This window comes from Ptychodera flava, chromosome 9 (assembly GCF_041260155.1).
Source record: "Ptychodera flava strain L36383 chromosome 9, AS_Pfla_20210202, whole genome shotgun sequence".
Taxonomy (NCBI): domain Eukaryota; kingdom Metazoa; phylum Hemichordata; class Enteropneusta; family Ptychoderidae; genus Ptychodera; species Ptychodera flava.
This window is the reverse complement of record NC_091936.1, coordinates 24648780-24714970: the sequence shown is the minus strand read 5'-3', so window position 1 is coordinate 24714970 and position 66191 is coordinate 24648780. Positions and strand designations below refer to the sequence as shown.

General features: G+C 37.9%; 2 protein-coding genes across 2 annotated transcripts; both read right to left on the bottom strand.

Moving 5' to 3' along the window:
- Positions 1–14789: 14789 nt before the first annotated feature.
- Positions 14790–40236, bottom strand: LOC139140462 (allene oxide synthase-lipoxygenase protein-like). The gene is made up of 13 exons (XM_070709750.1): positions 39635–40236; positions 27778–27822; positions 26734–26874; positions 26309–26406; positions 22519–22642; positions 21989–22083; positions 20318–20531; positions 19518–19777; positions 19028–19116; positions 18347–18520; positions 16915–17078; positions 15176–16224; positions 14790–14965 (listed from the first exon to the last, which is right to left on the bottom strand). Exons 7-12 carry the CDS (start codon positions 20416–20418, stop codon positions 16110–16112), a joined length of 903 nt encoding a protein of 300 aa, XP_070565851.1. The 5' UTR covers positions 20419–20531; positions 21989–22083; positions 22519–22642; positions 26309–26406; positions 26734–26874; positions 27778–27822; positions 39635–40236; the 3' UTR covers positions 14790–14965; positions 15176–16109.
- On the bottom strand, positions 39688–40101 carry LOC139141234 (lipoxygenase homology domain-containing protein 1-like). The gene has a single exon (XM_070710859.1). The coding sequence runs from the start codon at positions 40099–40101 to the stop codon at positions 39688–39690; it is 414 nt and encodes a 137-aa protein (XP_070566960.1).
- Positions 40237–66191: the final 25955 nt, after the last annotated feature.

Here is a 66191-nt window from a genome sequence, read left to right as displayed (position 1 = left end):
ATAGGTACATGAATACTATACTCCCTCATAACCCCTCGATCTCTATGCAGATCTATCTTCAATCAAACTGAGACGCACTCTCTTCCTAGCAAGCTAAACTCACAGGGCTAGCCGGGCTAGCCGACAATAATTGTTTTTATGCCTCAGCAGGCGCAGCCATCTCTGTATGTAGAAACTTCTTCTATAGAAAAAACGAAAAGGATTAAATATTGTCTGTATCCTGCAAGAAGAAACAGATAAACCACACAAAACTGAATCCCGAAGTGGCCAGGGCCCCCAATGGTTTCATGGGGTTCAACTGTCCACTTTTTTTTTGAAAAAGATAAATTTATTTCAACATAGTCACAAATAAAATAGATCTACATAACTGTGAATGCATTAAAATTACAATGTGTCTTGTCTGAAAAAAAACAAAAACAAATAATTAGCTGTTCAATTACAAAGATCATCATATGAATGCATTTAGAATGCATTCTTCTCCTTCAAGTCTTACAAGGCTTGAAAACTTTGTGATAAAATCCTCAGTTTTGTTCATCATCTTATAGGTGAAATACAATGTATTCATCCATGAGGAGAGATAACATTTTAATTGCATAACATAGGATTGAAGGGAAACTTTAATCCCATCAAGAGTAACCGAATTTCGAATATTCCAAACTGTATATTTTACAAAGGAAGTAATACAGTAAATAATATCAGATTTTTCATTATTATCATTTTCGATTCCTGCAATTGCTAGTCTTTTGATATTGACATTGTTATCAAAGTTGTGTTTTCTGACAAAGAAAAATACATTTCTGCCAGATTTCTTTAACATATTTACACTCAAATAAGATGTGTTCCAGTGTTTCTTCTTGGCCACAAATATGGCATTTCCCATCACTTAAATTGAAAGTTTTGGCCAAGCTTCCTGTGACTAGGCCTCGATGGAAAATCTTCCAATTTAAATCATTTACTGAATTGCTGACAATTCCTGTTGAATTAAGACGGCTGAATAAAGTAGCTTTGTAACTGTCAGTGAGACTTAGATTCTCAGCCCATTTTTGACCAATCTGACCTTTGACTGCATGCCATTTCTTATCAACTAATTTCCAATAAAGTGACTTGGTTTTGACATCACTTTTTGTCAGACCATAATTCTCTAAGTCTAAAATATCATAGTTTTCTTCATTTTGGATGTTTGAAGTGATGATTTGTTTCCAGGAATCTGGAATAGCATTGAGGAGTGTTTCATACTCCTAACCTATAAAGCCCTAAATGGACTCTCCCCACTATACATCAGGAATTTAATCACGCCTCATTCTTCATCACGCTTCATTCTCCGTTCATCTGATCAATTTCTTCTGCACACACCTAGATGGAAGATGACTCTTATGGTCGCCGCTCCTTTTCTTCAGCAGCTCCAGTTCTTTGGAATTCTCTACCCATTGACATTAAAACCTCCGCTAACATTAACATTTTCAAAGACGCTTAAAAAGTTACATGTTTCAGAGAGCCTTTCTATGAACTCTTAGCGCCACTGAGCATTGGTATTTACCTTTGGATATTTGGCGCTTTATAAATTTGTTAGATAGATAGATAGATACTCTGTCTTAGTTTCCTCTTGCACATGTCTGTTTGCACCTCCTCTAATTTTTGCAATTATTTCCCATTGTTGAAGCCAGTCATTTCTGTCATCATTCCAGATGTCCTTAAGCCTTAAAATTCCACTCTTTGACCATTTTTCATAAAAGAGGACCTTCCTTCATTTTTAATATTGTCATTATACCACAGAACTTCTCGAAGAAGATTCCGTTTTGATGTTGGTAGATTCACTCTTGTAAGTCTAAGTGACTTCCAGGTATTTAACATATCCCCATACACCATCGGGGTTCATTTGTTGTTGACTTTGAATTTGAAATGGAGGTGGTGATAATCACTATTCAGTTTATTGTCATAATTCGCTATAAAATATTTTGATAAGCTGGCCCATTTAGAGGTCCCTTTATCTGGATTTTTCTCAAATAATTTAATAAGCCACTTTAATTCAACTGTCTACTTTTCCCTCTGTTGGCGGTCCAGCGCACTCTATCGAACTTGTTGAACATTGTTCTACTTCTGGGTTCTCCCAGCATGCTTTGAGGTTGTTTAACTGTAATAGCGATTTACCCACGTGGTTGATGTTGGCTGAAACAAACACACTTTACTGGACACATCATCGTTCATTTGCTGTAGGCAGGAAACTTCTTGTCTACTACTTCTTCTTCTTCTTTTGTAACTTTTATGCCAAGACTGATGTCCAACACTTGAAGGGCTTATTCAATCTATTGAGTACTAGTGCACATGACCCTTTCATTACAGTGGGTCATGTGACCTAACTGCCATCTTTAATGTAAATATTGAATTCTACCTAATACGCATAAAATATGATATATCAAAAATTGTGAACTCTACATTTAGACGTCATTACCATATACTTAATACCAAACTTCAAGGTCATTGACCTTGTAGTTTCAGAGAAGAAAATTTTTAAGCGATTAAAGTTTTATTTTTCCGTGTCAAATTAATCATGCAAAATTACAGGGGCCTAAGGTTTAGTTCCGGATCTATCTCATAATTCAGTACGTGACCAAATTATTTTTGACAATTTTTTGATGACCTAGAGTGCTCTGTGACCAACTTTAATGTATCTTAGCTGCTCATATACTAAGCTGTTGCACCAAATGACTTTTAATTTGGCAACAGGTTAAACTCAAGAACCTTAATGGTTCATATGGTTACCATGCCAACTGATCACAAGACTTAGTGGCCATCTTGGATTGAATCAGTAAAATCCATCTCATTTGCATGAAGCTTAATCAATCAGAATTCTGTAAACATATTTTGTAGACCATAGGGTCAGGTTCCTATATGGAACGTTCAAGGTCAAAGGCTCTAGCGATTTCGAGAATATTTTTAAACAAAAAGTATTATTTTCAGATTTTTCTGTAACACTTGACCTGCCCCATACATCTTCCGCTAAGCTATGGCTATTACTATGCTGACCTGTATGAGAGCCCAATAGGGCTGTTACCTATTCAACATGTCTGGTGAGGGATCGAATTGCAAACCTAAATTTTGGGGTTACTCCCTGATATTGGCCAACACCCTTTTTCGGGGAATTCAAATAAGGCTGCCATAAAGACAAACGGCTGCCACTGAAATTGTGCAATGTCTCCAGCTGAGGCAAAGCTTTGCAAGAAATGACTGTATTCCTATTTATATATCTCTATACATAGAGGTTACCTTCATGGATATAAAATGCTCTCTTGTGACACCGGAATCACATGAAATACTTTTCGGCAGTTGTGTTAGTTCAAACATGATGTTCATGCCGCACAGTCTCATTCCACAGCCCGCTGAATGTCCTAGATACTTTTATAAGTGGTTGATTTGAACCGCTGCATTTTCGAACTCAACTTTCTGCTGGCATGACATGTATACTTATGTGTAAAATGACCTTCAAAGCTTGTGTGCTTCCTCTCTACTCTCTCGGGGCTTCTTTGTGTTTGTCATATTGTTTTCAACACTATCCACTTTCTTACAGCTCTTACCTTACTTCCAATACACAGTTACTGTCTGTCTAAGTTTCGAAAATCCGGACGGAAAAAGGCCATCCGAACGCAATGTAGTCATGCATGCTTGACGCCATGATAAATACTACAGTGGTATAGCAGTTTTGTTTTGGCATTTACTATTCGCCAAAAACCTTCCCTTGCTGAATTCTTGACCAATCATATTTAATGTTACAATACAAAGTAAATTTCAATTTGACTGAACCGAGGGGGTCTTATATCGCTCCTGAACATCAGAAAGCTTTCAGATTGAGCTTTCAGACTGATCGCGCCGGCGAAAAATGGGAAGCTGAAATTTTCGTTCGTTAATTGACATTGAAAAAAAATCGCCTAAAACAAATTGTGATGTTCACATGACACGGGCGACAAAGCATTTACTTAACTTGGGACAGATTTGGCAACCACTTTTGTAAAATCTCTAAGAGACCCAGACGACTTATGACTTCGATTTCACAAATATGCCTATAAATCAGTAACCACAAGAGCTACACGCATTCAATTTGATGGGATGAAGCACGTAACCGCATTCGAGGGTTATTAATTACCATTCTTGTAACTTTGCCAGTATTTGCAAGTACTTCGGTCCCGTGAAGCTGCTTGCAGCTTTAATATGCCTTTGTTTTGTGTTATGCATTATTGAAGGTGTTAGACTAAGGTGCTTTCAAGGAATGGAAATTTTCGCCGACACCTATTTTAAGGATATTATCAAGGCTTGTCAATAAACAAATGTTTCAAACAGAAATCTTGTGGCGTGTTCGCTAAAGGGAGAAAACCCGATTTTGGAAGGTTCAGAAAACGTTTGTCACGTGACTATTATGCAAATAATGATATTGTACTGCGCACGGTCGGATGTCCCTATATCAGGGCTTACAGAATATAATATATATATTTTATTGGGGTTTGGGACTTCTTAAAAATGAGAAAAAATGTAATCTCAAGTGTCTATTTTGTATACAGGAACCTTAAGTTTAGCAATATTTGATTAATTCGGTCATATAAACTATGCCCCGCAATCTTGCTTGCATTGCTTGATATTAACAGCATTTTAGAGACGGCAAATGTGAATAAGTCTACCGAACAAATTACTGGTGATGCAGAATGAAGAGAGAAAGATATATGTTTTGTTTAAGGGTTGAAGGTATAAAGACTACTAGCATTTATGCGGAATAGTAGTAAATAACGGAGGAGTTATATGTCAAACTTGACACTTAACGTGTTGTGAGGCAAATATGAACTGAAGGCACTGTCTTTGGTTTTGGTATAGAACGTCGTTCCTGATTTATTTCACACAGTCCGAGAAATTCAAATATTGTATATTGGAGAAAAATCATATTTGCAAATAGAAACATGTATTGCCTGTACACACACACAACACACACACACAACACACACACACACACACACACACACACACACACACACACACACACATATATATATATATATAATATATATATATATATATATATATATAATATATCAAGCCTACGTTCAAAGCTAAGTCGTTTATTTTGTACACTGTCTGTTTAGAGGTGCAGTACGCCACAGGAAAGAGTATTGATTGCATCACCTTTAACCTACACTGCACCCTCTTTTGACATAACACCTACCTGTATAGCTTATTGATGTAAGAAATTGGTCATCCAGGGAGAAAGTCTCCACAGCAAATTGTCTATCAATCGAATTATAGTGTTCTGGCGGCAACATTTTGAGCTTGGACAACTCATTGCCACAAACGGGTGAAATTAGGATGGCAAAGGCAATGGCAAAGATCTAGTAATAGACTATGCTGCTGCTGATGGTCAATGTTTGAAATGGGTTAGCCTATGGCTGGTGACTTTCCTGGGATAATCCTATCGCAAACAGTATCCTGCTATCGTTAGTCTTCAATTCATAGCTAATATAATACAAAGCAAGGCTCACTGAGCCAGGCGGGATAGCCGGCTCGCTGAGCCGAGTTACGCCCGACTAAACTGTTGAGGCGCTTGCACGGTCGGGGATGGGTTGTGGAGAGACTCAGCGTAAAATTACACATGTCACGTTAACTCTGACTTACCTTATCATTCATTCATTCATTCATTTACACATTTGTTCATCCGTTCGTTCATTCCGCACCCTTTCTGCAAATTTAAATTAAAACATATCAAAGCAACAATATTTATCGACCATTTATTTCTATCTAGCCTTAGCCTAATGTTCAGGTTAGTTACATTTTTTAAATTCATACCGGTTGAAAAGCAATCTGTACTTCAAAACTTTTGCTTATTTCGTGGTTAGATATCAAATGCCACAATTATACTTGCGATATTTCTTGGATTATTGAGAGTTCCGCAGCTTTCATAGCTGCGTCCTAAAGTTAAGGTCCTAGGTCGCAGTGCGCCGGAGCGCCCGCACACGACTGAATCTTTCAGTCTGAGCTTCGTCCCCATAGTTGTCAGATGGCAAACAATTCAAAACCTTAGTAATTTGGTTGCTTAACAACATCTATTTTCTATAGCTGATGCCTTCTGTGTCTGACAACTTGTTGATCACATTTCTCATTTGATTATTTTGTTTCCATATGATAGAGAAGTATAATTATATTTCACTATTCTTTGCTACAGAGTCAATACAGAATGTATCTCAAGAATTTCAACATTGAGTTGTTATCTTTTTTTCAATAGTTGTTGTACACTACGGAGAGATATTTCAAGTATTAGTGATATAGAATAAGACTATATTTCAAAAACTTTGATGATACCTCACTCCTAGCTTTAAAAACAGCTTTAACTAAGTTTTATAAATAAGACAGAATAAAGAATGACAGTAGAATTAATGCGTGAAATCTCATCAGAGCGAGAAAATAGAAATCGTCCGCATTCATTTAATACGACTTTGTATATTCGAAATATCAGACTCTTTTGAATCATTTTTATCTTAGTTTTGGATTGTTTTGTTGTTTATTTTTAACAAGTTTTTTAGAATATGAGTGGAGGTGCCATAAAATTAAGTGACTTGTTCTCTAGAAATAAATGATATCATGAGGGAAAATGCCAAGAGGATTTGACCGGTTAAGAAGGGCTTGACTACGCAATTTCTGCGTAGTGAAGCGTCATTATGTATTCATGGTGACCCCTGGCCAGCTGTCAATATCTTTGGGGGCTTTTGTCTTTTGGCCTGCTTTGCATATGCGTCGTTGGACACGACCTGCCAATCACCCAGGTAGTCAATTAAACTATTAATTGACTGTTTACCGACCCAATTAACACTATCCAGCAGTATCAGTCATATTTTAATCGCGTGGCCCGGGTGGGCACAACGTAGGAACGCGTGTATTTCTATGTGTACGTTTCATTCGTGGTGTTGTTTGTGCCATCGTTCGTTTGAAGTCCTCGTTTCACCTACAGTATTACCTTCAAGGTAACAGGCTTACTATTAAAGTTCAGTATCATGGCACCGAGTTCTGCCCACGGTGAAAACCACCTGTTTTGCCTACTAATTACTGCCCGTCGCTGCCCGTCCTGAATGTAGCCTATCTATAGCTACAGTAATCAGTCAATATATAATACCCCGCGCCTTATACTTGTTATATAAACCACAGTCCCTCTATCCACGAGGGACTGTGTATAAACTTATAAAATCATAGTCCGAGCCGTAAAATTGTTGACTTTCGATCCGATATACAGGCTGATCGTTGAATCGCACCGGCGCATCCATGTTTACTTGCCCCATAAACTTACTACTCTGCAAAGGGTGGGTAGATGGAATTCCTGGGCCAAAAATGAACACCGGGGCGAAACTTTTTGTGAACCCATGTGAAAACATAAATCATTTATCAGTTTTGATATATACTCCTAAATTGTAAGTTTGATCAAAATCGAGACCACATTCAAGGGCTATGCAGACTGTCCATGTACGCACACACAGTGACAAGAAGGCGGCAAACACTACTCACCAAGCACATCGAATCGGCGAAAAGAAGCATAAAAAAGCTAGGCTCATCGCCAAAACAAACGCGCCAAGTGCTCACGAAAACCCATACCAAGCGGCCCTGTTCAAGGCCACCAAAAAGGGAACTACCAAAAAACCAATAAAATGACATACATCACACAAACACTTAAAAGAAATAACAAAAATCGTACACATAACAAACAACTGAAACACAACATTAAATACAAAATAAACAATCATCGTAACGTAACAGAAAAAATGGCCGTGGAAATAAACCAGCTATTTCCAAAGAAAAGCCGACAACAACATGAAATTCAACAACAACCTATCATCGCTCAACCTATGAAACTCTGAAAAATAGTACTAGGCAAAAGCCTTAAAATCAATTCGGACACCAACAAAACCAAACAGAATAAAACCACCTCAGGATTTCAACAAATAAAGTCGTAAAATTAGACTACGCTACATCGTGAGACACAAACAATCGCAACAACACCAATTCAAAGAAAAGTCAAATCGCGCTCCACGAACAACAAAATACAAAACTTGAAAGCTATCTGAAGCTGCTAAACTCGCACTTCTAGAGATACCCTTTCAAACAAGGAAACAAAACATGTCGCGTGCCAAAAGAATCGCGATAAACCAGCTTGCAAACAATAGACAAATTTCGGGGAAAAAAACCTTCGACAAGGGTCGGGTTTTCGTCATTGTCAACACAAACTATTACGTACTCGAATGCGAAAGGCAAATACGCAACTCTAAGTATTATACACAACAAGCCAGAACAAACAGTAAACAAAGTAAACGAACTATTAATCAAAATGTACGAGAACAAGCACATCAACCAGGATACTTGTAAGTATCTTGATCAAATAAACATAAAATCCGTACCCGCAGTGGTACTTATTGCCTAAAAATTCACAAACCTCCGCAAAAATCTAAAAGACACACCAGTCAAAACAAAATTTACCGAAGTAAAGAAACATAGAACAAACAAACCGAACCACCAAACGGACTCACAACGTGACCAAAATTAATATACTTGCCTCGCTAATCGAAAAGCAAAACCACTAAAATGCATTAAAATTTTCACAAACACAAACTAAGGAAAGAATCTACACTGCGACTGATGAGAAACCACACTCGGGTTTCGAAACGCAAGCGTCAAAGGGCGACTCTATCAACTTTTGTAACAACATAGGTCCGGCTGCGTCTCGCCATAAGCTTTCTCCACACAAACAAAACATTACCGTACACACTAATCCAAACTTCTCTACAAATATCCAAAGCGAAACAAACAGTTTTATTAAACGCACACAATCGGATAAGAATGTAGGAACACATTTTCGAAACGAATCAAACACGAACTCGACACAAAAACATTTAGGATAGTTAGGTTGGGAGCCTCTTTCACATTTTTTACATCTCGCTATACTGTCTATGATTCTAAAAATAAAGTCATCTGCCACTTTTTCTGTATACGCGGTTTGGCAAAACTCATCTCTTCAATCGAAAGTCGGGTGATTTCATGGTTCTTTGGGGGACTTAAGTGTACGTCGAGCTTAAGGAATGTGGTTACATTCGCGATGTTTTATTCGAAATTATTTATTTCTTCTAGGGCAAATGCACATATCATAATTTATGCTGTTGGAAATACTGGCCGCTCATAAACAAGACAATAAACTCCATATGTGTGCATCTTTACTTTTATTGTCAAAGTACTACCGACACCCACAAAAAACCAAATGGTTCAGTCCAGGTATTTGCAACTCTGCCATCCGACTGGTCAACAGGAAATCAACCATAGGTGTCTTTTGGCACGCGTATACGCCAGTCACCTAGGCGACGGTAATCTGCACCACTTATCACCATCGGAAAGGTACTCCTCCCCTATACCACTGGCGATCCCACCCTCAAGGCACTGCGTCATTGGACCAAGCATTGTTATTGTAATTTCCTGCATAAAATTAACAGCGAGGTCAACCGGTCAAATCCTCTTGGCATTTCCTGGCATGTGTGCTGCGATGGAATGATAGTGCGGAGCCCAGGTAACGACTCAAGTGTTGAATTCATGACCTCGAACGAAACGGAAGTGTTCAAAATTATAACTATTAGCAAATGACAGCATGGTAGCTACAAAGACAAAATGACATCTATATTCATATCCAACAGAAAAAGAAACATCTTCCTCTTCACAATCTCTGCTTCACTTTTAGTGTGGTTTACAGCGTCATCTGAATGTGCAATTCATTTTACATTAGTGAATTACAACGGCCTGTGAAATTTCTCCCATTGAAATACCGAAACTGAAACACTGCAGGGTCTACTGTTTACTCTTACACTTGAGAACAGCGAATATGACATCGTTCAGAAGGTGCTATGTTCTATGTACTTTCCAGGCGGTATTTTCATATTGGAGGATAGAGGGCGCGATCGTCAATTGGATGTCATACCGGAAATTACCTTTTTACTTTTTTATGTAGTGCCTCTCATGGTCGAAAACTTTTCTACAATATATAGTGAAAAGACAACCGTATAATGCCTCTAAGAATTCGCGATCACACCGGTACCCTGATAACGTCTTGGTTTTCAGATTTTTACATCTTCATCTTCTCACAGTTTAGCATCTGATTGCACAGAAATCTGTCGCCAACTAGATTGTGTTTTAGTAACTCAAATTAAAAAAATGTCTTTGCATGCTATTCTTTCAAATTCACGTAGGGCTTAAACATTTTCAAAACTTTGTTACATTACATTCCAAATCCGTACGTAAAAAGACAGTCTGTCTGTTATTTTTACGATAAACACGAGGAAATTTGTTAAGTGCAATCTTAAGTCTGTCGACGACGATGCGTTTGTCCATACATTAATTCAGACAGCGAAGTGCCAGAAAAATTAGTATAATGGAGGCACAACTCGCGGTAAGGGTTTATCACATTAGGAGTGATGGAACGATAATTAACACTTCGAACACACGTTTTGAACAGATACACTAAAAAAGTAGGTATGACTAGTCGCCGACTGTACGGGGACCGACTTGAAGTCGCTCACTGAATTGACCAGAAAGGAAAACAAATCATCGCTTTACCATCCTAATTTTTGAACTGTTCTTTTCTTCAATGGTGCAATATATTGAAAATTTCGTCGAAAATAAATAAATACAGAAAAACAACAATTTCTGAATCACATCGAACACAACAAGTGTCTAGTTCTCACAAGGATCAATACGACTGCTCCAGCGGCTAGCTGTGATCAAGCCCCACAAGTAATATGTAGAAGTTGGCATCGGCGATTGCTGGATGCCCGCGCTTGCCTTCAAGTTTAGAAATTTCACCTGTATTGCACCTGATTTGAAATATGAGAAATCGACACCTAAAGACCAAGGATCAACTATTTCTTTATATACCTTCAGTTTCGTACCTAAATTTTGGCCGAATATCAGTCATACCGAGTTTACCTGCATCGATTTTCACAAGGGTCTTACGAAATACCGAGATTTCCTGCTATGCGACAAAACTGATCCATTGTCACATTCTTTCGGAATGATTGCTAGATAGCCACCAAATGGAATGTCACCCAACGTTTTGTGTTCGTTGAGACACAGCGACACGTACATGTATCTGAACTGAGAATTACAAAATAAACGATTCAGTACTTTAGTATTTATTCCTCCATTGATTCGCAGGTCATTCGACCAGCTAGCGAGGCGTGCTGTTTTGATCGTACGGGTAGACTTGCTTCTCGAAGGGCGTACGCAGTAGTTGGGAGTTGACCATTTGGTATCATGGAAGGTCTGGGAGATTTTTGAAAACATGCAAGAGGCTGCCTTTGGAAATAAATCTAGCCAAGGATGGTAAAAAAAATTAAAAAGAATCAAGCAGATATGAAGTAAAAAAAATAATGCTCCCGACATGCCTCTCCCTACCGCCAGCGGCGCACTTTACTGTCATTGTTGATATTGCTTCAGCGAAGCGAACGAGGTCATGAAGGCGATAGTACGATTATACTGCCAAAACAGGTACAGCTCATGTGTTCCGTGGCAGAAGCACCCTTTTGAGGCATTCACTGTGACAACATTTTCACGTCATCAATTATGCACATATGTCATCCTAGACTGACAAATAGGGCAGGAATGTTGGTGTTTCTTGCATCATATTGACCAGTGTGGGGTCAAATTTTTTAATATTTCCAAATTTGAATGAATGGATGAACTTTGTATTTTAGCAAGTGCAGCAAGTAGAGCTCTGCTATCTAGTGTGTTGTGTGTCTTTAATTAGCAAGTAAGCTCATTTATTATGTGCAGTCTAATTATATGGCATTCCACAGGGCTGGGCATTTGGTTTTTCTTGTATTTGGACTAGTGAGGAACCGCAGTTTACTCAAATATAGCTGGATTACTCATTACATGTATTTCATCTGATGCAACCTGCGAATCCCTGTGTACTGGCACCAAGAAGCGACTCATTTCAGCTTTTGCATATAGGATTCGTGCTGAGAATTCACCGGTATTGAGCTCTTTAGCTTTATACATGCTACGCCTTTGTTGCCATTTTCCTATTGTTCCTACTGATATATATGTAAGCCCGGTTTTTCTGTTCTGAAAGTGAATATTCTACTTGCACATTAACCTACTTTAGCAAAATTTCATCTTTCAATGATCAAAAAAGGGACGACAAATGCCGAGACCAATCCGTGGATAGCCATTGTTGGGGTAATTTTACCCTTCAAACAATAGACGTTTCAAGACAGCCGCGGGGAGCACTGTCACGTGATCGAACCGACCATGGTAGTGTCATTTGAAAGCAAACTTTAATAAATCACTCGGAAATACAGAATGGATACATCATTCAAAAAGAATAGCGTACTTCTTTTCATCAAGGTCGTCCTTGCCATCACAGAATACGCACTACAGATACATCAATGATTAGTTTTGAAAACATTTCAAATTGAACACGATTGGAACCAATTTGGCATGACAACCTTTTCCCATACAAATTTCTGCGAGAGCTTTTGCCAGCTTAATGAGTTGGTGGGTGTGTGTGTCAATATGTATGCACTGATAACAACGAATTTTAAATTTGACGCCTAAACTAAGCATGGCCAGTGATTGGACAGAAACGCCGTTCCACTTATCACGGACACCCCCGCCAAGTGTAACATTTTGTTTATTGGGTCCTAAACGCAACTAAATGCAACGTCAGAAGTGAGCTGAGCAAAATCACCTAAGTTTTCCAGACAAAGCATAAAGAAAATTTTCACTGGCGCTTGTCACATGACTATGCTTTCTCAAAGAAGCAGGTCATTAGTCAAGATTTCAAAACTTCAGTACTTGATGCTGACCGAATATGACTAGAAAGTCTATTCATCTCTGCAGTCGTAGCTCTCGTTTTCCCGGACGAATATGGATTGCAACTGGAAAACCCCAAGTCATGCAATGGAAAAAGAGTTATTCCGTCGCAACGTACGAGAGCTATGGCTGCTTGCTACAGCGACATACGAGAAAGAACGATCATCATAATTTGAGTCTTGTTGGTTGAGTTGTAAGAGAAACCGTCTTCGTCTCTTGAACGGAGAGATCTGAATTCTGGTTTATGAAATCGAAATCTTTAGTGTATACACAGTCCATCATAACAGACTAGTTTGTGACAGTGTAATACTGTCAGTAAAATTGTCTCGGGTTTATTGGAAGAGAATTGAGAAAATTGAGACATGATTCTTGAAGTTGACCGGCAATGTTAGCAGTGATTTGAGTTTTCTGTTGTCTGTGATTTGATATAGTAAATAAGTCAGCATATCAAAATTAGACTACAACATATCGAAATTGGACCATTATGTATATCTCACATGGCTACACTAGGCTTACATTAGATAAAAGATAAAAACAGTTAACTCCCGGCTAAGTACAAAGCTGGGATCGAGGTACGGGCCCCGGTACGGGCGGAACAAATCCTTGTCCCGGGAACGCTAGCGCTTACAAAAGGCGAAGTTGGTCAGTTTTGTTTTAGTGTTATGTCCCCTTGGCCGAAATGTTCTGCACCTGTGAATGCCGGACCCTTGTCCATAACAGAGCAGAAAACATCAAAACAGTTTTGTATATAGTCATTCAAGTCACTTGAACTGGACCATTGATTCATGTCATACCGTCGTACCGATCGACACGATCGCAAGCGCAGCACTCGTCGCTGACGTGTAATGCATACCATTCAATGTCAGCTTAGAGCGACCGGACATACGCGAGCGCGTTCATGTATGGCCGTGGTTTGAGGGACTGTGAAATTATCGTGTGTCGCAACGCATTTCTTTTCATTTTCGACCAAACGTGGTGACTTTGGTATTTTCCAACAGAACATGCACTTTTTGCTAGTATCCGTTTCAACTAAATGGACAATGGACTCATCGTTTGGTGTCGCCGTTCTCAACTATCGAAAAATCCAATCCTTGTGGACTGACCAGGTGGGAGTGCAGAGAAATACTTAGAAGAGCCAAGTGTAGAATTTGGGACTTAGAGGATATAATTTGTTTGCGTTCCTGCAAGCCTTATCCGAAGCATTCTTTGTAGTTTTATCGCCCTCGTTCACGCTGAATATTCATAGACGTGGGCACTATCCGGTTCTCGGGGCCTGAACCGGATAGCGCCCACGTCAAAATTTGTATGGCCAAAAGTTGGAATGGGGATAATTGGATGGTGAAGTAATGCCGATTTAATCTACAAATGTAATCTCATCTGCTTTGTTTTTTACATTACACATTTGTTTTTATGAGTAATTTGCAATATTGCAACATTCAGCTATACGGCACCTAATAATTTTTGAGAAATTTGAAACAAATATGAAAATCCAATTATCCCAAATTAGTTCCAATCGTGTTAATGTCATACAAAACATTACATAAAGGTTTCATAATTGGTATTTGTAAAATCATGCAGACTGAATATATAATTTTCTCAAATGTGATTATTGTAACACTGTAAAACCCCAATGATGAGAAATCATTTGTTCTACTTATTTATTGATGAAATGACCCAAATATCAGCATTTTGAGGGATGACTAGTATAACTACCGCTGTTCTCTGTTCATAAAGTGATAATTTTTACTTGCACATGAACCTACTTTTGCAAAATTTCATCTTTCAATGATCAAAAAAGGGACGACAAATGCCGAGACCAATCCGTGGATAGCCATTGTTGGGGTAATTTTACCCTTCAAACAATGGACGTTTCAAGACAGCTGCGGGGAGCACTGTCAAGTGATCGAACCGACCATGGTAGCGTCATTTGAATGCAAACTTTAATAAATCACTTGGGAACACGGAATGGCTACATCATTAACAAAGAATAGCGTACTTCCTTTTCCATCAAGGTCTTCTTTGCCGTCACAGTATACGCACAACAAATACATCAATGATGAGTGTTGAAAACATTTCAAATTGAACACGATTGGAACTAATTTGTTATAATTCGGTGGTGAAGTAATGCCGATTTAATCTACAAATGTAATCTCATCTTTTTTCTTTTTATATTACACATTTGTTTTTATGAGTAATTTGCAATGTTGCAACATTCAGCTATACGGCACCTAACGCTTTCGAGAAATTTGAAAAATATGAAAATCCAATTAACCCAAATTAGTTCCAATCGCGTTATTGGTAAGACGTCATACAAAACATTACATAAAGGTTTCATAATTGGTATTTGTAAAATCATGCAGACTGAATATATAATTTTCTCAAATGTGATTATTGTAACAGTGTAAAACCCCAACGGTGAGAAATCATTTGTTCTACTCATTCATTGATGAAATATCCCAAATATCAGCATTTTGAGGGATGACTAGTACCACTACAGCTGTTGTTTCAATTGTCGTCTACCGCAATATAACGCGAGAGTTACAGAATAAAACGCTCATGAGCTAGACAAAATAAAACAGAATAAAACGCTCATGAGCTAGACCCACATGACAGAAATGGCTTCTTGATTAACACTTTTCATTTATTTTAAATTGATTAACACCTTTCATTCATTTTGAATTTCCCACCGTTTTCGAACCTGTCAATTCAAAATGAAAGCACAGAATAATACAACAACCAAGTGGAAGATTTTAGCGCTATATGTTCCAAGAGATGACATTACGTTATTCTAAGACTTCAATACGAATACTCGTTCAGTACATAAGCTATATTTTTGCACATTTTGCACCAGGCCACGGTTAATGATGTGTGTACACACACCCTTTAGTCAGCACAAACGCATCGACTACTTTAAATGTGTCAGCTAAATCATGGAAATAATGCAATGAGATGCAGCTATAATCATTATGAATATTTGTCATTGTGATCGAAAATCATTGCAAACACGATTGGAACTAATTTGGGATAATTGGATCTTCATATTTTTCAAATTTCTCAAAAGTGTTTGCTGCTTTATAGGTGAATGTTTCAATAATACAAGTTACTCATAAAAAGTGTATAACTTGAAAAGGAAAGCGGATGAGCTAATATTTGCAGATCAAACTGACATTACTATACCATCCAATTATCCCAAATTAGTTCCAATGGTGTTTGCATGAGTTTTCATACAATGTCATATCCTAAATACTAATTGCATTGGGAACGTTCTTTGGGTGAAGGTGCATGTATTCTGCCTCACGTGTCTTGTTCCGGTTTTCGATGATATCCCCTATTTCCGCCAGCCTTTTCCTGAACCTGGAGAACATGTATAAAAGGGGTGTCTTTCATGTTTTTTAACTGTTTATGAACATATGGAGTGATAATGAATTAAACTGTCGGTTCTCCCTACTGGGTGTATGTATGATCTATTCATAACTGGAAATAATTCGACAAATTTAGTGTAGCCGTCTTTAAAATGTGTAGCCTCTAAGAAATTGAACATAAATTCAGGAGACGTGTATGGTGGAAGTTATACATGGCTTTATGAAAGTTTGTTGGTCACTCTTATCAAACAAGTGGTTGGTCATTTTTTTTAACTTTAATGTACTATCAACTATATTTAACTTCAATATTGCTGACAGAAAGAGTCACTGTGGTTTTAGCTATGCACGAACAAACCTGATATCCCTGTCGTTTTTTGAAAAGTGGAAGTATTCTATTTCATATAGACTGAAAGATCCGTCGCTCGAGGGCGCTCTCTACACTCCCCTCCCTCTTTAAGAGGGGGGTGTAGAGAGCACCCTCGAGCGACTATTCTTCCAGTCTATATTTCATATAGCATACAGAAATAATTAGTGAATCGACTTTTCAAAAACGACAGAGATATCAGGTTTGTACATGGATAGCTTTAACCGCAGTGACACTTGCTGCAGCAATAATAAAGTTGAATAGTTGATAGTACTTTGAATTTCGCAGCGCATTTTTACAGCTCGAAATTTGACTTACTCTTTGACGGCCATTTCTCCGATATGATCATATTGGTACTGGACCTCAAAGTCTCCCAAGGATTTGGTCGCTTTCTTGCTCAGCAGCCTGGTAACCTCAATGATAGAGAGAGTTGATGCTTTGTTGGGCAGTTGATTCATAATCGTTCTCTCATGAAGTTCGACCTGTTTGAACACATGACAATTTACAGAGCAGGACATAAGTAACCGGTTACTCAGCCGCGGAGGTATAGTCCTCAATTAGTACGGTCGGCTGTACGCAACAATGTCATGAAAACATGCCTTTAATTGCACAAATCGGACAATAGTGTAGTCATCGATAGTGAAAATTTCACAGCCGCGATGAATAGCATGTCATTATTTATGATTATAACAGTCCACATACTCATTCCGTGTCTTGATTCGCCAGAATACGTCACGTGACGAGAAAATAGATACGTCTAGTCCCCACCGGCTCGAAAAAAGTGACGTCAGAGGGTATTTTTTGAAAAACTATTTCCCTTGGGAAAATATTTCTGACCAAATTTGGAAAAGTGCTCGGTCACGTGACCGTCACGGGCGGAGTGTCGTCTGCAGCTTTGCAACAATGGCGGCTGACTGGAACGTGATGTGCGTCCGGGATAGGTGACGACACATTCTCTAAAACAGATTTTCCAACATTTTCCAACATTTCAATAGCGTAGGAGCTTGAACAGCTCATCGACGGAAAAGATTAAAGTGCAACTAAGGATGTCGCTAGGTATGCTTCGAATATTTTTGAAAGAAAGTAGTACCACGTACAACTGAAACCGCTGTACATTGCTCAGTAAACTGTCACAATGGATTGTTGCGGTGCAAAATATCAAAACACATTAAAAACTATATAACAATGAGCATGTGGTGTGTTATAAAACACCTATAGCCTGGTCTTTATTCGGGCTATAGCGCTCGTCTATTACCCCTCGTGGCCGTGTGTTACCAGACACACATCGCTATACCCCTCGGCCTACGGCCTCGGGGAATTGCGATGTGTTTCTGGTAACACACGGCCACGAGGGGTAATAGATGTGCACTATAGCCCTCATGACCAGGCAATAGGTGTTTACTAAAACCTATAGCAATAGTTTTTTGTGGATTATTTAGTAGCATGGTTCAGTCGATAGGTAGGAGACAAAAAGTAATATAAACAGGATAATCACGTGTTTACAACATCAATGCCTTTTGAAATCGACTTGTGCAGGTTTTGACTTCTACATCACAATTTTTGCGGCCAACCTTATTAAAAGTGATGAAATCTATTGCACATGTGTTTGAATTTAATTAGCAAAGGTTGTGTTATCAATACCTTGGTTCTGTCATTTATTTGTGTGTCTGTCTGTCCGTGTGTGTGTGTGTGTGTGTGTGTGTATGTTTGTGTGTGTGTGTGTGTGTTAAACATCTGGCTTGCTACCTACCTTGGACGACGGTGGTTCACCTCGGAGCATTGCCGGGTAATTTGCCGGGAATCCATATTCGTCATACTGTCCAAAGTTAACGGCAGCATGTACGACACTGCTGATGAATATTATGGAAGTCACGGTCTGGATAATCTGATCCACTGTTCGGAAAGAGCCATTTCCTGGGACGCCCTGTGAAAACAAGGTGACAGCGCGATCACTGCGTGATCATTGCGTGATCAAACATTGCAAGGTCCTTTATTGTACCAACTACTAGTACTAGCCTGGGACTTGATCCCCGGGATCAAGTTTGTTCTAATCTGTAAGAGGGATTATGGAGTGTCATAGCTTTTTGTTTTCCATTGAAATTGTAATCTAGTAAGTCAATTTTCTTGTGAGACAATCTAACGGCGGCACAGGCATTTTTCTCAGTTTGCCTAATGATTAGGATGGTTGTCATCTTTTCTTGGCAATTCTTGAATTGCAAGCAACGATTATCATATAACTAACAAATGCTAACATTTCGACTGTATGCCAGTCCTTACTCTCTCTCTCTCTCTCTCTCTCTCTCTCTCTCTCTCTCTCTCTCTCTCTCTCTCTTCTCTCTCTCTGTTCTGGTTCATCATTTAACTTGATTGCGTAAAACTCAAAACCTCCGAACTACATATTTAGCGTATTTTATTGGTTCAGACTTAATACCTTAATACCACATCCCCCTGGTATGGGTGCGACCATTTCTTTAGCCCAGGATTGTACTTCTTCGTCCATTGCGATTTTTCCAGGATCATCTGAAATAACAAAGTCCCCAATATGTATCATTTTATCATCAAAGGAAGGTGTCCTTAATAAATAAGTTCTAATTGTCCTAATCAGAGACATGATCGGTACGCATGGTGGGTCATTTTTATTTCTCTTTCAGCCCACTACAAGAAAGCGCACGAATGTCCATGGCCTGAGCTAAAACAGTAATGCACAGACTCGGTTCAAGTCGGTTATTGTGCGAAATAAAGTCATTTTGGCAAGTTAAAACACACTGACGATTTTTTTTTGTGTGTGAAACGCTTTGAGTGAGATGATCAAAGTATGATGACAACTACGCTGTCTTCACATTTGATATTTGGGTGCAGTTGCGCATGCGTAGAGAGAGGGCCATCGGCAGTCCAAGTCTGAGTAATCTACACGAACTTACCATAGTGTGCAGAGACAACTGTCATGACGTAATGCTTGATTGCGTCATACAGTAATATTGCGTCGTCTCGATAGTAGTAGTTCGGCAAAGCGTCGCTATCGGACACACCTCGTTGATTCAAGTCTTCGGGTAGAGTGCCGTCCACATCCATCCTCCATTCCGTAAACACTTGCGCTATTAAAGTAAACATCCCATCGTGTCCGATAGTCATGGTTTCATCGACCCAGCCACCTCGGTTAATTAATTTGGTCAATGCCAAGCTAAACGACGGAGAAAAGAGATAGGTAAGAAACCTTGCTTTGGCAAATTAACAACTATCTGATAGTTCTCGACATCCTGATTTTGATCAAAATTGACTTTCAAAGTGAACTTTCCACATTTGCATGACCAAAGGCTGAACAAACTTTTTGTTGATTAAATATTAATTTTGTCAACTGGAGAAAGTTGATCACTTTTTTCTGACAGTTTGCTTAAGCTTTAGGTGCAAAGTCGTTCAATTTTTGTCCTGAATGAATGTTGGTCAAATTGCTTAAATGCGCTTTCCAACAGATCAGCATTGCACTAAGCTATTGAATCCAAACAACTATGCATTTTCTACCAAGTGCCAGCAAAATGCTGAATATCATTCGTATCCTCATTTCTTTTCGAAAGCCATGGTATGTTCTCTTCTAAACCTGCTTTCAGTAATTAATGTTATCAGGTTATGTATGTTAAGTAAGGTTGTTGTATAGATGGTGTTAATTTCTTGGATAATCTCATAATCTTCACATCATGTATTCCTTGAGGACAACCGAACCTACTTGTTGATTGCCAGTAGATAGAGGAAATGGGGCGCCATGAGGCGAAATAATGGATGAGAAGGTGAAAGGTTCCTGTGAATGCAGACAGCGATGGACTCCATGATCAGATGTGTGAAACCAAGGTGTGAGCATGACTGTGAAACGATGCATCGGCATTATTGAAATGCATCTTGGCCAACATCCAGGTGTACTTAGGATCGGTAGGTAAAAATACCTGGGAAAGGAAACGAGCGCCGCCAATTAAAAAAACGCTAACACTCGATATTCTATATTCATACTTTCACCGAACGAATATAATTGTCACAATTTAAATGATACGCCATTACGAAAGCATCGTTTATTTCCATTATGACATGTCAGCCTTACTGAATATTTATCCCCCTACCACCTTGTATGGTGTTTAGAGGCATGGCCCAGTGTATGCAAGCTATACTTTGAACGAGATCACAAAATCACTGTAGCCAGGTCTTATTTGCACAAATGTACGAGGTATTTCTTGGACAAGATAAAACAGAACATAAGGATGGTATGACTGCAATAACGATGTCGAAATGTGAGTCGACTCCGGGCCATGACAAACCAGTTTACTGAATTGCTTCTCAGAAGAATGAGCATTATCAGCAAGATGAATCGTGGTCCCAACATTAAACAAGTTGTAATAGGGCATAGGAAGTGCACAGCAAAACAAATCAAAGGATCGGTTAAAGACTATAGTCAACAAATCTGATGGATCAACACTATAAACATGATGCCTGACGATTGATTTCAGCTGCAAAATTCTAAAGAAGATGTTTATGGTAAAGCTATGCTATCACAGCAATGATTGGCATTTTGAACTACATGGCTAGTACCACGGGAGAAATAAAGGTATGTCTTATGCAGTATATGACGATGCGCCAAGTTTAAGGCTGTACACTTTGTTATGACGCTTTACTCCGGGTTAATATGCATTAACTTAAGGCACCCTTGAATACCAAACTTTAAAGCTCCCTTTAGATAATATCTAATTTCATCAACATTTGGCTAACATGCAATAAGTCATCTTTCTGCGTAGGTCATCGAAAGCTGCAAAAAGTCGCAATCACAGAGACAAATCTTTCAAAACTAAACATAACTATTCAGAAACAAAACATGCAAATATTTTCATCATTTGACCTAGATTTGAAAGTAATAACCCAAGTGGTTTCAAAATAACGTTTTAATCAGAAATTCGAATAGCAAAGAAGTCTGCGATGAAACCACTCGGCTACATCCCCATCTCCATTACGAAAATGTCCCTCTGAAATGTATGTTATACATGTATCACAAAACTGACATTCTTGACATTCCACAGGAATGCTCTTCAATTAAAATTGAGCAAATGTACCATCAAGTTGTGCCTTCATTAGGTTATAAATGACCTGCAACAGTGTTTACGTGTTCGACTACCACCATGAACTGTTTGGCCAAGATCATTTCAAATCACGTGACCTGCAAATCACTTTCACTGACAAGTCTACTTCTTCTAACATCATCTCTGTCCAAGACATAATGACATCGGATCAGCCATTTCTGGGACAAACTCGCACAAAGAAAACAACAACCTGTAAAATAAAAGTTCCCCTGTTTTAGCTGAACCGCCTTAACACCACGTACATGTAAATACTACTCTTAAAACATTCTTTTACTTACCGGATTCTTATCTCCCTTCTCCTGCAACAATGAATCGCTGCCGGAACAAACTCCTTCTTACTGTTCACAAAGAAGAGGGCAATAGGTGCACATATCTGCGGGAAAGAGAAGATTTTTAAATCTCATTAAGCTCGTCAAAACGTAAAGGAATTCAACATCTTTGTTTCAATAAAGTCACCGAAACTGGCATTGTTAAAAGTATGTACGGATCCAATTATTACTGCGCACAAATTATAGTGCATCCAAAGTGCAAAAGATGGCTGGCCGAAAAAAATATTTCCCACTTGCTAGACAGTCATTGTAACACCATATATACATCGTTACGTTGATGTTAGAAAGTTTGAAATTCCAACAAAGGCGAGGCCAAGAGATTTTCTGATGGCCATTTTGGGTCAAAACCATTGTCGTTAAGCAATCGACATGTTACGTCATTGCTTATTTTGCTTGCGTTGAGTACCATTTAGTTTTCGTGCCTTTGATGATCAGTTCATTTACATTTAGTTTACTTGAGTTCCAATCAAAGTTCTTACCTTTTGGTGTTTGACGCATTTTAACACTTCGTAATTTATTATGTATAGCCGTTTCTGCTTGATAACACTTTCAATAGACAGACCTTCCAAAATTGGTCGCAGCATTTTGTCGGTCACTCCCAGACTGTGTGGCGAAATAATGCAGATTGTTATTATGATTGCAAGATTGTTATTATGATTGCAACTTTGTAAACATTTTATGGGTGCTTTATCCTACACGATGTATATTTTCAAGAATCATATACACTAATAAAAGCTATTTTCCTGACTTGACATGATATTCCGTATTTGCATTCAAGGGGATCTTCAAATTGAATGAATAAAATTTTAAGTTTTGAAAAATCAAAGCCAAATTGGTTCACTTAGGGAAAAGTTCACAGTCTCACGTTCTGAAAAACATTAGTAAAGTTCTTGCATCAGTCTATCAAATTATCAATATCATATACCACTGAAATATTATTATGAAAAGCTGTGTAATGGCAAGGATATACCTGAAATGGCGTATAATCATCTTCGCTGATTCTCTAATATTGCGCCTCGGGGACAGATATTGCGACTCTCAAATTTCCAAAATTCTTTTTGATCTTCCACTTGTGGGCCCTAATTTAAAAGCTCTTCCGTTTGAGTGATAAAAAATTCTCTGTTTTGCATTTTCGATAATCGAAAATTCTATTTTCTCTTATAGAGTTAAAGAATGGATAGTAGCCATTTCGAATTGCAAATATCCAATTCGGTAAATTATAGATAATTTGTTTCCCCAGTACCGACCTTTGCAAGGTGATCTCTGATCTTTATTCTTGATTTAGGGACAATGGTTGAAGGTTAATTTAGGAAAATTTAAGTAAAAGTTTAAAGTCTTTTAATATCGAGGCGCATACTACGTTAACATTTTTGTGATTGTTTAAAATCTTAAGATTTTTGCTCCTTTGCTATCTACCATTTGTTTGAAAGAAAACCTCACAATAGCACAGTCATGATTAATTGCACTTTTTTGAATAATAGTGATTATGGCAATGTCACTACACTAAAAGAGACGAAATAGGATCTATTTACACTGGATTGTGATTGTTGATGTTGTCCTGCTCACTATTGTTCAAATGTTGATTGTTAGAGCCTGACTGTACCAGTAAATCGATCAAAAACCCCTTCATGCCATATGCCATTGCTACTTAAGACTTCTGTGTTCACGGTCACTTCACAAATTTAGACTGTTGTCAAAATACTTACAAACTAAGAGAACGAAGAAGGATCCCCAGGGAACTATCCTGGGATATCGATCTATGTAAACATGCAACTAGCTTCTGTATTTTCAAGATGGCGAAGACTTTATTTTCACAGAAAATATGGGTATATGGGTATTTTGTGGGAAGTCGTTGGGGACCCCTTGGCGACGACTCTCTCTCCGTTTGAAATGCAGATTTTCCGATCGAAATATACGAAAAAATACCATCCGGCTACAACTTAATTTTTAGTGGCCCCCGTCAACTTCAAATGCGACAACAACAACTCAAACCATGTTTTACGCGGCCACAAAATATCAGTCAGCGTCAACATTGGCAACGCTAGCAACCTGACCGTCTGTTATTTAAACAGGTCGCGGTGGTAACATTCTTTTGGTATTAAGTGTGATGTTGAAATACAACGATAGCGGCGAATGTGTAACTGTGAATGCGGTTAAAACAAATTCTCGTGCGGACGCCAAATGTTACCATCTGCAGATTCATTGGACACATTATCCCACCGACTAACATTCATCATCTCGATATTACCAATGGCTTTAAGATTTTCAGGCTATCGTAGCACAGCTAGTCATATACAGATAAAAGTGAGTAACTTTATTGTTTTCGAAAGAGTTTATGGAGATCAGGCTGGAACATTGGTTCTCAGGTGAATGGACTCTGAGTGGTGTCACAAGTTGCATGGAGAGCGCCTTGCTTAATGAAGTAGAACACAGGTTATTCGGATATTTGTCCATCCTGTTCTACGTTTACATGTGGCGATTCGGGCAGTTCATGTAATAATGTGAACTTATACAAACTCATAGGTGGACGTATGAAGTTCATGGGTACTGGAATCATGCCCTTAAGGGACTGGTCAGTTTCTTCAGCCTGGGGGCGGTGGATTCATGGGGGGGGTCACCCTGTTTTTGACTTTGGTGATAGGGGGGGGTCACCATGTTTTTGAAATGCCCAATAGGGGGGGTCAGTGTGTTTTTGAATTTTGACACAGGCTCATCATTGCCTAAAATGCTAGTGTCAGCCACAAATTTCATCATTCAGTTGTATTTTTCGGCGCGCCCTTCGGGCGCGTAACTTTAGTAATCAGTCATATTTTTCAGCACGCCTAACTTTAACATATCAAGCACACATACATCAGAGATATCTGTATGTTCAATATTTTTCAGCGTGCTCTTCAAGCTCATATATCAGACATTTTTCAGCATGCCCTTCAGGTGCATGACTTTAATATACAAGGCATACATATCAGAGATATCAGGATGTTTCATATTTTTCGGCGCGCCCTTCGGGCGCCATACTTTAATAAATCAGAGATATCTTTATGTTTGCTCAGTGAAAGTGTACCATTATGAAATCTGCATTTCATATGATAAGCAAGACAAATTCCTGATACTTTTCTGTTCTCTCTATGAGAATTCAGTATGAGAAAGCAACATGCACAAATATTTCATAATATATATTTGATACAGTGACTTATTTTAGAGATAGAAAAATGACAAGATATCTTTCCTTCTCATTGATGCAATTATTTTCCTTTGTGTCACAGGTTTTCTGTAGAAAGATGTTTAATGAACAAAATAACAGTTAAAAAAGGCAATTTTTTTCATTATTAGCTGTGCTTTTATGGTTTTAGTGTTACAAGAAAAGGTCCTCTCCGACACTGTACACATCAAATTTGGCTAAAAAGGCTCTCTATGGCTCCTCAGGAGATTTAATTGGATGGTTGGCAAGTCTTAACACCCATCAAAGTTTTTGATTCACTGCTTTTTCCTGTTTGAAATTTATGATTGACATCCATTTCTGAACAACAGTTCAGGACATCTGGTTAAGCATAGAAAGTGTGATACATTCACAGCTCATTCAAAATACAGCTCATTCAAAATGTACTGTATTCAGACTTTAAGATTGACACTTTGAAATTCCTATCTTACAACTGACATGTCAACAATTTCATTAAAACATAGAATGACTATTGAAAATATAAATATATGTAAAATGTAAAATATAATATATATATATATATATATATATATATATATATATATATATATATATATATATATATATATATATTATATATATATATATTATATATATATGATGTATGTCCACCTTTGTTTTACCTATGTCGCGCACCGGGGGGGTCACCCTGTTTTCGAAATTTGGAATAAGGGGGGTCACCCTGTTTTAAAAATTTGGAATAGGGGGGTCAGCCACTTTTTGACGTCAGCAAAAAATAATCCACCGCCCCCCCCCCCAGGCCGAAGAAACTGACCAGTCCCTAAGAGAGCAAACTATGCAGAATTGCTGGATGACCTTTAGCAGTTATAGCTAAAGGAAATCTTACCACTGGGAATTCTTGAAATGGAACTAAATATGAATTATAGGTCGAGCATATTCTTCTCTCGTGATCACCAACCGGGCGTCACGTTTCTAAGGGACTCATGTGTTATGTGGAATAAGTATAGTGGTTTCCTACTTCTTTGACAATTGCCTGTCTAAATTCATTTCTATTAAAACATTGGTACCTGTTAAGAAATTATAAAACTTACTTTACAGGAATCTCCCTGCATAGTCGTATTACAGCTGGATTGCACCCTGCCAAACGCTGCCTGCCAAATACGATGTCACTTTCCCAGTTGGAACATCCCTGGAATTGTTTTGCAAACATGGAGAAATAGCTATTCAATTCAATAGCATCTGCAGAAACAACATCGTACTAGAGAAATTTCGGAAGCAATTTTCATAAACTGTTCGCGTCTTATCTTTGATTGAATTGGTATTAATAACTTGTGATTACCCTCTGTGTCGCAGGGTCAATTTTTCATTTCCTCGAGGTGTAAAAAGTGGCTTTCTCGGAATGTATCCCAAATTCGAAAATGTTAGTTGGTTTATTCCTTACAGCAAATAGACAGTTGGTCTTACTCTTGCGATGTCGTCAATGATGTTCAGTGAAATGGCGCTTATAATTACTTACTGCAGGTGTTGGTAAATTGAAAATTAAATATCCTCCATATATGTTGGTCAGATCGTCGAGTCTATGCCAGGGCCAAGTGATCCATCTTTTAACAAACTTTGTCAACATTCCTAAAATTGTTCCTTCGAAAAGTACGGTCAACTGAAATGAAACAGCAAAATACGACATAAAAAGGTTCGAGAGTGGCGTGTTTCAACACTCTCTCACTAGTCTTCACCAGTCTGATTTCTTACCCCAAGATGAAAGTCTGCAGATTTTCCACATCGTCAATTATAGATTACGCAACAGGAAAATTTCAGCACTTAAATTACAAATAGCAAGCGAACTAATACGACGGTTACAAAATTAAACCGTCGAGTTTCCATCAAAACTTTGAGGCTTAGATGCATGTTTCGAGATTGCGTATTATACCATGAATTTGCCGAGTTTACAAAGTTCGAAAATTATTTTCCTTTCTGAAAGTTTGTGTTCAAAGCGTCAGTGCAGTGCGGCTCCATTCATCCCACATAGTTGCATTTTACACAATTAGTTTGGTTGAAAGAAATTTAAATAATCAATAATTTGATAAAATAAATTGACATATATGTTCTGCAATAGATTGCGATAATTTGATGGCTTCGAACACTTACACTGCATGAAAACCCTATAATAATTACTGTATTAGCATGTATTATTGCCTGAATACAGTTGAATATGAATACAGTTAATAATCCATCGCTTGTATTCAGCAAGCCTGTATTCATGTGGACTCACGTGAATTCCAATGTATTATTCCATAATACAGGTAACTCATTCGTGTGAATTTATCTGTATTATTGCGTTTCATGCAGTGTTAGTAATTTAGATTTTAAAGAACGATTTCTAATAGGTTGAATTCATGAAAAACAATGCACAGATGTAGGAACACGGAACACGTACAATGGCAGAGAAAGTAGGATTTAGTTGAACTTCGGAGATTGTTCTTCTCCAAAGCTAAACACAGTGTAATCTAATACGCTATTGGTCACTTTTTAATGGTAGGAACTTTATGACACCATACATTACCTCATAATCACATGAGAAACGTTCATCTTTTGGCAGTTCTTTGACCTGACAACACAAATAAATGTTAACTAATTAGGATGACTGGTCTACGGTGGTCATTGCTATTACAGGAAAAGTGTCTGGAAGCAGAGGCGTAGGTCAGACCACATTGGGGACAGACCATTAGATCCTGGGAGGGGCGTGGTCAAAAACAGAAAAAGAATCAAAGTAAAAAGTTAGGGGGAAAATTTTCAGACTAGCTTGAAAAATAAAAACAAATAAAATCAGAACGCAAAACAATTATAAATCTGACACTTAACTTAGAGAAAAAAATTAGTATATCATGACTCACTTGAAAAAAAATTCTAAAATTTACAATTGTAAAAAGAAATATTCATAATCTGACTGTGACTACCCACCTCCTATGATCTGACGGTCCGTCCCTTGTTTGGTGTCTGTAATACAATAAATACCCACGTTGTCGGCCTTCAAGCGTACTGTTTTCAACCTGAATTTTAGAACGAATGCGTTCAGAAACAAACTATTCTGATAACTGATGTTTGCTCATGCAACCAAGAAGAGGGGTACATAAGAACAGTTTCGCAGTTGATTCCGAAACACCCTTAAGACGAATCATCAATCATAAAACCGGTTTTACCGGGCACCCAGATCAAATGACCATGGGTCCAGGCACATTCACCGGTGTCTTGCCATGTTTCCTGTTATCACGAAACCTCATTGATCACCTCAGTACGCCGTACGTCACTTTTTTGCTCAGTGTTCACCACACGTGAGCATATGTCGCAGCGATGTCTGTCTGTCAGTCTGTCTGTCTGTCTGTCTGTCTGTCTGTCTGTCTGTCTGTCTGTCTGTCTGTCTGTCTGTCTGTCTGTCTGTCTGTTGGTCCGATATCTCAAAAACGGCTGATCAGATCAGAATCAAATCTGGTACATAGATTCAGTTAGCAAATGGCAAAAACTGATTAGTGTTTGGTGGGTGTGGCTTGTAAACTTTTTGCTCATTTGCATAATTAATGATTTTAGAAAAAACGGATATACATTAAAAACGACTGCACACAATTTGACGAGATTTGCTACAAATGTTGATCACACCAAAATATATCAGTAGTGGGAACCATTAAGGGTGACATGAAAGATAGTTGCTAGTTTGCATATTTAATGAACTTTCCTAATTAGGGATATATATCTGATTTGACTTGATCAAAATTGACCAAACTTGGTATGTATATTGAAGATACTATAATTTAACATTCTTGAAAGTCACCAAGCATTTTAACTTCACCCAATTCCTAATTTGCATATTTAATGAACTTTGCTAATAAGGTATATATACTTGAATTGACTGGAGTAAAGTTGATGAAACTTGCTACATGTATTGAAGCTACTATAATACAATATTCTTGAAAGTCATTAAGCATTTTTACTGCAGCCAATTCCGAATTTGCATATTTAATGAACTTTCCTAATTAGGGATATATATCTGAATTAACTTGATTGTAGTTATTGAAACTTGATATATACATCAAAGATACTTTCATATAACATTATTGAAAGTCAAAAGACATTTTTACTTCAGCCAATTCCTAATTTGCATATTAAATGAATTTTCATAATTAGGGATATATATCTGAACTGACTTGATCAAAATTGATGAAACTTGCTATGTACATTAATGACACTATAATACAATATTATTGAAAGTCATTAAGCATTTTCTCTTCAGCCAATTCCTAATTTGCATATTTAATGAACTTTCCTAATTAGGGATATATATCTGAATTGACTTGACCAAAGTTGACAAAACTTGCTACATATACTGAAGATACTATGATACAACATTATTGAAAGTCATTAAGCATTTTTACTTCAGCCAATTCCTAATTTACATATTTAATGAACTTTGCTAATTAGGGATATATATCTGAATTGACAGGACCAAAGTTGATGAACCTTGCTATATACATTAAAGATACTATGATACAACATTATTGAAAGTCATTAAGCATTTTTACTTCAGCCAATTCCTAATTTGCATATTCAATGATCTTTTCTAATTACGGATATATACTGGGATTTACTTGATCAAAGTTGGCAAAACATGCTATGTACATTGATGATTATACCAGGTTAAAACAATATCGAAAGTCATTTCACATTTTCATGTCAGCTAATTTATAATTTGCATATCTAATGAGCTTTCACAGTTCGGCATATATGGCTTGAAGGACTTGGCCAAAGGTAATTACACTTGCTATATAAAGTGGTGATACAATGACAGAAGTCAAAGAACTTTAATATTTTTATTTCATCTAATTACATAAATATTATTTGTATACTTCATGAACTTTTAGAATTAATCGGCGGGTGAATATTGTTCATTATACTGGTCGTATTACTTTCAATGAAGTTGCAAACGTGTGGCAAAGGTTCAAATTTACATATAATGCAATATATAATGAAACGTGAGCATTTTCAGTTCATACCTGGTTATGAACCTATTTTGGGGGAGGTTCAATTTTAACAGAAGATGATTTTACGGCCAAACCTTTGAATGTCCATTTGATATTTCCTCAATAGGGAAATGCCGACGAAATACACTGATTCTTTTAAATACATACATATTATCGACAAGCTTCACAAACAAAAAAGATGCAGTGGTATCTTACATTAAACACCTTGAACAGTTAAAAATGATGGCAAATTAAGTGTATAGTAATTATCAAATATCTATAAATGAACAGATATTGTTAGTTTTACTACCCGTAACACGAAAGTGGAGCGTTTCGACTGTTTGCAGCAATCATAAACTGCAGTCACAGTGAGTGTAAAAGTATCAACGTTTTAGTTCTTAGCTCACGTGTTCACACGTAGGCTAATGTCATAGCGATGTCTGTCTGTCTGTCCGTGTGTGTGTGTGTTAGTCTGTGTGTGTGTCTGTCTGTCTGTCTGTCTGTTTACACGATAACTCAAAAACGCCTGAACGGATTCAAGTCAGATTTGGTTCACAGGTACCATATGCTACTTGCAAGAACTGATTAGATTTTGGTTAGTGTGGCTTGCATATTAATGAAGTTATACAATATCGTTTTTTTCCGTACAATGGTTTCCCTATGGAGACGGTAATGACAGTGTAGACATATATCAAGAAATACTGCACAAAATTTCATGAAACTTTTCACAGATGACAATCTCAGAACATTATGATGATATTGTGAGTGTCATGTCAATTACCTTCTCATTTGCATATTTAATGAACTTTTGTTATTAGTGAGATAACTCCGAAATTCCTGCACCAAACTTGATGATACTTGCAACAAATATTGATCTGATATATATCTAATTATACTTAGAAGCATTAGGCAGTGTCAAGTTAATAAATAGGTCATTTGCATATTTTATGAAGTTTTGTAATTAGTCATATAACTCCGATATAACTTCACCAAATGTGATGAAATCTGCTGCAGATACTGATCCGACTGATATCTAACTTTAATGTAAAGCATTTAGTAGTGTGAAGTTAATTAAGGGTTCATTTGCATATTTAATGAACTTTGTAATTAGGTATATAACTCTCGAAATTACGGCACCCAAGTCTTTGAAATTGGGTACAGATATTGTTTTGATAAATATCTAATTGTATTGAGAAGCATTTGGTAGTGTAAGTTAACAAATAGGTCATTTGCATATTTTATGAAGTTTTGTTATTAGTGATATAACTCCAAAATAACTGCACAGCACCAAATGTGATGTAATCTGCTGCAGATACTGATCCGACAGACATCTAATTGTGGTGTAGAGCATTTACTTGTGTGAAGTTAATTAAGGGTTTATTTGCATATTTAATGAACCATGTAATTAGTCATATTACTCCAAAATTACAGCATTAAATTTGATGAAACTTGCTACAGATGTTGATCTGATAAATATCCAATTGTACTGAGAAGCATTGAACAGTGTCAAGTTAATAATTAGCTCATTTGCATATTTCATGAAGTTTTATAATTAGTCATTATAAATCCGAAATAACTGCATCAAATGTGATGAAAACTGCTGCATATACTGATCTGACAGATATCTAACTTTGTTGTAAAGCATTCACAATGTCCAGGCCTGCCCCTCACACGAGTTCAAACAAACACGTTTGTACATACCCCGACTGAATGTTTCAGGTAAATTTGCTGGTAGGGAATACCGCTCAGGGAAACTGTCAGTGAAGAACTAGGTAAGGCCAAAGTAATAAATTCTTTGTTTTGCGTCCACTCTAAATGAGAAAAGGTACGCGTCTAAGCGGCTGAAAAACACACACAAGAAAATTAACAAAATGTTATTTGATTGCAGCAAATAAAAAATTGTAACAAAATTTTAGTTCAGAAAAGCTATGCGGCTATGTCCTAAAGCGGGTGGGGACGCAAAACAAAGAATTAATTACTTTGGCCTAACCTCCTTATGAACAATATCAGACAACATTGTGGCGACAAATTCACTGTTTACTTGCCGAGACGGCCGGGTGATTCAGCAAGTGTTTATATTTTCATGAAAATTACCACACCCTTTATCCTTCCCTCTGATTAATCCCATAAGCTAGCCCTATGAGTATGGCGAGAATGTCCGGCTTTGATTCGGAGGCGGCGTAACCGAAGTCACATTCTCACCATACTCGTAGGGCTACCCGTAATAATGCTCATTCAGCCCCTCACACCTGTCGACCACCCCTAAAATGTAATGGTACTAGTCGGTTGGGTACAGAGTTCAACGATGGCCGTCTTGTTTGAATTGACTTCGTGCCCGAGTCATTAAACTGTCATCTTTCAGCTGCAAGGAGTACAGTTGACCATCGATATGGCTTATAAGTATTCTAACATTATCCGGGAGCGGGATTATGGTGAATTTGCACACGGTAAGGCGAGATTATCTGATAGTGCGGCCCCGTGTGTGCCTGAGCTTCTGTTGTGCGTCCACACGAAGCTTTTACGTGACCAGGTATTTGGAGATATTGTAGCCTTGGCTGGGGCAAGGCGCGAGCCGCACAACAGAAGCCTAAGCCCAACGGCCAACCAAGGCTACAATTTATTGCTGCTAACTGGAATGTTGCTCACGCTTATATTTGGCGATGTGTCTGTCAAACTCTGCCGAAAATCACACGAAACGAGCGTGTTTTGAAGCGGATTAACAGGTATGAATTTTGAACATGAATGGGAGCAATCGACGGTTACATGACACAAGAACCTGCTAATTTTCACAGATAAATCAAATGCAGAAGATGACATTGTATGGTGTCCAATCCATGCCAAAATTACTACTTTGATTTGGCAACACAACATGCCATTCCGAATTCTATTTTACAATTCAACATGCTATTTCACAACTCAACATGCTATTTGACAACACATCATGGACTTCCAAATCCTATTTTACAACTCAACATGCTCTTCATTTGACAATTCAACATGCTATTTCACAACTCAACATGCTATTTGACAACACATCATGGACTTCCAAATCCTATTTTACAACTCAACATGCTTTTCCCAATTTCATTTGACAACACATCATGGACTTCCAAATCCTATTTTACAACTCAACATGCTCTTCATTTGACAATTCAACATGCTATTTCACAACTCAACATGCTATTTGACAACACATCATGGACTTCCAAATCCTATTTTACAACTCAACATGCTCTTCATTTGACAATTCAACATGCTATTTCACAACTCAACATGCTATTTGACAACACATCATGGACTTCCAAATCCTATTTTACAACTCAACATGCTCTTCCCAATTTCATTTGACAACACATCATGGACTTCCAAATCCTATTTTACAACTCAACATGTTCTTCCCAATTTCATTTGACAATTCAACATGCTATTTCACAACTCAACATGCTATTTGACAACACATCATGGACTTCCAAATCCTATTTCACAATTCAACATCCCATTCTAAAGCTAGCTCTGCGGAGCAGGGCAGTGTTACTGGCTATCGAACAAGATTCAAAATGGCGGACGCGAAATGGTCCCCTCGCACAGAGAGAGAAATGCGAACTTTGCACAAGTCTAAAAACGCAGCTTAGTACATTGTGTATCTAAACAAAATGAGCGTGCTCGAAAACTAGGATCGATCACGATTATAAATTAAAAATTGCCTGTTTTTGGAAAAGAAACTGGGCGCTGCAATCAGCAGTTTTGTCTATTGTGCACCGTGCGTGGGAGGCTTATCGTGAAAGACCGAGATTTACTATATGGCGCATCTGATATGGTCCCATCGCATAGAGAGATGAAAATAGGCTTTGTCTAAGTTCAAAAGCACAGCTTAGCTCATCGTGCATCTAGACAAGTTGAGCGTGCTCAAAATAGGAGATCGATCACGATTTTGGGTGAAAAAAACCGATTGTTTTCGGTGGAGAAACTGCGTGTTGCAACCAGTGGTTGGTTTTGCCTATGGCGGTCAGCAGGGCTGTGGTGGGAGGCCTTTAGCCGGCAAGGGGTGGACCATTGGGGAGTGGAAAATTTTCGAAAAAAAAATTCCCCACAAATTTCAATAAAAATAATCAGCCAAAGAAACTTGAGAAAAACAGATGACGCACTTAGGTAAAAGGAAAAAAAAATCCGTCAAAATTCTGAAACATTTTTATTTTAGTCTGCATCAGATATACTATGATTCTTTGGCCAAGAAAGGGGGGGGAAGGGGAGATCTGAAGGGTATAATCGTGGCCAGTAAATGAAGTAACTTTTTTATTTTATAACTTTTTGTTTTGTTCATCATATGTTTTTCTTTCACTGAAGTTTGGCATCGTAAAGTAATTCGAGATATAAGATAATATAAAAATCATATCTGTGATATCGATTGTTAACAACTGTATTGTGGGTCTTTACACTATGATTAATTAACAAGAATTCAACAATTCAGGCAGCTTGCATCGGTACATAAAATGGAAATATTCACCAACCATATGACAAACAATCACTTTCTTTGTATTTCACTATTCAACGAAACTGATTTCCATTGTAATGTTTAAACTTTATTTTACAATTAAACATTACAAATCCGTATTTTTCTTTTCAAAATTTCATTTGTACACTTGTCTTGACGGTTGAATACCGTGCGTGTGAAATGCAATAGTGCAGAAGAATACGGATAGCGACATTACAGCGACCTCTATCGGTTGTTATCCACAAGTCTATCTCGTGAAGTCCGTTCCAACAGAGCTTTGACCCTTGTCTGGCCCCATATTCGTATTTTACATCTCCGCTTGCTGAGGCTTAGTTGTCAGTTGTCATGGCTGCTCGCTACTTATGATAATCATTGAAATGAATCGTTCACGTAACACAGCCTTCATCAGGCAGACCATCACAGAGAAAATACAGCTATTGGAAAGAGAGTTAGAAAGTACCGATCATGAGTATGATGGGCTACACCGAAGAATGGTAACACTGCTCCGGCTTGTTGTTGTTCTGAACGGCACTGGTCATGGTATCATAAATGATGATGTAGTGACCAATCTCCAGCAAGCTGAGTATGAAATATCTCAATTGCAAGCCTGTGTATATGACGAGGGATATTATGTGGAATTAGAAAGAAAAGCGAAACCGTCAAGACAAGTGTACAAATGAAATTTTGAAAAGAAAAATACGGATTTGTAATGTTTAATTGTAAAATAAAGTTTAAACATTACAATGGAAATCAGTTTCGTTGAATAGTGAAATACAAAGAAAGTGATTGTTTGTCATATGGTTGGTGAATATTTCCCATTTTATGTACCGATGCAAGCTGCCTGAATTGTTGAATTCTTGTTAATTAATCATAGTGTAAAGACCCACAATACAGTTGTTAACAATCGATATCACAGATATGATTTTTATATTATCTTATATCTCGAATTACTTTACGATGCCAAACTTCAGTGAAAGAAAAACATATGATGAACAAAACAAAAAGTTATAAAATAAAAAAGTTACTTCATTTACTGGCCACGATTATACCCTTCAGATCTCCCCTCCCCCCCCCCCTTTCTTGGCCAAAGAATCATAGTATATCTGATGCAGACTAAAATAAAAATGTTTCAGAATTTTGACGGATTTTTTTTTCCTTTTACCTAAGTGCGTCATCTGTTTTTCTCAAGTTTCTTTGGCTGATTATTTTTATTGAAATTTGTGGGGAATTTTTTTTTCGAAAATTTTCCACTCCCCAATGGTCCACCCTTGCCGGCTAAAGGCCTCCCACCACAGCCCTGCTGACCGCCATAGGCAAAACCAACCACTGGTTGCAACACGCAGTTTCTCCACCGAAAACAATCGGTTTTTTTCACCCAAAATCGTGATCGATCTCCTATTTATAGCACGCTCAACTTGTCTAGATGCACGATGAGCTAAGCTGTGCTTTTGAACTTAGACAAAGCCTATTTTCATCTCTCTATGCGATGGGACCATATCAGATGCGCCATATAGTAAATCTCGGTCTTTCATGATAAGCCTCCCACGCACGGTGCACAATAGACAAAACTGCTGATTGCAGCGCGCAGTTTCTTTTCCAAAAACAGGCAATTTTTAATTTATAATCGTGATCGATCCTAGTTTTCGAGCACGCTCATTTTGTTTAGATACACAATGTACTAAGCTGCGTTTTTAGACTTGTGCAAAGTTCGCATTTCTCTCTCTGTGCGAGGGGACCATTTCGCGTCCGCCATTTTGAATCTTGTTCGATAGCCAGTAACACTGCCCTGCTCCGCAGAGCTAGCTTTAGAATGGGATGTTGAATTGTAAAATAGGATTTGGAAGTCCATGATGTGTTGTCAAATAGCATGTTGAGTTGTGAAATAGCATGTTGAATTGTCAAATGAAATTGGGAAGAACATGTTGAGTTGTAAAATAGGATTTGGAAGTCCATGATGTGTTGTCAAATGAAATTGGGAAGAGCATGTTGAGTTGTAAAATAGGATTTGGAAGTCCATGATGTGTTGTCAAATAGCATGTTGAGTTGTGAAATAGCATGTTGAATTGTCAAATGAAATTGGGAAGAACATGTTGAGTTGTAAAATAGGATTTGGAAGTCCATGATGTGTTGTCAAATGAAATTGGGAAGAGCATGTTGAGTTGTAAAATAGGATTTGGAAGTCCATGATGTGTTGTCAAATAGCATGTTGAGTTGTGAAATAGCATGTTGAATTGTCAAATGAAGAGTATGTTGAGTTGTAAAATAGGATTTGGAAGTCCATGATGTGTTGTCAAATGAAATTGGGAAGAGCATGTTGAGTTGTAAAATAGGATTTGGAAGTCCATGATGTGTTGTCAAATAGCATGTTAAGTTGTGAAATAGCATGTTGAATTGTCAAATGAAATTGGGAAGAGCATGTTGAGTTGTAAAATAGGATTTGGAAGTCCATGATGTGTTGTCAAATGAAATTGGGAAGAGCATGTTGAGTTGTAAAATAGGATTTGGAAGTCCATGATGTGTTGTCAAATAGCATGTTGAGTTGTGAAATAGCATGTTGAATTGTAAAATAGAATTCGGAATGGCATGTTGTGTTGTAAAATCAAAGTAGTAATTTTGGCATGGATTGGACACCATAGACATTGCATGGTCCGCATAGCCGTTCATTACATGCCTCGCATTCCATAGGATTCAATAGGGGCGTTGTAAATCCAGTAACTAGCAGTAACGACTAGTAACGACCTAAACCGGACAGACCGAGCCAATGACGAGCCGTAACGAGCCAAAAAAACATCATTTGTCTATAAATTAAACTACAAGCGCAGTTTTTCTTGCCGATCCTGGAAATCATTCCCTCTACGACTTTTAGTATTACTAAAACCTCTGCAACGGGGTTCATAGAGTGAGCAATAGCGAGCTAGAAATAGACAGAATGAGCTTATAACGAGCAATAAAGAGCAAAATAAAACTGATCTGCCATAAACTGAACTACACCACAGTTCCCGGTTAACAGCTGTCCTGAAAATCCCGCCATCTACGACATACGGGTTAAATCTCCAAACCTCTGCGACAGTGCTCTGTGATCACCAGGAGTATAAAAATTGAAACCAGATAAACACTTTTTGAATAACAAAAACAAATCACATTTACTTATGTCTTGTTGTAGACAAGTCTCTTCCCAGTGAGCTTATAAACTTGAGCGTGTGTGGTATCCCTTTTGCGTTCATGAAACCATATTTGCCTGAACTCTGACCCTTGCCGACGACCTTTGTACGGGACTGGAGAGAAATTATAATGGGAGGGCCACAAATTTAAAAATAAAATCACAATGCACAGGAGTCTGTTGGGCAAACTATTGATAAATATCACACAAAACAAGCGATATCAATACATTTTTTATGTTTGAAACCTAACATGTACTATATTGAAATTGGGGAGGGGGGTAAGAAGTGCATGTGTGTGCGTGAAATTTTGCTCTTATTTTACTCTAACATTTACTATACATGGCAATCTATGAGGAAACCATGAACTTTTTTATCGATGCAACTACGGAAAATACCGATGTCTACCTCTTCAGAACTCACACAATAGACAAACCATCACAACAGCGGACAATCAGAGGTATGGTTCGTTTTCGGTAGTGCAAGTAACGCGTGTGTTCATGTAGCATTGACAGAGCAAACATCCCGAACAAACAGATTTGCTGGACGAAAATTACCTGTCAGTTCGAAAAGGGAAATGCAACTTTGAACGGACAAGTGCTTGATATCCATACGTGCACATTATACACAGATGAATGAAAAAAATGGCGACGTTTAATCAGTAAATCAGCGCACAGAGTGGACTGGTGGAAATGTTAAGTAAGTCCATTGTACTTGTAGTTTTTTTAGACAATGTGTTCGATATTTTTCAACGATGCTTTGTTTCAGATTTGGAATCTTAAAAAATGCCTTGACGGGATCATTACGACATCCATAATATTTACCGCTGGGCATGTTTACGTCTGTCAACGAGGCTAGTTGTGATCCCAAAGCAAACTCATTAAAGCATCAGGGCATTTACCAACTTCAACAATGCCATGCTAAAATGGTTCCCCATATCGTTCCATGTGGACAAGGTTTTTGTGAATTTTATTTATGCGGAATTATGAGTACACAATGCACACAAAAGTTTTCTCCTCTATAATATCAATCAATATAAGAGTACACTTAGGCCTAACAAAATAGAAAAAAACGTAAAATCACGCGTTCGTTAGTTTTAATTTGATTTTTGCTTGAACGAGGGTGTCTTTTATGTTTTTTTTTCCTTTTATATGTATGATACATTTTTCTGGAAATGTTGTGGCCAGTGTTTTACTGCCCTGAACCCCTGAAAAATGCATATTTAAAAATTAAAATATTTTGGAAAAAAATTCCTGCCCACCAACCTACCCTATTTTTGAAAACCATGTAATCGGAACAGCACAGTGTATTTTTTTTGCCTTAGCTGGAGGAAAACTCCTTTTAGATAGTAAGCTCCTCTTAATTGAAAACTTAAACCTTTGCTCAATCTTTCCTAACAATACTTTCAACGATTTTCTAAACATATCAAGAATCAATCATATCTAGGTCGCCGCGCACAATCTAGTACTCGAGAAATAAATTATCGACTTATGCTGATACTTTTAATTCATAATGGCCACATACATGTACCTGACAGGTGGAAAAAATTATTTTACGTTTTCACAAAACTACGCCGATGGAAACTTACAGTACTCCTTACGCACTCCAAGAGCTTCAAAATGAGCCGCCATCCCCATCTCAGGAGGTGGACCAGCAAAGAGTGTACGAAACTGAAAATCAGAATATCTGTCTTCAAGGAGCATCTACCTCGACGAATCATCTATATAAGTGCTAACTATAAATGTCAACTTTACCAACCTGCGGAGGCAGTCTTTTTTTATACTTGCTTTCTAATTTGTACAGTTCCTTCTTTACGGCCAACTCTTCTCTGCGTTGCTGTGGGTGTGGATCATCCTGCGGTAGACAGCAATCGAATTCTTGAATATGATGTGTCCCATCGATCCATCGATGGACTGGAAGAAGTACTTCTTACTGCTAGCATGCTCGACTTCAACGACATCGACGTACCAGTCACCGGCACTCCCTGTAGCGTCACGCCGTAATTCGATTTTTCCGATATCGCCAATGTTAGCGATGTCAGAGTAAGCGAAGGTATCAATCCTGCCTCTTTCTAAATCGTTTTTCAAAACGATATTCAGCGGTATCTCATCTGATTTTCGCCCCTGGCCGCCATGCAAGATGATGGAGGCCTTCGCATCTGTAACGACGTCGACATCTTTGACATCGCCAGTTTTGACAGTGATTCTGTAGTCAGAGTTATCCATTTTCGAGACCCTGTTAGCTTCCGCCTTGCAAACACCTGAATGCCGCAATGACGAGAATCGCGTTCGTAATAAAATCTAGGTTCAGACACGCCACTCCTTTTAATAAATTGCGCCTTAAGATTATGTCACCCCAAAAATGGTAAGACACCACCTACATAAACAGTAATAAAACAACTCATCAGAATTAGGAGCACCTATCATGGGGAGGTATGTATATTGATGGGAGGAGTCTTTCAGTACTGAATGATATTACTCGTACAAAACGTCAGATTTATAATCTTGAGTACGCTGTGACTTCTAACAGGATGTGGAAATACAGACAACTCGACACAACCCCGCACCCTTCTGCTATTTGAGGTTACACTGACGCTAATAAATTACAGCTAGCAAAAGTACTTACATACAATGATCTGCAAAGAAAATGATAGCCATTAGGCCTCAGCAAACGAAGCCATCTCTGCATCTACAAACTGCTTCTATTAAAGCCCCACAAGCTCTATCTTTCTGCATTATTTTTATGATTTTACACACAAGCTAAAATAAGTTTGTGAGAATGTACTAATTTAGATGTGTATATACATTTATTGCAAACGACCCGCTGGAACCGCATATGCAATTTTGAAGATAAGATAAAGATTACACTGTGAGATTGAATGTATGCCCAAACATTAAATCGCAGGCAGCCCATACAGAAAGCAAAACAACCGCGGATACTGCATATCAGCACTAATATCTTCACATAAACTGCACAGAGTAGTCCAATGTAATGCATAGGGGTGAAAGTTTTCAACTGTGACATTGTATGTTCTGTTTCCTTTGTAATACTACAAATTTTTGAAAATGGCGGGAAATCACAATAACCATTAAAATTTGACTTGTCGAATGTTTCACAAAGGAAATGGTTTCCTAATGCAGTAAAAGTCCATATCCCTTCAGAGGGTAGAATTCTGAGAAAACCAGGAGAGTATAGGAAGACATTTTGAGGTCAAGAATTACAGCCAGTGGGGCTTTTAGTATTGTATATGTCTCACAACAATAAAGAGATAATCCACATAAAACAGAATTCCAAATTGTCAAAAAGTGAGAGATGCGACAGGGCGAGGAAGTCTACAAATGAGAGATTCACGTGAGTATTGTTAATAATCCTAGAATGATAAACAGATAAACCACACAAAACAGAATCCCAGACTCTTCGAAAGGGAGTCGATAGGAAGGGTGGACAAGCCTAACAAGCAGAGGTCCACACGATAGGTTATAAGTCAATCGCGCTGCAGAGAATGGAGGGAAAGGTCATTGTGTTATTTACGAGTGAAGGAGCCAAATACTTGCCCTTTTGTACAGAAAGAAGGTTAACAAACATGGCGGATTTGTATACGTAGTGTAGAACATGTGAACGATAACCATGTCTTTGAATGAAATGATGCCACAGAAAGTCACCGCACTTTTGGCATTCACCCATAGTCAGAGAAATGCGTACCAAACCGATATCCGTATTTTAGGAAACAAAGAGTCACATTTGTACAAAACAATTGACAGAAAAGTCGTCCTACTTTTAGGGAACAACATGTGTACAAAAGAAACTTTAATTTTTCAGCACCAAATTAGAAATTGATGCTCTACAGTGCAGCTCTTAGAGCAATGGTTCTGTAGCCTTTCATTTTTAATGTTAGAGTACTTGCAATTCGTTTTGCGATCAAAAATTTTGTTCAAAAGTTTGCTTTTCAACATACTTTTCTGTGTTTGAGTGTAGCGATATTTGATTAATTTGGTCAAAAACACTACGCTTTGCGTTTGCATGGCTTGATATTGACAGCATTTTTGGGTTAGGGAGGTGAATAAATCTACCAGACAGAGATCCACATGACTTGCGATCAGTCAATCGTGCTGCCACAATGCAGCATCAAGACAGGGAGATAAAGGCTTTATTTACGAGATGAAGGTATAAAGACTTCTGCTATTTATGCTGAATAGTAGTAAATAATGGATGAGTTATATGTCCAATTAATCCTCGACACCTAACACGTTGTGAGAAAAATAGAACGAAGGCAGGGCATAGAACGTCTCCATGATTCGGTTAGTTTATATTACGACGCTTCTACATGGTCACGTATCTAGGAAGGTCTATAAAGACGTGGTCCACCATAGTCAAACACACTGGGCTTCTCACTGTAAGTCAGTACGTCAAAGTCCCAGTATTCTTAAGCAATGCTTAAACAAAGAAGCATTCAAAGATTCTTTGCGGGCATCTAACGCCCACGTTAACAGCTATGTAGTTTATTGTGTACATTATCTATTTTAGAGGTGTGGTATGCACGCGGGAAAGTATATTGACGGTATGACCTCCGACCTACGTTGCGTCCTCTTTGAACAGAATACCTATCTGTACCTTATTAATGAAGAAACGGTCAACCAGGGCAAAACTCTCTACAGCAAAGTGGTAAAGTCTAGCGTCGTCTTTCGTATCCCCAATGAACTGTTGATTTGGTAAAGTCAGATGTGTATCAATTGAATTATACTGTTTCTGGTGGTAACAATTTGAGTTGCACTTATTGCCACATAGGGGTGAAATTGGATGGCCAAAGTGAACCTAGAAAATGAATCTAGAAAAAAGCTGCGTTGCGGCGGAGGGACAATGTTTTAAATGGGGTTGTCGATGGCTGGCGATTTTCGCTGAGATAATTTTATCTCTGACAGCAATCTGCTATCATAAGTCTTCAATTCATAGCTGCACACCAAACCAGTCGAAAACTTTACTCAATCTCTGTAAATTTATTTGCAAGGCTTTATCCAAGCTAAAGTCACTCGTTGTCGATTGAGCTGGCATCTTAAGTATCTTCACATTTTGAAGAGTTTCGAAGTATAGTGTCATTTTGCGCGAATATTCTCATCATTTAAAGCTACCTCTTTGTCATACTAAAATTTACCACAATGCTGTACGTATTCGAGTCATGTTAAAATTCATATACCCGGCTGCAAACTTACACGTTTGTTATGTCAGTTGTAATTTAATTGTTGTAATTATTCAACTGAGTCCGAAGAAACACATTTTTTAATGAGTAATTTGCGATATTGCAACATTCAGCTCTACGGCACCTGACACTTTTGAGAAATTTACAAAATATGAAAGTCCAATTATCCCAAATTAGATTCAACGTGTTAATGCCCTGAATCAAAATGAAATTTGAACTGCAAGTTCTGGTCTGCAATGTCACATTAAGACTACATACGTTTTTGTAATTCTTCAATTGAGGAGCAAATGAAAAAAATAATTATGGACCTAAGCCAACTAGGTGCTGGCTGCTATTGCTTTCCCTTGAATTCTGCTTCTATTTCGGGTTAGAAAGACCAAATATCCAGTGTAAAAATCCAATAATGAACAGAAATATCATACCAAAAGGTTATTTTAGATTAGAAAGACAAAACATGATATCCATTTTTACTTCCCTGTGTTTCCATAGTAACCTATTTGCGTTTTAAAATTTCAATTTTTTTCGAAATTCCATTAAAAGTAATCCCAGTAACTATGCAAATGCTCTCCTAAGTGTACATATCACAGCATGAACTCCATTTTCATTTTTCATTATGTTGCCATGGTAACCATTTTGGTAACCACAGTTTTTTTATTTAAAACCATAGACCCTTGAGAGGGTCTATGTAATACATAATTCACTGTTTTTTATTTATTTTATGGATTTCTAAGTAACAACTTAAACATTTGTTCTATAGTAATAATAATTGTAATTTCTTTGCCTTCATTCTAGGATGAATAATAAAGATAATGTATCCGGGCCATTCTGGTCAGAATTGCTTTCCGTTAATTTTAGTGTGTTAGAATTATTTATACAGACAAGAAATAATTTTTCAAGCATTTTTAATTTTGCTTCATGCAGTCATCCAAAATAAGTGCTATAGAGTATAGCACTGACTTATTATGCATTCATCGAATTAATTTTATGCCTTCAAATTAATTTTATGTGCTAAAATTAATTCAGAGTTGTATGCAAATTTTAAAGGTCGCCATGACAACATGAAAACAATATGGCCTTTTCAGCACTAAGACATACTGTAGCACGGCTGAAAATAGACTGTGGTCCTTCTGTTGGGAGGAGGCATAATTTCCGTGTCATTGTGATTGATACATTATTATCAAAATGCTCCGAGAATGCGGTTTTATTGGCCATCGTTTCCTGTGCCTGTCATTCAAGTACGTCAGTTCAGATATGGAAACTTTGTTGCAAAGTTCCACCGCACGGCCGGTCGTCTCGAGAACAAAGTCATACTATGGCAAATTTTTATGCCCAGCTGGTTTGACTGCATTTATCTAGCTCGTCCCAAAGTGACGGACGCATCTTTCAACCTTTCAGCTTGGTGAAAAACGCATTTATTGATTTGCCAAAGGCCTGTGGATTCGCTTATGTTGGCACAAGTGCTACGGGGACATAGGAAAAAGTTGTTGAATACTCACTGTTTCAGTGAATCCGCCATGATGAGAGTTCTCAAATCAAAAAATGTCTTTCTCATTAAATTACGTCATTGTGTTGCGCTCGTAGTTAGGGGAATTACGAGTTGAGAGGTACCAGCCTGGATCGTAATGCTTTCAGTAACTGAAGCCGACACACCAAGATGTAGATTTAACACAACCTTGTACTTTATTGCAAGATGGCGACCGTAACGTTCACTGTCAACGGTCTGATCTCAAGTCTTCGTCTCTCTCTAGTCTAAGCTCTCTACAAAGTTAAATACATCTCTAAACTTACATAATTACAAAAGTTATCACGTGGTAATTTTCCCGCCAGTCTTTGATTGATTCTTAAGATTAAATAAGATCACACCATGGAATATCCCATTCTCGATTGTTCTCAATGAAATCTTAACCAATAATTAATTAAACTATCACACTATCTCTTATCTGCTTCTCGTACGATCTGAGTCAATGACCTTCACACGTCTTGGCCACGTGAGGGACGCTTCGAGATAAAATCTCTACAGGGAGGGGCGTTACACTCTCCCACCTTTTTTATAACCAGCGTCCTCGCTGGTCAAAACGAGTGACGAAGCATGGCGATAGTTGACAATTGCATCTACTTAAAATAAAAAAAAATACATTATTCGTAAGGCAGTGTGGTTAAAATACGTATAAATCACATATTTTACAAGTTAGCATAAAGTCATTCATTATTCGTGCACCTACCAAATTACAGACTAACATTAACGCATCTAAAATACTTACAGAAATACTAATATAATCACTAAAATACATCCAACTACAAACTCAAAATTCAACTATTCTACATAAAATACAGAAAATCAACGAAAATCATTCGAAAATCGTAACATGTATCAATATTTTTTTTTTTATTTGTGTGAAAGGGTGGTTTAGCTGGAAGGGGTGGACATTGAGAAGGATGACGTAATTTTGCTTGGTGTATTCTGATATCACGGTCAAAGGTTCAGGGTAACCATAGTAACGACCGTTAGGCATCACTAGACTGCAGCAAATAGCAACTCCTGTGCCAATATTCGGGGCTCTTTCTATCTCCAAAATCTTCATAAAACATAAAACAACAAAACATCAACACAAAACCTCATCAACAACTTCAAAAACTCCAAAAATAAACGCGATAAACCTCAATATCGCTTCATCTCCAAAACTCAATTCCTCAGGCCATCGGTCAAAACTAAGGACCATTGTATCACTTACGGATCACTAGCACTGGCATTCCTAGCCAACTGAGGGGAGATACACAACAAAACATCCAAAACTCCTTACACTTACTTCTTCAACAACAACATAACTTCAACTTCATCAAAAAAAACAAAACAAAACAACACTTCAAAACAAGAAAGACGCCTCGTTTGCATACAAGTCCAGAGTATTATCCTAATAAAAGAGTGGTTTCCAAAATACCAGAAAATACAATCAACAAAACTGAAAAGTCATGCATCTTATTCTTTATCGTCGCACTTTATGCTGGGTGCATTCCGAAATTCTGCTTCTTATCATTGTCAGTTCATTCGTCACGTAATCAGTCCGTTTATTACAAAGCCGACTGGAAGGTGAACCACAAGCATCGCTGACGTTGGCTGGTCGTATCTGTTCTAAACTCACACACATTTCAAACTTCTTGAGCCATTTCTGTAGACAACCACTCTCTCGTCCGGTGTATCTTCGAGGCATGACGTTAGCACCAACATAAATGTCACATTGCCTACCTCGGACGTCCGGCACGCGTCCATGTCTGCAAGCCGCCTTCGTCTCCGGTCATAGTTCACCTCCATCCGCTGGGGTGCATCTTCGATGAGCCGCTACATATCACCATACATTCGCTCGTGCTGCTGGTTCAGTGGTCCTTCGTCGGGGTCTGCCATCTCTCGTACACGCCCCTCGTTGACTCTACCACCAGATCTCAGAAACCTACAGCCGTGCTGCTTCAGTATACTCCGGATTCTCACACCAAATTGTTGCGCTCGTAGTTAGGGGAATTACGAGTTGAGAGGTACCAGCCTGGATCGTAATGCTTTCAGTAACTGAAGCCGACACACCAAGATGTAGATTTAACACAACCTTGTACTTTATTGCAAGATGGCGACCGTAACGTTCACTGTCAACGGTCTGATCTCAAGTCTTCGTCTCTCTCTAGTCTAAGCTCTCTACAAAGTTAAATACATCTCTAAACTTACATAATTATTAAGTTATCACGTGGTAATTTTCCCGCCAGTCTTTGATTGATTCTTAAGATTAAATAAGATCACACCATGGAATATCCCATTCTCGATTGTTCTCAATGAAATCTTAACCAATAATAATTAAACTATCACACTATCTCTTATCTGCTTCTCGTACGATCTGAGTCAATGAACTTCACACGTCTTGGCCACGTGAGGGACGCTTCGAGATAAAATCTCTACAGGGGGGGCGTTACAATTGTTATACAAGAGTTAGCATTCAAAGTCTGTCACCCTGATTTTTTCAAAGTTTGGAGAAGGCCGACATTTCCATCTGAATGATTTAACGACTCACTTGTAATGTCCTGAAAAGTATTCTCTGCAGTAGTTCCAGTTTCTGTCAACATGCAAAGCTAAAGATTATAGCACGAGACGTAGTATACAGACTACACATTCACGAGCAGGTAACCTAATTGCGCATGCTCATATTGGCAGACTACACTGGCAAACGAGTGCGCATGCGTGAAGGTATATTTGCAGCAAATACACTGGCATAGACTCTCCACAGTCGCTGTGCCTTGTTTTGTGCGCGCCCACGACTGCCACGATGGGCCTGCATTCGAACATCTCTTTTTCAGAATTTCCACAGCTTCAATGAACTGTTATTAGATTTCTATATAATACTTATAGCCCCTAAACTTGTAATAATAATTAATATAAGTATTATATAGAAATAATAACGCGAATAATAATAGGTTCAATTTCCGTGAAAATTTCACAATTAGGGTATTTTGGGTCGAAAAGACCAAATATGATATCGATTTCACTGCCCAATGTTCCCATGGTAACCATTTTAGGGGTTGAAAATATCAATTTTCCAATATTCCATGAAAAGTTACTTTGATTGATATGAAAATTATCTAGTGGGGGAATTCGGGTCAGAGAACACAAAAACCAGACTTATTTTAATGTTTCAAGTTGCCATGGTAACTATTTTGGCATTGAAAATGTTCCTTTTTCCTTTATTTCTATTAAAAATGTACTCGGACATAAATCCCAGTTTTTTGGGAATAACCTCATTATTATACACCTATTTTAATCCAATTTTACCTCGAAAAAATCAAAATTAAAGCCTTTTTGGGATGACCGTCCCGCACTGCACTGAGCGATCGCGAGCAAACTGAGAATGCGTTGAGCGCATCCGCTAAGCGCACAGAACGAAATTTCAAACCGCGCAGTGCAGTGTACGTGTGAGAAATTGTAGGCCGGCAGCATAATTTCACCCGAATTCACAGGCTTTTGATTCACCACTACTAACGTTGTGAAGTACCCAATGTTTAGAAGTATTTCCCCGCATTGACGTAATGGTGTTTTGAGGTCAAAGGTCAAATAGCGTCCAATAACACCAAAAGTTATTGTACTCCGCGCGCAAAGTTATTGGACTCTGCGTCCTCTGATACGAAATTTACTGTACGAAGAAAACTCCAAAGATTGCAGACGCAGGTGTATAATAATAAAGATAATGTATATTGGGGCATTCTGGTAAAATTATGTTTTCCGTTAATTTTAGTGTGTTAGAATTAATTTTATATAGACCAGAAATAATTTTTCAAGCATTTTTAATTTTGTTTCATGCAGTCATCTCAAATAAGTGTTATGTAGTATGTTACTAACTTGGCATTCATCGAATTAAGTTTTTGCCTTCAAATTAATTTTATGTGAAAAATTAATTCTACTAGTATCTCATATTAATTTTGTGACCCAATTCCCCTTAGCACCCAAGATTCGCTGGTACTTATTTATTTTATGGATTGACAATTAATGATTTCTTTGTCTCATTCCAGGAAGAATAATGAAGACAAATTATTTCTGATTGTTTAACTATGGTAAAATTATGACCATGTAGTGGTGCATTATTTTAAGTGGACCTGGCGTGACCCCATAAACTCTATGACTAGCAAGATCTCTTTCCATGGTAGCAACGGCTTAATTTGAACATGGTGCCTGTATACCTTGAAACACTTTTTAAAAACCCAGCAGGCCAAGACAAGGGGAAATATTACAAGATATCACGTTTAATACTGCCCTACTTGACATGGTATAGGGCCCTCACTTGTGCGAACGTAGTAGGAAACACTTATTGCAACAATTTACCCTAAATATAAGGAATCGGCTGTCAATTAAACTGCGGTTACTAACCAACCGGAGGTAAATAGTGAGACTATACCTGCCCAGAAATACGAGCGCAATAGACTAATCGTTTTGGCGCGTGCCAACTCAAAATTATAGAAAACCGCAAAGACTAGTCGTTTTGGCGTGTGCCGGCTAATCGGCTAACAAAAAACAGGAAACCGCAAAACCGCAAAAAGTGATAAAGAAATGTAAATAGCATTAGAATAGTTTCTATAAAAATCTCTACATATGTATATCAACCTGAGGAATACGATTTTGACCTGTAGCACGATGCTCGATGGAATAGCCAGTATTATTGTGAAAGGCGTTAGTCATATCAAACTACTGACGTGCTACAAAATAATTAATATTTCCACCTTTCAGCTTGGTGAAAAATGCATTTATTGATTCGCCAAAGGCCTGTGGATTCGCTTATTTTTGTACAAGTTCTACATCATGGACATAGGAAAGAGTTCGACCCACCCTCTGGATTGTTGAGCATAGAACTGACTGTTTCGAATTCAGTGAATCCAACATGATGAGAGTTCTCGAATCAAAAACTGTACTGTAGCCGTGCTCGAATACAAATGTCTTCCCATTAAATTACGTCATTGTTATTCAACAGTTAGCATTCCAAAGTCTGTCACCCTGTTTTTTCAAAGTTTGGAGTAGAGAGCGGCATTTCCATCTGAATAATTGAACGACGTGAAACGCAAACATTTCCATCGCATATGTTCCGGCAATATGTAAAGTAGAAATACTGTTTACGCTGTAGTTACGTAAGCTTATAAGCTTATACTCCACAAAATGGCCACAGGCGGCGTGAAGTTTCTGAAAGGATTTCCTAAACGTCCTACTTGGTACCTTAGACACTCACATGTGATATCCTGAAAAGTATTCTCTGCAGTAATTCCAGTTTCTGTTGACATTCCATCATTTTTAAAGCTAACGACACGATAGCACGAGACGTTCTACTGTCACACGCATGCATTCTCAATTGCGCATGCTCTGGGAATCGCGTCGCGCCTCTGAAGGGCGCGCGCATGTTCCAACAGAGAAGAAAGCGACTACCAGACTACACTGCCAGACTACACTGGTTAGATTTATATAATGAACTTTTAATGTTACCCCTAATGTATGGAAAATATTCGTTCGGTGGTCGCAGCATAGCAATTTCACTGCCGAGAGAGAGAGAGAGAGAGAGAGAGAGAGAGAGAGAGAGAGAGAGAGAGAGAGAGAGAGAGAGAGAGAGAGAGAGAGAGAGAGAGAGACAGAGACAGAGACAGAGACAGACAGACAGACAGACAGTTAATTTATATTGGAAATCTTTTTCATAGGAGGAGAGAGAGATAGGAGAGAGAGAGAGAGAGAGAGAGAGAGAGAGAGAGAGAGAGAGAGAGAGAGAGAGAGAGAGAGAGAGACTTTGATGGAAGAAATCTTTGCTGCACGTACATCAATGGGAAGTCACCCCTATTGACAAAATTAAAATATACAACACCTCTTTATCAGAATTCCCACACAGCCTCAATGAACTATTATTAGATTTCTATATAATACTTATAGCCCCTAAACTTGTAATAATAATAATAATAATAATAATAATAATAATAATAATAATAATAATAATAATAATAACAAGGCAGTATTGCTTAAGGCAATGAGTACTTGGGCCGTGATAGAGTAATTTTGAGGACAATATATACACTATTCAAATATGGTCTTGAATTTCCTCCTGTCAATTAGGCATTTGATTAACTGGTTATTAAACGAAGCAATGGCATGACAACGGCAAAATATGTCTAGCAACTTTTGTGGAGTTTGAGGCAGGGGTTCTTTATTTATAGTGGAAATTGCTTAAACTCCTTAAATATTCAAATTACAGCAAATTTCTTTTGTTCTCGATGGTAGATGTCTAATATTTAGATTGGCATATTTAGATTTCTACCCTATAGTTATCCCTATATACCAAAAATCGGACATCCAGCTCTATTGGCTTGCTCAGAATTAGAGATGCACATAATTAATGAGGTACAATATGTGGTGCCATAAGGTGTCCCATCATACCAAATATGAAGGGTGTAGCACTTGTGGTTACTGAGTTGTGGACAAATATATCTATTTGAGGTCAAAGGTCATTGAGGTCACGTGACATTTTGTCAAAATAATTGTATTGCTAAGTTATTCCTATATACCAAAAATCAGACCTCTAGCTCTATTGGCTCGCTCGCTTGAAAACAATCTCATAAACCTGGCCATATGGGCAACTGTGTATGGGCAGCTGGATGCTTGACTTCCCGGAGAAGGCGAGCTGTCACGTTCAAGCTCAGGATTATTTGTCGATCAAATTTCAGTAAATTTACCTTACCTAGATGAAATTTTGTCTATAGGCTGAAATTTCGCCGAATTTTGACGAAATTGCATCGATTTTTCAGGTTCATATCCGACATTTTTGAGTTTTGAGTGCAGACAGAAATAAGTTTTGAGGCAACATGGCTGCGACCCCATGTTGACCCCGGTATCTGCTAAAGTGCGGGTTGCGGGCTGCGGGTTTTAGAATTATGGCTAGATTTCTAATATATGTAATATGGCATTAGTATATAAGAAATAAAACCTTTAGAATGTGTCCATTATCAATAATGATGATCGGGTCTATCGTACAGTATTCCTTTTCCGGCGAAGTCCATATTTCACCATCAGGTCAAGATGGTTAAAATTAATGAAACACTACTATGTGGTGTATTTTAACGTAATACTGTATATTTGAAGGCTGTTGAAAACATCAATGCTGTAAACTTGATTTTTTGGACTAAAGATGCTATAACAGACCAAATCAAATGGGTGAAAATACGTCATGTTTCTGAAAAAAATCAAAATCTGCTAAACTAAAAGCGGCGATTCCGAGGACCAATTTATTTATTCCGAGCTGCCTGGCCATTACAAATAATTAGGGATCTGAATCACTTTTCTTTCTTGCCATGGATGTGAGTGAGAAATATACGTAATACCAGACTGACAAAAAAAATCGCGCCTCGAAATGTCGCCACTTATCGCGGAATGAAAATTGTTACATTTCTAGTATCAGGCCATAGGAAGTAAATTCTCTGTAATGCATCCATTCACAATTCGGTTCCAGGGCAACTCATACAGAAAATTAAACAATGCCTAGTTAAATGCAATGCATAGGGAAAGATTTGACTTAAAAAAGCGTAGAAGTGATGTGTATTGTAAATGCCGTGTATTTTTCATGAAATCTTTAAAAGAAAAAGACGTACAACAAAGGACTTAGTTTACTTTGCCGTTTCGGTTCAAGCGAGGTCGCGACCTCAGAGAACGACATTCTGCTAACATTTTACGCGAGAATTTCAGTGGGAAAAACACGCCGGTGCGTTGCCTTATTTTCAGGAATCGATCTAATAGGAATATTTTTGGATGAGTTTGTGTTCTGCAGCTCTCAATAATTTATCTCCTAATATCATGAACGTATGACTTGCACCTGCAGTATGATAGTCGCTCCATGCCGGTATGCCCCCTTCAAGCATTTGATCCAGCGTGACTTTGAAAAGTTTCCTAGGACTATAATCGTGTTCACCACAATAAAATTATTTGAAACGGCGTTAAAAACGATTTTGAAAATTGTGCTTTTATCGGCATTTGAACTAATCTGAAGTGTGAGAAGGGCGAAAATGATATCAAAAAACACACATTTTTTCATGCCCGCAACCCGCAAAATAGCGCATCCGGTTGACCCTGCCTAGCCCTGCGTACGATACTATGATGCATCGTACGCAAGGCTAGTGAGAGAGTTGCCGACATCGACGGTTATTTACGAGAAGTGAATAAAAGACTGTCGTTTTTGGAAGCGATCGAGTAGCTGAGGTAGGCTGGGATACGACTTGGGCCAAGAACGCTGAATTTCGGCAGTAATTGGCTTTTTACGTCAAGTCCAAAATGGATTTGAAGTCACCGACCCTACGTACGGGTCTTTGCAGGGCTGTGGTGAGCGGGGCGATTAGCTGTAGCGGAACACACAGCATCGTACGCAGGGCTAGTTGACCCCAAGTGAAAATGTGTTCGCGATCAAATCTTCCTATATTTTTTTCAGAATTTTCGACAAAATCATTGCTTCTTAAATCTTTTGTAAAATATAAAATACTAAAATAAAAATGCGATGTGCCATGTCTCCAGATTTCTAAAACACATCGTTCGTTGACCGTTCGACGGAATACTCATTTCGCAAACTTGTGACGCAGTTGAAATTCAATACTGACCGCCAAATTATCTTAATGAGACAGGATCATTCTAGACCCCGGTTCTAGACATCCTCCAAATTATCCAACCATTCGCGTTAGAGTTCAGCTCGCTTAGAGTATCATAACATTCTTCGGCCTTCGTTTAGATCGACCCTAATCTCTCCCATTTAGGAAATAAATACACAAGCTACCTCGACAAAACTTCGTGCACCATCCAGGACCAAACGCACGACAAATCTGTCTTGACGTCATCATCTCCTTACATGGTAATCGGCATACCGTATTTTTTAGCAAAGGAGACACAGAATACGTCGGAGTATTCAGTTTCAAAACGTATTACATTGTGTGATGTTGTCAAAAAAACGTAATGTTACTGCAGTGGTATAAATTACAAAACACAAAAGTTCAAATCAGTTTATTTTGGACTGGCTTTACCCAACATTTCATATTGTTTCTTATGCCAGATTTGACCACGTACTTACTGGCGACCCTTTACATGCAAATTTTGTGTCAAATGGTGTGTTCTCCTGGAAAAACAAACGTATGATTTCTATATGAAGGAGGCGAAATTTGCCCTCAAAACTCGAAACCACCCCTTTATGGGGTGTACCTAGCTATTTTGAACGAGATTCTCGAATCTGCAGCTCTATTTCGAAATGGTGGTCTGGTTTTCTCAGCTCAAGGATAAGTGTTCCCATCGCTGTGGGCATTACTATTCTCAACTGGGGGTACAGTTTCCAGTCGTAATGTTTTTCATTGTGTCCGGGATATAAAACCTTTCCTTTTCAAACTTTCACTTTGATTAACACTAGTCCACATCTTGTCAGTGATTAAACATGTTTCAAGTTTAAATGTTAAATTCTGGTCTCGAGCCCTCCTGTTCGACCAAACTGAAATTACCCCTCCCACTTTGGCTCGTCCAGTGGGTGTAGCAAGGGTCGTGCCGTCGCTTAGGAAACGGAGGGTGCATTAATTGTTGCATTTCGATGCACATTTTGATTATATTCAGAAGATTTTGTGGCAAAAACTCAGATAGAGAAGCATTTATATTCACATCTCACTTATTCATGACTGGCTGAGAGCAGCACTTCCATTAAGTTAGCATCATTACGCCATTATTATGCCAAGAAAGATGAAGCCAAGACATTTTGCCCTCCCTGGTCTCAGCAAGAAATGGTTATACCTTACAGAGTTTTTTCCACGGAATGAAAACAAATGTACTTGGCTGAGGCCCAAGTACAATAATAATAATAATAATAATAATAATAATAATAATAATAATAATAATAATATAATAATAATTTTGGTAAAAATGTATTTATTTATAATATTTACTGTTTATAGAGCGAATCTCAATGTGTTACACAACACTAAAAATGAAAGATAAACAAAATCGCACACTATGAGATAAAATGATAAAAACATTCAAGATATAGCCATAAGAAACAAATCAGTCTAGGAATAATATGATCTAAAAAGGTACGTTTTAACTGACCTTTCAATTTTTTACACAAATTAAAAAGCTGTGTTGCAAAATAGATGATGCAGAATGATCGCACCTAGGGACTAGGGACTTAAGGGCGCGACCAGTATTTCTGCTAGATAATCTGGGGCTTGGTCTGTAATAATTTTGTATTGAATCAAAGCATTTTATAATCAATTCGTTTCTGGACTGGAAGCAATGTAAATTTTTTTAGCACTTGTGTTGTGTAGTCCCCATTTAGTCCTTTGGACCGTGTAGGGTCCAACGGACTATGTGATGGCCGGGCGTATGCTGTTTACTGTGGGCCGTATACCGCGGACTGATCATGAGGTATCTCATAAACGCTTCAGTAACTTTTTCTGAAATTTGGTCTGACGGTAACCCGGGCATATATGTCAAAGCGTCTTTTTCTTTTTTTGATTGAGTCATTTTAAAGTCACTTTTTTAGCTTTTCTGTGAAAATCAGTATTTTCAATTTTCCGCAAAACCACTGATTTGATCATTTCGTTGTTTGGCATGGGAGTTCGTATAGTTGAAATGTGGTCAGAAATGTTTAAATTGTGAAGATGTATTCTACCAGGCGCCAAATGTAAAATAATTATTTTACACATTAGAAGAACATATTCATACGAAAAGGGTGTATTTGCATGCATTTATCAATAAAAATAAACTACTATAGCATAAGTATAAATAAATCAATATAGACATAAGTAAATACATATATGAGTGAAAAAACATACATACAAGACATGACGACAGACACATAATACATACGTGCATACGTACGTGCATACATACATACATACGTACGTGCATACATACATACATACATACATACATACATACATACATACATACATACATACATACATACATACATACATACATACATACATACATACATACATACATACATACATACATACATACATGCACTCACGCACGCACATACATACGTGCATACGTACGTGCATACGTGCATACGTACGTGCATACATACATACATACATACATACATACATACATACATACATACATACATACATACATACATACATACATACACACATACATACATACATACATACATACATACATACATACATACATACATACATACATACATACATGCATGCATGCACTCACGCACGCACGCACATACATACATACATACATACATACATACATACATACATACATACATACATACATACATACATACATACATACATACATACATACATACATACATACATACATACATACATACATACATACATACATACATATACACACATACAGGATCGAAAAGTTTACATGAGGGGAACGAAGTACGCATGCGTATATCCAGTCGCACACACACACACTCACACACACACACACACACTGCTACTCGGAAAAGTTTACATGAGGGGGAACGAAATACGCATGCATATATCTACTCGCACACACACACATGCTCTGAAAAGTTTACATGAGGGGGAACGATGTACGCATGCGTATATCCACTCGCACACACACACTTACACACACACACACACACACACACAACAAACACAACACACACATTGCTACTCTCTCTGAGATACACACACTGACGCGACGATCTACAGGCCCGAAGTGCCACACCGGGGAGCTCACTCCGAACTCGGACTCTACGTACCTCGCGGCGTCGAAGGCTAGTGACGATGACAAAGATGTGCGACACTTTTTCTCTTTCTTGCCTTTGTGTCGTGAGTCGGGTTCGTACAGGTCTTTACACAGTGGTAAAGTGGTAGCGGCCTGAGTAATACTACACTGCTTAGAGGCCCCGTAAGGGTTTCTGACTTAATGGTACCTGCCATGCCGGCGAAGTTCTGCTGGGGTTAACGGCCCCACCCAGGCCAATAAAACACTGGGAGTCGTGTATTACAGCTCTCTGCCATTCGGCTTATATTCTTTAATGGTTAAATACAGCATTCAACAGGAACTACAGCAACAGCTTACTGGAACTAAAGCAACAGCTTTACTGCTAAACTCTCTGCTCTCTAAACTCTCTGCTTTAATTACTTTACTCAGGATCGTACGTAGCTCCACTCAGCAGGGAGACAGCAACGGAGTACGGAGAACTGGAATTTTCAAACTAATATTAAGAGCTACTGTGTATTTTCTAATAAACTCATTTTCACGCCTACGACATTTTAGTGCCTGATGTACAAGCAGTGGTATTTTTTTACGAATTTTCATTAGTTCTACGCGTGAATTTTTGATCGAAAAATTGATGCTTTGTAAAGTTTGGTCAAACATCAAATGTATTCACTTTTCCCCAGACGTTTTTTGATGAAAGTCATATGGTCAACCCGGTCAATGTAGTATCATTCGACTCTTAATGGTACGAAATGTGTCAAACTGTCATCCGACCCCTATCGACCCCTAGCGTTTTCACTTAATGGGGGCTTTCTTTTTGCCTACTTTTAGTGATTTTCTAAATGTGGACGCCTTATGTAAACATAGCCAGGCCGTCAGGCCTGCAGTTGAGGACGGGGGCAGCAGGTCACCTCGACCCCTGTCCATTTCGACCCAAGTAATTCACACCCTCTTGTCGTTGTTTGTGGTCAAATCAATCCGGTGCCTTAGTCACTTCGACCTCAGTCAGTTTTCATGTTACATGTACCTGACAACGTTTTACTGAGTACATTATGCAACTTGTTTCTGTGAGAAAAACTGCTGGCTTCGCTACAACAATCCACTGGTAGCTGTGATATCGCAGCGGTACTTGTGGCGTGTCGAACGCGCTCGGGTCATTGGTTTGGGGTCATCGCCACAGTCCCTGTGGCGATGACCCCAATGACTCGATCGCGTTCGCCACGAGTACCGCTGCGATATCACAGCTATCCACGGGGCTGTGAACACTCTGATACTTGTGGGAGGCCTGGGGTACCCCGGCCCCATTGTCATTTACTGACTGGGGAACGTGTCTCACTGAAGTACGGATGTATAAAGCATGTCATTTACTGATTTTTGGAAATAAAGCATTCGTCATTATCGCAATTGCTTGCCATATGCGGCAAGATTGGATGAGCGAGGCCGGTCAGCTTGCATTGGTGTCTTGATGCCAAATGAGCCTATTTCCGGTTTAGGCGTTGGGCTTACAGCAATGCATTATAGGATATCTTCCACGGCGGCGTGGATCAGTGTGTGTGTGCGAGTAGATATACGCATGCGTATTTCGTTCCCCCTCATGTAAACTTTTCAGAGCAGTGTGTGTGTGTGTGCGAGTAGATATACGCATGCGTATTTCGTTCCCCCTCATGTAAACTTTTCCGAGTAGCAGTGTGTGTGTGTGTGTGTGCGAGTGGATATACGCATGTGTACTTCGTTCCCCTCATGTAAACTTTTCGATCCTGTATGTGTGTATATGTATGTATGTATATATGTATGTATGTATGTATGTATATGTATGTATGTATGTATGTATGTATGTATGTATGTATGTATGTATGTATGTATGTATGTATGTACCCTTACGAAAGACCACAATTTGCCACAAGTTTGCATTCCTTACTTGTTACATACTTGATACAAATTCTGACATCCAAACAAGCACCAATCTTGCTAGTCAGTTATATACACTTTGATTCAAGAATAGGCTAAGTTTGCAGCAAGTATGTGTGGAAAGTGTGATGAACATTGCACCAAGTTTGTACAGAGAATGTAGAGGTCATTTTGTTTTTGTTTGTATTGAGTGTGCACCAAGCTTGGAGATGCGCGGGGGGGGGGGGGGATTTAATATCTGGGGCATGGTATCTGTTGCCTTAGCAACAGCAGACATACTGTTGCCCTGGTAACATTTCAGGGGATTTAGATGATTGTAATTCCTGACAGCGTCTTTTTCAAAGTAATGCTCACACAACATGTGGTACATGACATCATCGTGCTGCTACTCCCCATTGTATTGTAAAAATGATTCTTTCTAAATGGCTTATAAATGTACACTCTTTAGATATGTTTACCTTGTGAGCAGCACATTCTAAAATTCACCTTCAAGTCATGTATCCAGATGCTAGGTTTGAACATCTATGAAAAAGTTGAGAGGATATTACTACATCCAACACGCACTCACCCTATGACACATTCAACTACACTACACTGTAAAAAGAAAAAAACTTCTCAGACAATAAATTTGTTAACTAAAAACACAATATATTACTGTAGAATACAGTATCTCTACTGTCATAAACATACAATCTTTGTACTTTATACTTAAAATGAGCTGTAAAATATATTCTTTTTGGCATATATGTACAGTACACTATAATTCAAAATATTCTCTGACAATGGAATTTACATTGAAAAATGGTAAATTCTGTCTCTTTAAAGAAGATCATACCGATCACAATTTTTTTCAATGTGTACCAAATAGAAACTGAATAGTGAAAAAATATTATGTTAAAGTCTCATAGATAGTTAACTATAAAAAACTTATTCAAAACATTTTGTAATTTTTGTGACATATACTTTGTTGACGAATAAAATTCACTTTAAACATTTCAAAATACCTTTCCGATGGAATGTACATGGAAAACATGAGAGTTTTAAGTTAATGTTGTATTATTTACATGTTCAAATCAAAACGCAAAATCATGGAAAAAACAATGTCCATAGCTACAAAAAAAATAAAAACTTCAATCGAGTATGTGATGACCTTGACTTAACAGCGATATTTGAACAGACACTTACAGTCCAACTTCAAAAAGCAAACAACTAAACACAACCAAATTCCACATCACTTGGATGATAGATTAGTTCCGCCGAGTCCAAACATATTCTTCCACCATTAGATACTGACAACTGTGACGAAAGTAACTCTGCCATGTCCAATTTGTCCAATGCACAGCATGCATGCAGTGGAGTTTCTATCATAAGTCCCAATGCAATGATCGATACGGACAGTCTCACTTCTTGTCATCATGATGTTCTCAAAGAACAGTGGTTGGTTTGAAATAGTCCTCTGTGGCATGGAAAGTGTCAAAGCAGCGAACTCTAGCTTGAAACTTAACTGAAATCCCGCGGAATTGTCCAAGGCCATTTGAGTGTATAACGGACATCCATATGATCTACTGAATGTGTTTAACTTACATGAACTCTCGGTGTCGAATGCAGGCAATGTCCTTCAATTTCAAACAACAATTGTACTCCCAAATCTCTTCTTTGTTCCCTTAATCGTCCGATGATAGAAATAATCTACAATTTCTCCCCAAAACGGCGGGTAAAAACGTTGTAAATTGACAGCTGAAGCAATGCATGACTTCCTTAGTGGTACTGGAGTTCAAATGCTGGTGTTGGCAAAACTAGCCAATCAGATGTCTCTTTTCACGACATGTGATCTTGTAAGGTTGAAGTTCGAATACATAATTATCTGTGTGACCTGTGACCTCGATGCTCTCATTTATCGGAAATGTCAGTTTCTCGAGAAATGGGAGAGTATATTACTTTTTGACCAACTTTTATGCACTTGAAATCAATCATTTGAAGACATTTGGTGTCAGCTGGGATCCATGGTCTTTGGACATGTGTAATAATGCCGCCGTGACAATGACTTCCCTGCTCTGAGCATACTGGTATGACAGTGTGAATGTGTTTTGGCGGACATATGACAGGTATACTTTCAGTGGTTACGACTAGTAAACGGAACAAAAAAAGTCTTTAACTGGAATTCGAGTACCATTTTGGATCCTTATCATTTAAAATATGTCCAAGGAAACTGTTTGAAAAAATGGCAGCTGAACTAAGTTTTAGTTGACTTTTGATGTTTTTCATTCATGATGTTGCAATAGTTTGATCATGGATTTAGCTATACCTCCATGGTTTGATAAATTTGTACATTCCACGCGTAACCTAATTCATATGTTTTTAACAACAAGAGTATTTAAAATTTTTAAATTTAAAAAAGAATTAATTTAAAAAAGAATTAATTTGTCATTTTGTACAATGAACACAGGGTTACCGTAGTAGTTCGATCATTGTTTCAGTTCTGTGATAAAACAGTGCCACGTGGGACAGCTAAGAAAATCTGAAGTTCGTACCAAACTTGATATGTATTTCACATATATCTACAAGCTTGGTACAAATTTCACAACTACCATGGTGAAAATCCCATAGTGTGTACCAAACTAGTACAAACTTGGTGCATATTTCACATGTTCAATTAAAGTGTGTATCAAATTTGTAACATATATGTACTAATATGTAGCAAGTTTTGATCTTTCGTACGGGTATGTATGTATGTATGTATGTATGTATGTATATGAGTGTGTGGGTTTGTGTGTATGTGCGTGCGTGCGTGCATGAGTGCATATGGGCTATGTATGTATGTATGTATGTGCGTGCGTGCGTGCGTGCATGAGTGCATATGGGCTTGTGTATGTATGTATGTATGTATGTATGTATGTATGTATGTATGTATGTATGTATGTATGTATGTATGTATGTATGTATGTATGTATGTATGTATGTATGTATGTATGTATGTATGTATGTATGTATGTATGTATGTATGTATGTATGTATGTATGTATGTATGTATGTATGATGTATGTATGTATGTATGTATGTATGTATGTATGTATGTATGTATGTATGTATGTATGTATGTATGTATGTATGTATGTATGTATGTATGTATGTATGTATGTATGTATGTATGTATGTATGCACGTACGTATGTATGTATGCACGTACGTATGCACGTATCTATGTATATGTCTGTCTTCATAGGTCTTGTGTGAATTGTTCACATATAATTATGTTTTTTCACTCATATATGTATTTACTTATGTCTGTATTGATTTATTTATACTTATGCTATAGTAGTTTTTTATTGATAAATGCATGCAAATACACCCTTTTCGTATGAATATGTTCTTCTAATGTGTAAAATAATTATTTTACATTTGGCGCCTGGTAGTATGCCTTATATTATCTAAAAATAATATTTGTATCCATTTTTAATTTATTTTTAGTTGATTTTTAGTCAATTTTGCTAAAGTTAACATGTTCGCATGCGCTGAATGCAAGAACTAAATGTGTGTTGAAGAATACATGTAAAAACGGACGCAATCTTGTTCTAGGTCTCGTCCGATTTATTTCGTCTTAAACTTTTCCACATGTATTTAAATGTGTCTCGTAAATATGATGTTGACAATGGCGGTACTTTCGTCGCCGTCGCGCCATTTTTGGTACAACAGGCTCCTTCAAACGACGGAAGAACAATGGCCTCCATAGACCCTACTCAACGAGTACCGGCAAATCCATTTGTTTGACATCGCGACGGGGACCCTCCAGTATGTCTGTCAACTGTACCTTTCAAGCACCCGTTTACGTCAAGAAGCCATCGAAAATTAAATTTCTAGACACAATTATTGATGAAATTTAAAGATTTTAATGACATTATTGAACTCTGTTGATATCGTTTGCAATTGAATGCTGTACTACTAGCAACATAATAATGATCGTATTGATCAGCTGATACAATGCAGCTCGCGATGTTGCCGATGTTATCATGCTGATGTTGATGCATGAACATTCCGTTTTCTTTAGGTCTGGCACTTCACCTTGTCGGCCTTTTGAATGGTATTATATTCAAAGGTGATTTTTCAAGTTCGATAAAATCGGTAGGGACGCAATTCCTTTTCATTTCCTTCGAAAATACATCGGTTTTAAATTCCAAATTGAGCCGTGAAAGTGCTTAACGTGCGTGTTCAATGCAGTGCAGTGTGGAGTGCATGTAAATGTATACAGGATACAGAGTCAGGGCCGATCATACCGGACGACGCTCACTAACTTCAAACTCAGTTTAAATTTCCTTTTTTATTCGTTTCTACAACTCCAAATTCACTGGCATTGCCAAAACTGTAAAATAATAGCAATAATGTACCCCCGGCCTATAATGGACTCAAGCAAACTTTGCACACCATAATGTACTCGGCTTCGCCTCGTACATTATGTCGTGCCACAGACAAATAGAGAAACAGACTAGCAACGCCGCATGCCTTATGTTCCATAGTCGTCTCGGTAGACTATGGCCTTTTCATATTAAAATGAGCTTCAAAGGTGTTAAACGTTTTGGAGACTGTTCGTGGTTGATAATTGCACGAGATTATGCGAAAAATACGACGAGATGGCATTATGCTGCCAGTCGTGTAGCAACTATAGTTACTTTGTGAGCTCTCAGGGCAGAAACACTGCTTCACGCCAATCAAAACATAACATGCCCACAGTTTGATAAAAATATTCTTCATTGAAGAACGTGTAAAAGACGTATTACTGACTGCAAACCATTGAGTAAAACCAGACAGTATCGATAAAAGACTTTCAAATTTGGTTCAAACACACTCATTATATATTCATAAAAATATGAGAGGAATTTTTAAAATGGTAAAACTCACTTTCCTGAAGCTCAAAACACTCCCGTTTTCGCCAGCACGCCAATTCTGCTCAGCACCACACGACAACAACAACACAAACTTTGCCGAACATACTTTCGCTTAACAATTGGCGAAAATCCGAAAATTACCGAAGGTTGCATGGTCGGCACTATTCGGAAAAGAGAGGGGAGAGCTACCTGAGGCGAGGCGAACATGGATGGGTTACGTAACCGCTTCACGCCTTGAACAATACCTGTTGCTAGTCTGTTTCTCTATTTGTCTGTGGTCGTGCAAAGTATGCTTTCGTCCATTATGGGCCGGGAGGGACACATTATTGCTTTAATAGTTTGTGTCCAATTTTTTCTATTCTTCTACATTATTAAACTTCACCATTTTCTGTTTCAGAATTTTTTTATCCTGTCGAGTCCCATGAATTGACCAAAAAGGGACTGTGTCATTGACAATGACTCGTTATATCTGTGTAGTCCCTTCACGTTTAGACGACCTTATGTCGATTGACACTGTTCAATTGAGATTGTACCTAATTTCTACAACACTGTCATTGCAATTGTTTGAATATCTTGGATAAGTGCTCAATCTCTATGGTAGAGTGACGTTTTCGGTTTTTATCTTGTGTAGTGATAACGTTTGACTGGTATTCATACCCCACACGGAGTTCTTAATGTCAATGGTGAGAGGAAAAATAGTGATCTGCCATAAATTGCCACTAGTCCGTAAAAGGAGCAATAGTCCTGTACCTCCCGATGTAAAAAATTCAGCCTTTCTTGTCATTCTGCCTTTTGCGACACAATCCACTGATCATCAGATATGTGGAGTTTTTGAATGGGCCCATTGTATCTTCCCATCGCAAGGACGGCCAACTAAATACCAATGAATAAAAAAGTTGTCACGATTAGCTACTAGCGCACATTGTTGAAACTAGTGACCCACAGAGTTGGCAAAAGGCAAAGGTGTCGAATCGTCAGCGATATATGTATCTGGTTTTCCTTACTAATATAAACCACAGGCTCATAAAGAAAATACTCGGCGCATTACACTAAAATTACTAATTTCCATCTAGCTTTCATGGATTGATAATTAATTATCTGCATAGGATATGTGGTATGAATAGGTTAGTGGAAATATACGAAAAGAAACCTGTGAATGCATGGACGTGTACATGTATACTAGAACTATATGCAAGTTGTGAAAAAATGTATAACTGCTAAGCGTCGGATAATGCATTTTCACCGTTTGTCAAATTTTAGTTTATTTTGTATACATACTATTTAAATAACGGCTAATCTAGCACTAAACAACTACAATAACAAATTAATAATAATAACAAGAGACAGACACACAGTTTTTGGGGGTCAAGGTCAACTATTTAATACAAGTTGACAGACTGTAAGCTAAAGTCCGCCTCTTGGGTCGGACGAATTACAGAGCAAGTTAGAGTATAAGCAGGTAGTGTAGTGTAAGAAGAAGGAAACATGTTGACGCTCGTTTAAGGTTTGGGTGGGAGGATGGGTGAACGCTCGATAGTCAAAGCTAACAATGGATACCAAAGGATAGCCTCGTTCCACAAAAACCCAAACACAGCCCTCAAACCGCCCAATACTACAATAAAACAAGTATTATTGCACACGTTAAAGTTTAACATTTTCTTTTGAATTGATTTTTATTGTAAAAAAAACGTACTGGCAATGCCAAAGACATAAATATTATATGTTTTATACAACTAAAATAAAATATTTAGGAGGAATACAAAACTTTTCAGCTGCAACTCGAATCTTAGTAAATAATCCTGTTTTCATTGCACATGTAGTTACATTAACTCCTTAAATGTTGACATTGACTTGGTTTCTACAAAATATAGTGATGACAAGATATGATCTATAAACACTTTCAACACCCTGACAAGTTAAAAACGAAGAGCATAATATTGTCTGCATTATGGAAACACATCTTAACAAAGCTAACATCGTGCCTTGTAAACAGTGGTAAAAACTGTTAAGGCAATGAAAACATAATGCATAAAAACTAACCAATAACCATAAACTGAAACTTATATAAAAGCAAATCTTTGCTGCGCCCAAAAACATTTTGCTAAATTCTGGGATTAAATATTGGAAGCATAAATACACATTAAAACTTTGTTGAACACAAAAACAACTTTGCACGGTTCCCTAAACCTATAAAAGGTAACTGTAATCAAGAAAATTTGTAACAAAAAGGCGATTTTCTCCTTATAAAATCTTCTCTTTAACCGTTTTCTGTAAGGTTTTTTTAAACACCAAATTTCGTGGATGGAATGCTTGGTGTCTGAAAACCAAACTTCAAACTTCGAGCAATCAGAAAAGCACTTTCTGAAGAATATTTTGTTAATATCTGAAAAGCAGAGCTTTCCTAAAATCAACACGGCTAATTTGTCACAACTTCGCAATTTAAAAATCTTAAGTATCTGAATGAGAATATCTTTCGGAACCAGCAAAAGGAATTACAAATTAATTGATAATTTAATGATTATTTTGAATTTTTACATTTAAACATTATTAATTTTGCTTATTGCTTTCCATTACTGTCTATATGCTTAAATGCGAGCGGAAAAGTTATAAGAAAAGCAACCTTCATTGGCATCTTTCTTAATGGACTTTTTGCTGTGAACGGTCTTCCACTGTGCCATGGTATTTTACTTGCTATTACACAGGGTGCGGTAACGCGTGTGTCAGAATTGGACTTACAAATGTTGACTTTCATGAAAACTTTTTTTCTATTTAGTAGAGCATACTGAACAAATCTGACTCTGTTAAATGCCATCGAACACAACTGCGTTTTTGTGTTTGGCGCTATAGAAGTCCATTTGATTAATTGATTGATTGATTGATTGATTGATTGATTCACTCATTCATTCATTCATGCATTCATTCATTCACTCATTCATTCATTCATACATTCATGGACTTACGGAGTCGGGTTGTCAAAATTCGTTTTTGGTCGACTCAGGTCGTTTTGTGTTTTCCGGTAACCCCCTACCTCCTAGGCTATTCAAACAAGGGCGTCGTTTGGTCACATGAGCATATTTCCCATGATTCCTCTTTACATCCAACATTT

Bases quoted from the DNA above. Each gene is read 5' to 3' on its own strand.
- LOC139141234 (XM_070710859.1), bottom strand. From the start codon at position 40,101: ATGGATAACTCTGACTACAGAATCACTGTCAAAACTGGCGATGTCAAA.
- LOC139140462 (XM_070709750.1), bottom strand. From the start codon at position 20,418: ATGGAGTCCATCGCTGTCTGCATTCACAGGAACCTTTCACCTTCTCAT. The intron at 19,778-20,317 runs GTAGGTTCGGTT...TCCGTCGTTTAG, and splicing joins TATCTACTGGCAATCAACAA to CTTGGCATTGACCAAATTAA. The intron at 19,117-19,517 runs GTAAGTTCGTGT...TTGTTATTTCAG, and splicing joins AGTTGTCTCTGCACACTATG to ATGATCCTGGAAAAATCGCA.